Source organism: Sycon ciliatum, chromosome 5, assembly GCF_964019385.1.
Source record: "Sycon ciliatum chromosome 5, ocSycCili1.1, whole genome shotgun sequence".
Taxonomy (NCBI): domain Eukaryota; kingdom Metazoa; phylum Porifera; class Calcarea; order Leucosolenida; family Sycettidae; genus Sycon; species Sycon ciliatum.
The window spans coordinates 29,824,515-29,896,603 of NC_088647.1; the positions used below are offsets into that span (position 1 = coordinate 29,824,515).

General features: G+C 46.3%; 6 protein-coding genes across 7 annotated transcripts; 3 read left to right on the forward strand and 3 right to left on the reverse strand.

The window, feature by feature from the left end:
• Window positions 1–4,977: 4,977 nt before the first annotated feature.
• Window positions 4,978–5,910, reverse strand: LOC135818267 (uncharacterized protein DDB_G0271670-like; the record flags this gene model as incomplete). The annotated part of the gene is made up of 1 exon (XM_065331623.1): window positions 4,978–5,910. A coding segment is annotated over one exon (933 nt), but the record flags the coding sequence as incomplete, so codon positions are not given.
• Window positions 5,911–6,318: 408 nt separating this feature from the next.
• LOC135816715 (uncharacterized protein DDB_G0271670-like) lies at window positions 6,319–7,119 on the reverse strand (the record flags this gene model as incomplete). The annotated part of the gene is made up of 1 exon (XM_065329839.1): window positions 6,319–7,119. A coding segment is annotated over one exon (801 nt), but the record flags the coding sequence as incomplete, so codon positions are not given.
• Window positions 7,120–8,321: 1,202 nt separating this feature from the next.
• LOC135816984 (E3 ubiquitin-protein ligase TRIM71-like) lies at window positions 8,322–11,243 on the forward strand. The gene is made up of 3 exons (XM_065330089.1): window positions 8,322–8,489; window positions 9,663–9,800; window positions 11,067–11,243. Exons 1-3 carry the CDS (start codon window positions 8,322–8,324, stop codon window positions 11,241–11,243), a joined length of 483 nt encoding a protein of 160 aa, XP_065186161.1.
• Window positions 11,244–22,817: 11,574 nt separating this feature from the next.
• On the reverse strand, window positions 22,818–27,060 carry LOC135816716 (uncharacterized). Of its 2 annotated transcripts, none has more exons than XM_065329842.1 (3): window positions 26,676–27,060; window positions 25,795–26,147; window positions 22,818–24,208 (listed from the first exon to the last, which is right to left on the reverse strand). In XM_065329842.1, the coding sequence occupies exons 2-3, from the start codon at window positions 26,065–26,067 to the stop codon at window positions 23,624–23,626; spliced, it is 858 nt and encodes a 285-aa protein (XP_065185914.1). In that variant the 5' UTR covers window positions 26,068–26,147; window positions 26,676–27,060; the 3' UTR covers window positions 22,818–23,623. The 2 variants fall into 2 exon arrangements, with proteins under 2 accessions (XP_065185914.1, XP_065185915.1); XM_065329843.1 differs by lacking the exon at window positions 26,676–27,060 and adding an exon at window positions 26,292–26,669.
• Window positions 27,061–27,319: 259 nt separating this feature from the next.
• Window positions 27,320–37,247, forward strand: LOC135816985 (E3 ubiquitin-protein ligase TRIM71-like). Its single transcript, XM_065330090.1, has 7 exons — window positions 27,320–27,461; window positions 30,710–30,967; window positions 31,857–32,000; window positions 33,848–33,988; window positions 35,160–35,312; window positions 36,478–36,615; window positions 37,233–37,247. Exons 2-7 carry the CDS (start codon window positions 30,719–30,721, stop codon window positions 37,245–37,247), a joined length of 840 nt encoding a protein of 279 aa, XP_065186162.1. The 5' UTR covers window positions 27,320–27,461; window positions 30,710–30,718.
• A 5,777-nt stretch (window positions 37,248–43,024) lies between these two features.
• LOC135816986 (uncharacterized) lies at window positions 43,025–43,981 on the forward strand. The gene has a single exon (XM_065330091.1). It carries the CDS (start codon window positions 43,025–43,027, stop codon window positions 43,979–43,981), a length of 957 nt encoding a protein of 318 aa, XP_065186163.1.
• The last annotated feature ends 28,108 nt before the right edge of the window (window positions 43,982–72,089 follow it).

A 72,089-nucleotide genomic window follows, 5' to 3' on the forward strand; every position in this document is an offset into this window, starting at 1 on the left:
TACTACTACTACTACTACTACTACTACTACTACTACTACTACTACTACTACTACTACTACTACTACTACTACTACTACTACTACTACTACTACTACTACTACTACTACTACTACTACTACTACTACTACTACTACTACTACTACTACTACTACTACTACTACTACTACTACTACTACTACTACTACTACTACTACTACTACTACTACTACTACTACTACTACTACTACTACTACTACTACTACTACTACTACTACTACTACTACTACTACTACTACTACTACTACTACTACTACTACTACTACTACTACTACTACTACTACTACTACTACTACTACTACTACTACTACTACTACTACTACTACTACTACTACTACTACTACTACTACTACTACTACTACTACTACTACTACTACTACTACTACTACTACTACTACTACTACTACTACTACTACTACTACTACTACTACTACTACTACTACTACTACTACTACTACTACTACTACTACTACTACTACTACTACTACTACTACTACTACTACTACTACTACTACTACTACTACTACTACTACTACTACTACTACTACTACTACTACTACTACTACTACTACTACTACTACTACTACTACTACTACTACTACTACTACTACTACTACTACTACTACTACTTGACACAATCTTTATTAGGAAACTTGAAATGGAGATGTGAAACACAAATACAGCCATGTAGATGGAGCAGCAATGCAATACAATGTCCAAAAACTCAAGAATTCATTATCATGGGGCAATGTTGGGCAAATGTCTGTCAGGTACTATCACGCTCAGGCTGCCCGCAACCTGCACATCGTCGTGAAATTCATCCTGTTGCGGCGGTATGACGATCTTGAACCACGCAAACAGGTGACTGCCCATCGCATAAGGCAGACTGACAGCTTACAACGGAGCTGACCCATGATAACCGATACGTGTAGGTCGACGTTCTTCTCAGCAATCAGGCATGCCAGTGTCTTCAGTGCCATTGAACATTCTCTGCCAATCATGCCCGAGGTAGAAAAAACTAGCGGTGTAAACGTACCTCTGTCAACTGCTGTCACCCGCTCTCCGTACTGGCGCTTCTTCATCCGTTCATGCGTTCGGAGCTGGCTGATGACTTCCTGACGCGACAGCAAGCTTGCCTTTGGGTGTGTAACCCGGATGTCGAAAAAGGCATCTTGCTGTCTCGTCCAGAAGCCACAAGCCCGGATGTCCAGGCGGGCACCTGCCGAGCGGTTGGCTGTCCTCCCTTGGAGCCGCTCACCATCATATGGTAGTAGAGGTGGTTCTACCTCCACATCCCGGACCGCCTCACGCATCACGTCAGCCAACAAGTCCCGGATCTCATTGTGGCGTGCCATGGGGTAGCCCCCTGCCGGACACATCATCGCATGGTCTATTGTGTTTGCAGCACCACATACACAAGTCAGGGGGAGTCCGTCAGGCTGCAGGCCGTAGCGGATGCAGAACGCATCTCGAAAATCCGATTTGTTCAGCACCATCTGCATTTGGGACGATGGTTCCGCCGTTACCCAAGATGATACGCCCTTTTCCGCGGCATTCTCCACCAACAGCGCCTGTGTTGCTGTCAAATCCGGGCGCAATTCGCTAACGAGACCCGTGGCTTGGGCAGCTTTCTCTCTGCGAATACGCCCGGCCTCCTGCCGGCTGAGGGCTATTGCCTCGTTCAGCTGGTCTGTTTGAGTAGTTTCGTTGGTGCTTGTTGGATGTTCTGGTGGTCTTATGCAGGCCGCCACAGGAGCCACAATCTGTCTGGATGCAGAAAACTCTTTCTCGGCCTCCACCGAGGGCACAGGGATTGCCATGCCACCAAACCGCGCTGGTAGCGATAGCAACTTTCTCAGTGCCGACTCGTCCGAACACGAATGGCCGCTGAGCGCTGGCAGCAGCTTGTCCGTAATGGCGGCGTCGAGACGGGCCAGAAGATGCGCAGGGCAAGATAGGACGCGCAAGTGGTACCGCCACTTGGACACGAGGCCCTTTACAAACACCTCGTACGCAGCATGTGGCTGAGTGGTGGCCACCTCCGCCAGGCGATCAACCTGCAGCGTCCACTTGTCGATCAAATCTGTGATATACTCCTCACAGAAGACCGTTGTACCGAGTGCGCCGCCAAGATAACGAGCACCCTCGGTCACAACACGAATGCCCGTGTCCCTGAAAAGCTGGAGTGCCAGGGCCGAATGCTGCTCCTTGACAATTAGTGTTGTCTTGTTCGCGTTAGGGTAGTACCCATACCCAGGGCCATGCTCCAGAATCCCATCCCAGTACTGCCTTAGATTGAGGAGCTGTCCGCCACCAGCATCGTCATCAGCATACCATAGCTGCACCACGTCGGGGCAGCACTCTGACAGCTTGTCTATCAATGGCATCATGGCGACCGCGTATATCGCCATGGCGAGAGGATCACCTTGGCAGGTACCCTCCTGACTCCTTATCTCTCCACCACCCGACACAAACAGGCGGCATGGACTGCTGTAGGTGTTCTTGAACACCTGCCCCAGGGCAGGGCAGACGAGTGGCACGTTGTGTAGGGCTGCTGTGCGGTTCATAGCGTTGAAAGCGTTGGTGGCATCGACCAAGAGCACACCCTCCACCTCCGGCGAGACAAGCATGTCGGTCATCGTATGCACGGCAGCTTCACACCCAGACGGAACACCAACACAGAGTTGACGAGGGGCTGTGGCGTGCATGGCGTCATACTGAATTATCTTCATCACAGCTTTGCCTATTAGTCTCCGGAAAACCTCCCCAACAGCGATAGGGCGCACCCCCGGTTGCTTGTCCAGTGGGATGAGGCGGGCCGCAGTGAACGAACTTAGCTCTTCTGGTGGGACTTCCTGGGTGCATAAGCGTTTTCCTGCTTCTGCCATTGCCGCACAGAGCTGGTCAGACGCTGCAGCGAAGCAGGTCAACATGCGTTTCCACGCATCAGAGTCCAGGCCCGATGGACCGGCCGCTCCGGACATTTGACGACTTATCTGCTTGATCAGCGCTCCTGTGAGCCTGGCAAAAAGGATCGGATCTTGAGGGGTAGCCGCGTCATGCCCCTGCAAGAGAGCGTCATCCGGAGGTACAGCAGGCTGGGGATGCTTGTCAAGCAGAATGTCACGTACTGTTGAACCTGGGCTGCCGCTGACAGTGTCGCTCATTGACAACACTCCACCCGAGCCACTGGAGCAAACCATCCGAATGGCTGACTGCGTTTTCCCAGAACATACGAGTTTTGAAAACAAGGTGTCGTCAATTTGGCCTGACTGGTCGACGTTCCGGGTATGGTGTGCCGGAAGATGCGCCTGGATGCATCGGCATTCACGCAGCAGGGTGTTGATGTCTCCTGACTTCCAAACAGCAAGTCGACGCGTCAGGTGAGTTCCGTGTTCGGAGGAGGAGCCCTGTCCGTGCGGTTTCTGCAACAGGAGGTGGCACGCGACAGCTATTGATGTCCAGGCTCGTTCACGGTTGGGCGCCGCGTCGGAAAATATGCGAACCAGTCGTGCAATTTCCTCAACAAATTGCTTCCCGGCCGCTCCGAAGGGAACAATAAACAAATTTCTCCTCCAAGTCACACACTCTTCATACGCCCCCTGCAGGCTGTCTGGTTGACCCTCAGGAGCAGTCGGCAAAGGGCCCAAATCGTGCGCCGCTTCTGTACTGGAGTTGTCTCGTGCCGGCTGCTGTGGCTGGGGCTGACTGGCCAGCGGTGTAGACGGGGTGGTAGACGTACTACTACTACTACTACTACTACTACTACTACTACTACTACTACTACTACTACTACTACTACTACTACTACTACTACTACTACTACTACTACTACTACTACTACTACTACTACTACTACTACTACTACTACTACTACTACTACTACTACTACTACTACTACTACTACTACTACTACTACTACTACTACTACTACTACTACTACTACTACTACTACTACTACTACTACTACTACTACTACTACTACTACTACTACTACTACTACTACTACTACTACTACTACTACTACTACTACTACTACTACTACTACTACTACTACTACTACTACTACTACTACTACTACTACTACTACTACTACTACTACTACTACTACTACTACTACTACTACTACTACTACTACTACTACTACTACTACTACTACTACTACTACTACTACTACTACTACTACTACTACTACTACTACTACTACTACTACTACTACTACTACTACTACTACTACTACTACTACTACTACTACTACTACTACTACTACTACTACTACTACTACTACTACTACTACTACTACTACTACTACTACTACTACTACTACTACTTGACACAATCTTTATTAGGAAACTTGAAATGGAGATGTGAAACACAAATACAGCCATGTAGATGGAGCAGCAATGCAATACAATGTCCAAAAACTCAAGAATTCATTATCATGGGGCAATGTTGGGCAAATGTCTGTCAGGTACTATCACGCTCAGGCTGCCCGCAACCTGCACATCGTCGTGAAATTCATCCTGTTGCGGCGGTATGACGATCTTGAACCCCGCAAACAGGTGACTGCCCATCGCATAAGGCAGACTGACAGCTTACAACGGAGCTGACCCATGATAACCGATACGTGTACTACTACTACTACTACTACTACTACTACTACTACTACTACTACTACTACTACTACTACTACTACTACTACTACTACTACTACTACTACTACTACTACTACTACTACTACTACTACTACTACTACTACTACTACTACTACTACTACTACTACTACTACTACTACTACTACTACTACTACTACTACTACTACTACTACTACTACTACTACTACTACTACTACTACTACTACTACTACTACTACTACTACTACTACTACTACTACTACTACTACTACTACTACTACTACTACTACTACTACTACTACTACTACTACTACTACTACTACTACTACTACTACTACTACTACTACTACTACTACTACTACTACTACTACTACTACTACTACTACTACTACTACTACTACTACTACTACTACTACTACTACTACTACTACTACTACTACTACTACTACTACTACTACTACTACTACTACTACTACTACTACTACTACTACTACTACTACTACTACTACTACTACTACTACTACTACTACTACTACTACTACTACTACTACTACTACTACTACTACTACTACTACTACTACTACTACTACTACTACTACTACTACTACTACTACTACTACTACTACTACTACTACTACTACTACTACTACTACTACTACTACTACTACTACTACTACTACTACTACTACTACTACTACTACTACTACTACTACTACTACTACTACTACTACTACTACTACTACTACTACTACTACTACTACTACTACTACTACTACTACTACTACTACTACTACTACTACTACTACTACTACTACTACTACTACTACTACTACTACTACTACTACTACTACTACTACTACTACTACTACTACTACTACTACTACTACTACTACTACTACTACTACTACTACTACTACTACTACTACTACTACTACTACTACTACTACTACTACTACTACTACTACTACTACTACTACTACTACTACTACTACTACTACTACTACTACTACTACTACTACTACTACTACTACTACTACTACTACTACTACTACTACTACTACTACTACTACTACTACTACTACTACTACTACTACTACTACTACTACTACTACTACTACTACTACTACTACTACTACTACTACTACTACTACTACTACTACTACTACTACTACTACTACTACTACTACTACTACTACTACTACTACTACTACTACTACTACTACTACTACTACTACTACTACTACTACTACTACTACTACTACTACTACTACTACTACTACTACTACTACTACTACTACTACTACTACTACTACTACTACTACTACTACTACTACTACTACTACTACTACTACTACTACTACTACTACTACTACTACTACTACTACTACTACTACTACTACTACTACTACTACTACTACTACTACTACTACTACTACTACTACTACTACTACTACTACTACTACTACTACTACTACTACTACTACTACTACTACTACTACTACTACTACTACTACTACTACTACTACTACTACTACTACTACTACTACTACTACTACTACTACTACTACTACTACTACTACTACTACTACTACTACTACTACTACTACTACTACTACTACTACTACTACTACTACTACTACTACTACTACTACTACTACTACTACTACTACTACTACTACTACTACTACTACTACTACTACTACTACTACTACTACTACTACTACTACTACTACTACTACTACTACTACTACTACTACTACTACTACTACTACTACTACTACTACTACTACTACTACTACTACTACTACTACTACTACTACTACTACTACTACTACTACTACTACTACTACTACTACTACTACTACTACTACTACTACTACTACTACTACTACTACTACTACTACTACTACTACTACTACTACTACTACTACTACTACTACTACTACTACTACTACTACTACTACTACTACTACTACTACTACTACTACTACTACTACTACTACTACTACTACTACTACTACTACTACTACTACTACTACTACTACTACTACTACTACTACTACTACTACTACTACTACTACTACTACTACTACTACTACTACTACTACTACTACTACTACTACTACTACTACTACTACTACTACTACTACTACTACTACTACTACTACTACTACTACTACTACTACTACTACTACTACTACTACTACTACTACTACTACTACTACTACTACTACTACTACTACTACTACTACTACTACTACTACTACTACTACTACTACTACTACTACTACTACTACTACTACTACTACTACTACTACTACTACTAGCAGCATGACTTCCCAGATGGGCAAGTGTCACCCCTATAAAAAGGGGACCAGAAAACGGGAGTCGGATCACAAGCAGGACCGCGAATGTCTGGCTAGGTCCTGCTGCCGGCGGAAATTGCGTTTACAATGTGGGCAGCTGAGGGGCAGAGCTGCTCTCTCAGCAGCAGATGGTCTCGCATTACAATTGCAGTTGTGACGCTTGAACCCGGCCGCAGTACAGAAGTATCGCTGACATGTTGGGCAGTGCTGCTGGCAACAAGCTGAAAGTGGCACAGACAGACTGACTGTTGGTGTGGGAGAACTCGTGACCCCCCCGCCCCACACACACGCACACCCCCCCCCCCCTCACACACACAAACCCCCACACACAAGTACGAGTATACTAGCCTTATACGAGTGTTTTTTTTCTACACTTTGTATGATCACCACCTCGTTTACTAGCCGTTTTACTTAGTTTTATCACATTCATCAGCAACTCTTATGTGTCTATTGTATCACCACGCGACTACAAAACCTTTGTATGTGTGTCGCTTACCCTTACTTTGTATGTTCACCGCTTACCCTTACTTTGTATGTTCGTCGCTTACCCTTACTTGTATGTTCACAGCTTACCCTTACTTGTATGTTCGTCGCTTACCCTTACTTGTATGTTCACCGCTTACCCTTACTTTGTATGTTCACCGCTTACCCTTACTTGTATGTTCACCGCTTACCCTTACTTTGTATGTTCACCGCTTACCCTTACTTGTATGTTCACCGCTTACCCTTACTTGTATGTTCACCGCTTACACTTACTTGTATGTTCACAGCTTACACTTACTTGTATGTTCACCGCTTACCCTTACTTGCATGTTCACCGCTTACCCTTACTTTGTATGTTCACCGCTCACCCTTACTTTGTATGTGTGTCGCTTACCCTTACTTTGTATGTTCACCGCTTACCCTTACTTGTATGTTCACCGCTTACCCTTACTTTGTATGTTCACCGCTTACCCTTACTTGTATGTTCACCGCTTACCCTTACAGTAACTTGTGAGTAGTTCCATAAAGTAGTAAAGTAGTTCCATAAAGTAGTAAAGTAGTTCCATAAAGTAGTAAAGTAGTTCCGTAAAGTCCACTGATGACTGCAGCAGAAAATCGTTTCTGTAATTACATGTACACACCCTTTTTAACTCTAAACGCGTTCACTTGCATGGTAATGTCTCTGGCACTAATACTGCTTATAGCGTTAATTATACTTTTGTCTCCTCGAAAACTGGTACGAAGAATTTGACGAAGTTATTTGCCATTTCTAAATCATCTTGATTTCTCCTGTCCATCTCCATGCCCCCTCTGCAGATCACTGACAAGGACTTCTCCGAGTTCAGCACCATAGGAAGGCATGGATCAGGAATTGGCGAGTTCGCGTCCCCAATTGGTGTTGTCCAAGTGAACCACAGCGCACTGGGCCAGTGCCTTGCTGTGACTGATGAATGGAACCATCGGGTTCAGGTAATAACCAGACAGTACACACTGTACATGTACAGTTGTATTGTGTAAAATCCCTCTCCTACCCACTAACAGTGTACTGTGGTATACATAAAGATAGAACTAGCCTATATCACTGTTCAGTATCAAGTTGTGGGACTGTTTTCAATCATGTAACAGCAGATCAATCATATACTCTTAACACAGTACAATCCCAGTTGATAATTTTAGGATGGAAGTCGATTGTAACATAATTATGCATTGGCAAGCGTGCATGTGTGTGTGTTGGGAGGGGGGGGGGAGTGCATGTTTGATGGCCCGGGTGTGTCAGCTAGTTCTGTTGGTGGGTGCTCTGAAGCCAGATTGTGACTGCGTGTGTTGCCATCTACTATACATGTATTACAGTATTACGTTCACTGGGGGGGGGGGGGGTAAGTGTTGTCAAACCCTTTTCTGCACCATGTCCTAAACCACTCACACATGTGCGGTGAGCCTATAAGTGGAATAATTTCCCGAAGTCCATCCAGAGTTAGTCGATTTCAGTATAAGATATCTGCCGTTGGATGGATCGATAGCCAATCCATCATCTCAAGATGCCTTTGAATCCCTTGCCGCTCAAGCTTTGGAAATGAGCACGTAAAAGGACAAGCGCATTGGTATGCAGGTTGAGGGCATTGGTGTGACGTGGGTGGGTGGAGCCGTTTGAGTGTGGGTGGGCGGGTCCATTTGGCTGGCGTTTGTGTTTGGGGGCTTGAGGGTGGGTACACGATTGTTTGTGTGCATGTATGTGTGTGCGCGTGTGTGTGTGTATGTGCAAGCATTTGTGTGTGTGCAGGTGTGCAGGTGTGTGTGTGTGTGTGTGTGCGTGCGTGTGTGTGTGTGTGTGTGTGTGTGTGTGTGTGTGTGTGCGTGCGTGAGCGTGTGTATGTATGAATATGCATGTGGGTTCCATTGGCATACCGGTACATCACTTCATGTTTGTGTTTTAGAAAGCTTCATAAAGCTCTGTCACAGCCCAACCACCAAATCTAGTTGTAAGTTGTGTGCAAAAAAATTACACATCTCACAGGTTTACACACACACACTTGAGAGTAATCAAAAGCGTTTCTGCTGTAACTCTGAGTTTCACGGTTTTAATCGATCATCAGACAACAACTCACAGGTGTATATTCTTCTATGTACACTGGTACTGTACAGGTTGTGCCATTCAGTGGTGAGACGGGATATGCATTTGGAACAGAAGGTAGTGGTCAAGGCCAATTTCAATACCCAAGCGGCATCACAGTGTACCACAACAGGTTGTTTATTGCTGACCGGGAAAACCACCGCATCCAGGTATGTTATCATGTTAATCTGGCAACAACGTCAACAATGATGCATACGTCGAATACGACAACAACCGCAATGACAACGACGGCAACAACGAAGATGACGACAGAGACGACGGCGACAACAACAACAACAACAACAACAACGACAACAACAACAACAACAACAACAACAACAACAACAACAACAACAACAACAACAACAACAACAACAACAACAACAACAACAACAACAACAACAACAACAACAACAACAACAACAACAACAACAACAACAGCAACAAACCAACAACGACGACGACGACGACAACGACGACAACAACAACAACAACAACAACAACAACAACAACAACAACAACAACTACTACTAAAACTAGTACAGTAGCAGCAGCAGCAGCAGCAGCAATGGAAGCAGTAGCAAGTTCAGCTTTATATCGTTGTGACAGGTATTTATAGGTGGTTGTTCCAAACTTTGGTGCTTACACTTCATTCTGATTGACTTGACACTTGACTGACTCATGACTGCCATCTAGAGACCATGATCAGCAAGTAGAATGTTTGACTCAGAAAATCTGCAAAAAAGCGCCACCCTCTGCTATATGCAGTGTTCCGGGGAATTCCCCCTGTATCACCTGAGCTTCAGAACGTTGCTGTAATCTGTGCTCTGAGAGCACTGCAAAATGTGTTGCTCTCTGGCAAGAGCCGAGATCCAAAGTTTGGAGTAGCCACCTTCTTCAATTTTATCCACTGAAAGTGCAACATCTACATGTAGATCTGGAATTATATTGTTTCTTTTTTGTATGTCTGGTGTGCATGAAACTTTACTGGTATTGACAACCCATCTATCGGAATATACACTGGACAGGGTCGGGCAGGAAAACATTCTTTCAATCAAAATGAATGTGTACGTCATGCAATTGCTTGTTTTACCCATGTTCGCCTGTTACTTGTCCGTTTCAGTGTAAGAGTGTATAGGCTGATGTGAAGTTAGACTCTTAAACATCATGTCTATACATCATGTCACAAACCAAACAGTGTCTGTGCTACAATAAATACATACATAGTAATCAAATGTTGGTGCCAGGTCCATGTTTTACCTCAGGTTTTGAGTTTTGACAGTTGCACACCAGTAACCTTATCATCACTACAGTCATAATGATAGTAGCTATGCACTGTGTGTTGGAGTATTATTCTTACACTCCTGTTATATCTATACTCTTGCTGTCACCACAGTGGTGTGTGTGAATGTTCAATTTTTTTATTCCTGCAATAGGTGATGACCGTCGATGGAGAGTATATCACTTCGTTCGGGTCTCAGGGCAGCGCGTTTGGTCAGCTGCAGAGCCCGCAACATGTCACTACAGATACCTATGGCAATGTACTAGTCACAGATCTTGGCAATGGACGTGTTATGGTAAGGGAGAGCTTGTTGTCGTGTTCTTCTTTCTAAATACCTACAGGCAGAGAGTAGTACCCAGTACATATACAACAGTGGAGCATGGTCAGTTTGTTGCTAGTCTGTGATTCATGGTCAGTACAATCATCAGACAGCACTGATATGAACACAGAAAGTGTAGTACACTGCATGCACAGAGTACGTTAGTAAAGCAAGAGTACATTAGCTCTTACAGTTCAAAAAACAAGGGTACATTCTACTCTTACACTACTTTCTTGTATAAAAGTGTGTCTCACATGTAAGCTTGCAATGAATACTAGTACTAGCATGATTTGCAAAATGGTACCTCTGGCACATATGCTTTAGGGTTTACCTAGTGTACATGCATACTCAGACTGTGTGGAGTGCTGAATGTCTGGAGAACAGAGCAAGGAATACAGTGGAAACACATCAATGCTACAACCAAGTCTTGGATGTACTGTAGCTGTGTTCTTACTGTATGCTTGGCTTGCATGTTGACATTTAGAGAAATGCCTAATGAGTTTAAGTAGAATTTAAGTACTTGTATAGGAGTATGCCTTCGAAGCCCATCTGTACAGTGAAACCAGTCTAACACGACCACTCAAGAGACCTTCCAAATGTGGTATCTGTTACCAGGTGGTCGCCTTATCCAGGGTTAATTGACTGGAAATAGTATCATTTGGTCCTGGGTTGCAGTGGTCTTCTAGGACAGGTGGTCACCTTATCCGAGTGGCCGCCTTGACAGGTTTTACTGTACTTGAAATATACGTGCCATGTTGTGGTGGATTCAGTTTACGCCGGGGTAAGAGGACGTTGTTTGAGGTAACGTTACTGAATCCCTTACCGAAATTGTCTCCATGTTGCTGGTTTGACGCATATTCATCTTTCAATGAATGTAAACATACTTCAGAAGTAGCAAAGTGGTTTACACACCTAGCAGTAATACATCCAAAGAGAATCCGGTGTGACTTATACTACGATGATCAAATCAACAGTAGTAAATGAGAAAGATGTCTCTATTTGGTGCCAAACAATTCAAATTGTTCCGATGGGGCTTTTTAGTCCAGTGCGGCTAATACTCTAGCGTGGCTTATACTCTAGTGCGGCTTATACTCCAGTGTGGCTTATACTCCAGTGTGGCCTATACTCCAGTGTGGCTTATACTCAAGTGTTGCTAATATATTCCAGTGCGGCTTATACTCCAGTGCGGCGTATACTCCAGTGTGGCTTATACTCCATTGTGTCTTATACTCCAGTGCGGCTTATACTCCAGTGTGGCTGATACTCCAGTGTGGCTTATACTCCAGTGTGGCTTATACTCCAGTGTGGCTTATACTTCAGTGTGGCTTCTACTCCAGTGTGGCTTATACTCCAGTGTGGCTTATACTCCAGTGTGGATCATACCCCAGTGCGGCTTATATTCCAGTGTGGCTTAACCATGCTAACCCATACCTTCCATGATACCATCATCCATAAATGAGTTGCGCAGCATTCATGCACCCGCCATGCATCATTCATGTATCACCCGTACATCATTCATGCATCCTCCATACATCATTAATGCATCCTCCATACAGCATCCATCCATCATTCATACATCATCCATACACCACCATGCATCAACCATCTATAATACGTGGAATTCATGTACACTGACCAGTGTTGTCCATGTTCTCTGCAGGTATATGCCGCAGAAACTTACACACCACTGGCTGAGTTTGGAAAAGGAGAGCTGGACGAGCCGATGGGTGTCTGCGTGACAAGTGAGGGCTTAGTAGCTGTTTCCGATTGGGGTGTTCACAAGATTTTCGTGTTTTGAAGGTTTCTTGTTAGACACCTGTCATCAGTCACTTGCTCACACTTTTTTATGCATCATAACGTAAATGCCCACAGCGTGACACAAACTGAACTTGTATCCCATCCTACTCCTCTGCTCTCTCCCCCCCCCCTCCTCCCCAACACACGCACACACACAAACACAAACACACACACACACACATACACACACATAAACACAACCCCTTAGTTGTACATCCTCAATAATTTTCAGTTGCCTTTTCTACACTTCTCATTGAGAATTTTGTTTTCCTCCACTCATCCGCCGCCTTGCTTGGTAACGTGTTCTATCTTACAGCACTCTCACATGAACTGAACACATCTCACGTATTTTATACCACTGTACTTCGATTTCTTTAATGGATTAGGTAGATGCCGCAACAGTTATTCCACACCAGTTATTCTTAGGTAGCTTCTGGTTCCCGGTGTTTATTAACCCGGGTATCTCAGAAAAGAACGTTTGCAATTGCTAGAATGCCATTTGTATCCAGTGGTGGATATATTTTTGCTTTGGTTCTTTCCTCATCGTTTTAATCCTTGGCTCTCCATCTGAGTTCATTATACATTATATGTAGGCTGTAATAGTTCAGATTTTTTTAACATTTTACTTGTTAGATTGTTTTCTAGCAGATAAATCATATTCCCCTCTTCGGTCCTACGTATCCATGAACCTTCCAAGTTGGAAGGTTGTTGGTTTGCGGACTGGAGATGTGCTAGAGCTAGATCTCGGGTCGTTGAATGTCTCAGTACTGAGTCAGTAGCCTGTCAGTTTTGTGCCCTATTATCGCACTTTCTGACCGTTTATTATCTTTTTACAGTCGTGGATAGTTGCTGCATAACTCGTTCTCATGTGTTTCTTCTCTTCTTTACATTAATCATATGATTAGGATATCTATGCAACAGTTAGTTAGAATTGTTCACATCGACATCACGTTTTCCTTGTACTGATTCTGTCGACTCACGTGGTTGGTGTACATGGTACATGGTGCTTGTGTGTCTGTGTGTGTGCGTGCGTGCCTGCGCACGTGTGCACGCAGGCGTGCGTGCGCGCGCATGCACGCCCCGTGCATGTATGTGCGTGTGTGTGTGCATGGGTGCGTGTATGTTTGTGTATGTGTGTGTGTGTGTGCGTGTGTTTGTGTGGTGTGGCTACAAAAACCCACTTCATACCTGTGTGGTGTGGACCACTGAGGCTGAATAGTTGAGGTCAATTCTTCAGCCTTGCAAGCTGTTGAATGGTGCAATCCCCGCACAAGTTGCTATTGCTATTGCTTCTGCCGTAGCACCGCTACCATCGCCTCCAGCCACAGGCGTCAAAAAGTCAAAGGTGTTTTGTGTGTGTGTGGGGGGGGGGGGTGTGCGTGTGTGTGTATGCGTGTGTGTTGATTGTGTTGAAAATAACGTTCAAGGTAGTAGTACCAGTGTTTGTAATGTTTTCTTCCATTAATGCAGTATCCTGTGTATAGCGGTGACCTCATAACGTGAACAGCATCCATACTGTATAGATAGTACTGTTTTGACCATAGCAAAGTCAACTGCTGATATAACCAACACCATTGTAGAGGAGAATTACTTCTCTATAGGCCAGGTTCTTTATAACCGAAATGCCCTCACACCATACAAGCAACACGACATGTAGCTCATGACAGTATGATTGGTTTAATATGTGAGACATTGCACTGCCGGACGGGCAATGTAGTTAACATGCCGCCCCACAAGATGAAGAGATATGGTGGTTCCTTATCAACGAAAATTATTCGATATACTATAAAAGATCAATTTTTTTGTATGGGTTTAAACAGAGACATGGACTCTGATTCGCTGTAATCACGAAATTGCCCACAAGAAAACTCGAGGCATAAGTAACTTCTTCCTCCTGTGTCGCAAATCCTATGGCTTTTATAGCTAAGTCCATGCTAAATGCCCACTCCCGAAACAAATCTGCCTCACCGTGAAATGCTGGGGGCTCCTTGACATGGCGCTTGGTAATATTATCGCGAGGGTGTTCTCTGGTGCTTAGCCCTGTGCTGGATGGGACTTGAAATGGTCTCGCAGGAGTTGGAGTGATGGCGGCCACGAGTCGTCGCAACTCTTGTAGAGCCAGGTACGCGGTCACGGCGATGACGGTCAGCAGGAGCGGAAGGCCAGTACTAGTCAGGTCGATGGAAATCATCCTCTCTGCTACCAGTGTAACCGGCTACTGCGGGTTGAGGAAAAGAATCATCTTTATTCGTACTGCACAGGGTTATGATGTAAAGGTGTCAACTAGATAGGCGGGATGGTAGGTGATAGGCCGAAGGGCCGTGGATAGAGGGGATAGGAGTGTGAACAGCAGGTAACACTGTTACAGTGTCACCAGCGGCGCCTCCTAAGAAACGGAATGCCGGGAGCAGTTTGGTAAAGTTGACATCCATGGGCTTCTCGTTGGGGCATGAAGGATGCATGCAGGCTTCCTGCTCGAATTCCTTAGTCCTTGAATTTTTGGTCCAGTATCCTTGGGAGGAGGAGACTTTGTGACTCGCATTGTATGTCTCCTGGTCTCTCTGGCTCCTCCATATACAAATGTACAAAGCAGGTCGACTCTATGCTTGTACATACATACATGTAGCTGACCATTCCAGGCGAGCATGGCGGTGCCCTGGAGCTATTCTGGATGCCGTGAATGACATAGTGTGAATCCGATCTGAGGGAGAACTGAACTACACGATAAGAACGTGCGACGGCATGTAGTGGAACGAGCAATGCGTGTACAGAATGATACATGTCCATGTACAGCAGACAACAGCTGATGCAGCACAGTACAGCACTACTACACTGTATTCTCCACGGGTGTCGGAAGAGTTCAACTCCTCAGGATCACACAATGACATGGATTCTGAATACATGTACTGGTTTTGTCGACAGACACCTAGAGCTTGTAATCGCTGTTATAGTCTACATGAAGAACAACCGGAAGATGTTGACATCGAGCATTTTTAAGCGGTAGGAAACAGTACTGAAGGACATATGCATCACTAATGATAATAACCGCGACAGAGCTATCATGCACACAACCGGAAACTGCTATATCGCGTACTTGGCCTTCTCGTTTCGACATGCCCAGATAACCCCACTGGCCTTTTGCGACTTTGGCTGCATTGTGGCGCGCAGCAAGTGTATGAGGGTCAGTGTGTTTACTAAACTATTGTCTACCTTGGCATTAGCATAATGCATCTGTCAAGCCAGAGCCAGAAATGTTGCTGCTGTCCAAACACTTGATCTCGCCTTTTGGATTGGCATGAGAAAGCTCAGGCGTCAATTAGCACCTAACGTTGCATGTAGACCTGTGCCAACACTTAAGAACAATGACACAACACAGTTGATGGCCTGTTTACTAAGCTCGAAGTCTCCATGTACACATAATGAATTTACATAAAATCGAATTCAAGACCCAAATGATCCTTGTCAATAGAAACATCACTATGAACCAGTGAGTAGTAAAATATCGGATATTGTACTACTCCCTGGAATGCACAGCTTGTGCGAAGTAAACAACAAACATGTTTTCCTGAAGATAGAACACTTATCACCCGATCATTAGGTCGTTGAATGTCAGTATCACATCAGTCAGTATTGTGCTAGCTGTTGCACCTTCCAACGGCGGTTCCGGTAAACTCGCCTTCCAGCCGAGTGGCCCGAGTCTCACGCAAACCGTGCAATTTATTATTTATTTGCACCTTCTGACTACACAACATCTTACTTATAACTGTTAGTGTTAGTGTTGCACACAAACTACAGATAACATGTTACATTTTGGTCATTTCCTTTAAAAATAGAACATTTACCAAATACAGTTTTGCTATGTTTATTATAGAGAAAGGCATGGGAGGGTAAGCAGGTTATGCCTGTTCATCATGATGTAGTCGAAGTGCTACAACATGCGCTCTCCGGCCGACCTCATTCAGCACATGAGCCTGCAAAACGACTCGAAGTTAGAGTAGATAATGTATTCCAAGTGACATGTATGATGTAGAATTCCTCCATGCAGCTTTTTCAATCACACAAATCACTTCAATATAGGTACAGTGAAACCTGTCTAAGACGACCACTCAAGGGACCTTCAAAATGTGGTCTCTGTTACCAGGTGGTCTCCTTATCGAGGGTCATTTGACTGGAAATAGCATCCTGGTTTCAGTGGTCTTCTTCGACAGGTGGTCGCCCTATCCGATTGGTCGCCTTGACAGGTTTTACGGTAGAGAAATTTAAAAAAAATGGAGAATGGTCATGCCATTACAATACAACACCTTGGAGTCGTGTTGCTGGCTCGCGTGGCGAGTGGAGTCGCCACAACAGAGTGCATGTGCTGGAGTTGGGACTAAATGCCTGTCGCAGTACAGAGAGTAAAGGCTCAGTGCTGTTGGCCGTGTGTAACTTAAACTTTCTGACTAACTTGATGCGAACATGTAGCTGAGAAACATGCATTGTTTCCGGAAGAAGGAAAGCTGTCAAGAATGCATCAGAGGTTTAAATCTACAATCACGTGTACAATGTACATGTACATGTACTTGCACTTCGACCTTAGAAATAATTGAATTCTATTGCAGAACTAGCTGCACTACTATCGTGTTACATGCATTACTTTCACAGCGGGGTGTGCTGGGTTTTTTGTCTTGACACTACATGTCTTGACATTTCTCCAGCAAACTCGACGCTCACCATCACTCTGAAGTCAGGTTTCCTTGATTGCATGTTGTTGTTGTTGTTGGCTGCAGTGTGCAGTGATCACCATCGACTCGTGACGTACATTGTACTGTAGATGTACGTGTGCAAGTATACTTACATGTACACTGTACATACATGTAGTAGTACTAGTAGTAGTAGATTTTATTATTTTTACTAGGGGAGCCCCAACAGGCGTTGCCTTTTTACGTATGCTTACATGGGAACCCTAGGTGAATTTTTACCATGTTTACATACAGAGTAAGAGACGGGCATGTGAATACCTGTTTAATGCAATTTAGAGTCACAGTGTATTCCAGTGCTGGTGTTATCGCCTCACGTGTCGTGGTTGTAGCACTGCTTTAGCCTACATTTAACATTATAATTGCCCTATATAAATGTACATGTACAATGTACATGTAACTAGCGAATCACTATTATGTTTTATCGCCTGATGAGTGTTTTTTGAAACACGAAACTCGGAGTTACGAGAAAGCTTTTTGGTGTCTGTTGTTCTGCCTTGTCTAATGAAATTATTTACGTACTTTTCCAGAGTCCAATGCTCACGCCTATTGTTTAGTTACAATGCGTATCAGCCCTGTTCACAGTCATGGCTTTACTTGTCATGTTCAAAAATACACTGGACAAGACACCCAGTCATCACAATGTGACATTGCAATTGTGCTGTGTCCTGTGCAATGCATGCGTAAGGACAGCAGTTTCCGCCAAGGGCGACTGCCCACTGCAAGTGAGCATAAGGTGGAGGCGAAAAAACTGTTGGAACTACCGCCTTGGCTTGAGTCGCCCAGGGTCATTCGCGCCACAATTTCAGGTCACATGAGAGTGGAAGCGCAATAGAGTAAAACCTGTAACTAAAGACCACTGTCACTAGCGACCACTGTCACTAGCGACCAGCCTGGTAAAGTAAAATCTGTGACTAAAGATAACTGTCACTAGCGACCAGCCTGGTACTACAGACCATTGTCAATAGCGACCAGCCTGGTACAGTAAAACCCGTGACTAACGACCACCCTTTGGGGCCAGAGAAAGCGGTCTTTATCGGCAGGTGGTCCTTAGTTAGAGGTTTGCACCGCACAACCATTATAATGAATGTGAGACCGTCCGTGCCTGGCGAAGTGGTCTTTAGTACCAGGCTGGTCGCTAGTCACGGTGGTCTTTAGTTACAGGTTTTACTGTGCTACAGACCACTTCGCCAGGCACAGACGGTCTCACATTCATGAACAAGAGTATGGTTGCGCGGTGCAAACCTCTAACTAAGGACCACCTTCCACTAAAGACCGCTTTCTCTGGCCCCAAGGGGTGGTCGTTAGTCACAGGTCTTACCGTACATGTACTTATACATGCAGTGACAGGCATATCTTTGCTCTGAGATCACACCCTGCAACTTCGCTACTGGTATAAACCAAGAACACATCCAGGATAGGGTGATCACAGAATACACGACTCACGTTAGGAGAAGTCTAGAAAATGACCCCCTAGAATAAAGAGGGTCAGAACCGGGTCTAAGATCCACACGGTTCAGGTGGTCTCAACAGACCGGGGCGCTACCAACCGTGGATGGTTGTAGAAAGGTCACTGTTTCCGAACACGGTGTCCTCGACCTTGTAACATGCTGTCAACCAACAGCATGTTAAGTTGGCGAGTGTATCCAAGCAAACGTGAAGAACCTCCAAATGTCCAGGCAAAAAAGGCAGCAATGACTTGGTAGTAACCCCGCATACCAACCGACGGTGTTGTGCAGTTCATGTCATTACTTTGCAGTACATTTTGTAATACTAATAGTGCACTGGTATGCTGGAATGGACATGCAGATACGTAAATGTCCATGTACTTGCACTGATTGCATGTTCCATGCCGGTCACACATCTGAGAACAATCAGCTTAGCCGACAGGTGAGAATCGGCATTACCCGAAAACAAGACGTTCTCCGCGGCGTGCAACGCAAGAGACGCGCAAGAACTCGAGGAAGAAGCGATGCGATGCGCTGCCCGATATGTGACTGGGTGTATTTCTTGGCCGTGCCGGGAAGTGAGTCGTGATGTTACGAGCGAAAAATCACACTACACTACAGTCTACACGTTGGTTGACTGGTTTTAGAGAATTAAACGACGGTAGCGGTCGCTGGCTGTACATGTACTGGTAATAGGTAAGAAACACGATCTGTGGTCGCCACAGCCACCTAGGGGATTGCGTATTGCTCCGTCCATCGATAGGGAGTTCTGAACACCGGTGCAAGGAGAGATGCGGATCTTCGTGCATCTGACTAAGGCGTTGGAACTGAACGGGTACATCCGGGATTCTCTACCTGACCTGAGTGGAAGCATGCAACTCGAGAACAAAGGCAGGCTTCACGACCTCCACGCGAACAACGTTACGTACGTGTATTAACTGCCGTTTTTTAGGATAGACTTTCTCAATCAAATTCCCTCCGCTTATCCACCAACTACTAGCATAGGCTACCTTGCTGGTTCTGCAGTATCAGCAAATACAATGTACATGTCCGACGGGATAGCTCCCCTAGGAACCAACTCTCCCTTCCTCTAGCCCGCTCTTCAGCCTTGCTACACTCCCCTCCCCCTCCCCCCGTTTCATTGGCTATTTGCATTGGCTTAAGCTGCACCAGGAGACAAAGGGCCTTTCTACTTTAACAGCATTCAGGAACGCCTTGCTTTACCAGTAGACCACAATTTTAGTCCATATTTGCTTCTTTCTTCTTTTCCTTTTCTTTTTGACTTCTTACTCTTTTCCTTGTTAGCCGTAGTTGGCAATAAAAACCCTGCAATCGCCACGCAAAGTGGTCATTGGCTACCCCAGCCATGTGTTAGGCCCTGGCGGATAATGCTCGAAAAGGTGGCAGATTCTGCTCGAAAAGCAGTGAAATTGGCAGAACCGTACAAACCTTATGGCGTGCAATTCCTCGAATTCTGCTCCATTTCTTTATCCACATACCAAACATGCATGAAACCTACCAGAAAAAGTACCGAATTTTACCAATTTTTCTGCCGGCATTATCCGCCAAGGCCTACCATGTGTTGCTTGGAATAAAACAATAAAAAATAATAATAAATGTAGGTGCGTATTTACTTGCTGCTGCCCATGTCTCCTGACATGCAGTTTCCACGTGAATGAATAGTGGCGGTCATTTGTGTTTCTCAAATTATTTTTTCATGTTGGCCTATGACCTCTGGCTGGTTGGTGGATCCGATCTATCCTTCCGCAACATTTTTAAGCCGCACCTAACGTCTGAACATGGGGAATCTCACGAAGGCGGAAAGGTAGTCTTTGATCCACCACCTGTACGTGGAATACATCATACACATGTACACCGTACGTGGATCCGCAATTTGCACAGGTAATAAACTATAGGTGAGGTGAGAAATGATAGGAAATTCAGCAAGTGCAGTGTGAAAATGGACATGCATATGCTTGTATCCTCGCTGTTTCACTCCAAGTGTATACATCCTATTGTAGTTTCATCATTCTCTTTAGTCACGAATTCCATTGATAATTGTGACAAGAAAACGTTCTGGAATACATTATTCGTCCCCATGGTTGTGATATGAGTGCGCATTTAGTTATATTCATTGCATTATAGTGATATTTGTACTGGATAAAATACGTTTTGCTTTTGATATTTCGTACCAATATCGCTGTAGCCGATATATTCTTATATCCGGTCACTCTATAGCCGATACAGACTGTATGTGGATCATGAAATGGAGCAGAATTCAAGAAAGTGCCTGCAATACGGGGGATGGGGGGAGGGTACAATGTCAAATCATGGTTCCGAAGTCCAAACGGACCTATTCCTTGCTTCTGATTCTTATCGATGCCCCCCCCCCCCACACGCGCAGGTGTATATCGTGGATCTCACAGGGACCAGTTCCATATTATAGTCGCTGCGAAGTTAGTTGTGGAGCGCCTTTACAAGTACAGTTTTTAAAGTTCATGTCCTACCACATCCAAATCTAGCGTCCCTTGAAAGTTCACTTTCATGGCTAATAGTCGCATGGTCTCTTGTCCCAAGAGACCTCTGCGCTCTGTGCTTTCTCCACACCACTTTTGAAAGTTATCTTCTCTTTTCTCCCTTTCCATTATCGTAAAAATATTTGGCATGATCGTCCGTTTGATGTACTATGTGAAACAGAATAACTACACTGAATCCCTTAGGTTTTTAGTTAGGTGGCAACTACATGTAGATGCAAGTACAGTCTGTTGGGTCCCCAGGCAAGATACCAACACCAAATCAAGAAAATTGCACTCAGAAATTGGGAAATTGTATTGAGAAGGTATGGCATTACATGATGTAGAGAGTCCCATTTTTAAAAGTGAATGTCGACTCGAAAGCTTTACTCAAAGTTCCAAGTTGGATACAGGATCGAACGACCGCACGGCACGAGGCCAACTCTTTTCTTTTCCACAGTATATTTCACTTCATCAAATAATTAACAATTAGCACTAATAACACCAGCTATTTATAGCATGCAAAAACAGCGTACATGTATATCAAAACATACACATATAAAACATGACATGACAGCGTATACCAGTGGTACACTGCAAACCGCACACAGCGCATATAGCGTATACCATGCAGCAAACATCAGCGGCGGAGTCGAAATACAACATTGCAACGAATACAATGCCATAAGCGCGAAGGCCTTTCCCACTTGAGAATTGGTGGTTTGCGACACAAACAAACTTCGGATATAAAGAACTAATTCTACTCCAAAACGGTGGTCGCTACATCAGGAGTCGACTGCATAACATGCTCCATTCTGGTGGAGTTGTTTAACCTGCTTCACTTCAGGAAAAAAGCACTCAGGCCAAAGATAGACTCGGAAGGAGAGCCAATGATTAATAATTTATAGTAAAGAAAAGCACCAAAGAATTTGTGACTACAAAATTATAAGGTCAGCTTTGTGCAATGTTATCGCATGAGCTGATTGTCAAGTAACTGGGGTGTTAGTGAACATTATAGCATAACTTTTCTCGCTCCACATATACTGGCACACACAGAGACATAGACAGCAATAACGACACTACACAAAGTGAAGGGTAGTTGGCCGAAGCCAGATATGAACCGGATAATGAGTGAGGTATGGAAGCAAGGACTGAGAACAGAGTGTCTCAGATAGAATAGGCGTGTCAGTGGATAGCAAAAATAGGCCATGATTCAGAACCACTTGGGACCGTCAGATTAATTTTTCTGAACCGAGCCAGCAGGGAAAAAACCCTCGCGCCGACGTACACAGTTGTGAGGGATAAAAACCGGGTGTATATCCCCAATGGCGATTAGGCATCATGTAGGCATGGTAAGCACATCACGGCAAAAAGTGATAAAATAGCAATGATAATAAGCACATAAATGAAGTGTGGGAGGGCAGGGACACTGGTAAGACTCAAACCTGACAGAAGAAGTCAGGAAAAGAAGCAACAATAAAGAACACACCAGATGCCATATTTGCAACAAAAAATATTTCGCGAGAAATCAGTTCTCGCCTATCTCGCTGCGCTCGGCCGGCGAGAAATACAACGTACTTCCTTGGTCCCTTTCTTTACTATAAATTAACTTAGCCCAAAGATGCCATCTCATCATACCAACTGACCTGGCTCCTTCAATAATGATACGACGATCATGAGTTCACTGCTTCAAAATCAACTTCAAGGTGAACATTAAAAAAACATCTCCATCATTTTGCGAGAACTGTGGCAATACGCCCAGTGAGAAGGCATTTCTCCTGTGCCTATGGTGAAAGAAAATGAAGCTAAACAAACAAACAAATACTAGTAGCATGAGCTCCAGTGTGGGGAGCAAACCCTTTTCAAACAAACATCACCATTGTAATAAAATGCTACTACTGCAGTTCATTCGGCAGTACTACTTGCAGTTTGACCAGAGATGCCGTACCGGAGCTCAGCTGTGTGGCCAGCTCGCCATTTTCACACACGTATTCTCGGAGACACGGCCAATGGTCTTCATTTCCCACTGTGACAGCATCTGACTCATTCTTCGTAAACCCTTGACCAGTGAAGAGCTCCAAGAGGCGTAATTCACAGTAGAGAAAAAGACGCGTTTGCCAGGCCGAGCGAGGAGCTGCAAGTGCCATGAATCTGCTATAGTCCATTAACTGGCTGGGCGATCGTTTTATTGAGAGAAAATTCACGCCGTGCGCCTTCTCGTAATCGGCAACTGAGCGCGCACGGAACTCGCTCAGATGCCGCATCACGTCAGGCACGGCACCGGGGTAGAACTTGCGGCAGAGCTCCACGATACCGCTCCACGTTGCTGGCACGCACTTGGGCAAGTGAGCGTCTGCGGGTTTGTCATGGGGCACGTCTTGTTGATGAGCCTGGGCAAGAGCAGCATGATGACTGTTATCACATTTGACAATCTTGGCCTGGAAGAACAGCAGCCATGCATCATTCTTGTCCACCTCGCACTGCACAGGGACAAGCAAAAGATCCGGAAGCAAAGCACACGCATCAAGTTTTCAGGCACTGCAAATCGTCATCATTCTGCATCCATAACAATCGGGTGATGTAGACTTAGCACCGTCACACAGCTGTGAGTAAATATGCATAATGTAAAGACGTTCGGTTAGGCCTGTGTTACGAACCGTATTCCGGAGTATGCACCGTTCCCAGATTTTTGCTACAAATCACAGACATCCACCTTGTTCATGACCACACAAAACACAGACATCCACCGTGTTCATCACCACACAAATCACAGACATCCACCGTGTTCATCACCACACAAATCACACACATCCACTCTGTTCATGACCACACAAATCACAGACATCCACCGTGTTCATCACCACACAAATCACAGACATCCACCGTGTTCATCACCACACAAATCACAGACATACACTCTGTTCATCACAAGTAATGCTGACGGCTGGGTACACGTCACTGGCCACAGAAAGGTGGATTCTTGTCATATGTCACTGGAATTGTAGAGATTATGGCGAATATCTATCACTTGTCCTAGTTGACGTTTACCGTATTTTCCCGAATATAAGTCGACCTTTTGTGCGCCAGAAATTTCGCCAAAAGCTGGTAGTCGACTTACAAACGGAACTTGACTTACATACGGGTATCTGGCACAACAAATGAAGTGAGTGGAGTGTCCGTACAAAAAAGCACTACCGTATGAACCATGTGAACTTTCGTCCTGCGACTGACACTGGTTTTGTTCAGATTTTGTCTTACTGGCATGATATGATCTCTCCTCGCAGAGAACTCATCATTTTGTATGTGTGGGTGTCATGGAGCTATAAAAACTTTTTTTCGAGAAATTGACTCCTGGATTTGGGGTGGTCGACTTATATTCGAAGTCGACTTATATTCGGGAAAATACGGTATACGCTTTTACACGTGCTTGCAGATCAGTATAGCTAAACATACTCTATGCTAACACCACACAGTACAGTGGTGTACAACTGCACATACTACACACATTACAGGAGCATGGTAGATCACATACTACACACATTACAGGAGCATGGTAGATCACATACTACACACATTACAGGAGCATGATAGATCACATACTACACACATTACAGGAGCATGGTAGATCACATACTACACACAGTACAGGAGCATGGGAGATCACATACTACACACATTACAGGAGCATGGTAGATCACATACTACACACATTACAGGAGCATGGTAGATCACATACTACACACATTACAGGAGCATGGTAGATCACATCCCATACAAATTACACGATCCTGGACCTCGCTTATCCGGTCCTCTTTTATCCGGATCCCTTGCCATCCGGAAGAAAATCGTTGGTTATCGATTTACAGCATATGTCATGCATACAAACAGTATGCGTGGTCGATTATCCGGTTCCCTCACCTACCCGGATAATTTCGTAGAAAAAGGGTGTGTGCGGTTAAGCGAGGTCTGACTGTAGCTCGCATCCCACAAGTCGAAAACACTTCCAGGCTCATTTGATGCTGTTAGCCATTTTTTAAAGCAGGTACTGATTTCCCGTAGCTGTTACCTTGAGGGTGATGAACTCGCGTGTTAAACCGAGGGCGAGCAGGACATCATAGGGTGACTTGAATGGCAGAACGCGGCAGGCAGTATCTCGGCCGGCAACGAACGCCGTGCGCCGTCCTGATGCCTCACTCAGCCTTGTCGGCACAGTACCACTTTGTACCATGGACACCCTGCACATGACGTTTGCCGCAACTTCATCATCGGCGAGTCGACGTGCTGCTGTCTTTCCAGAGTAGAAGTTGATTAGATGGTCAGCGAGGGCTTTAGCGTCCATAGTGACTAGCTGTGGCGAGCTATCTCAGTGACCTTGTATGGTTCTTCCATATGACTGTCCAGTACACTGAACAGCTTGCTCTGCAGAGACAGAGACGGAGATAGAGAGAGAGAGAGAGATATATGAGACTCCATAGCAACAAACACAGAGATACGTAACGGAGAGCACACACACGCACACACGAACACATACAATGTAGAATATACCAACTGGGTGTCACTAACTGCTTGCGTGGCGGCGTGTTTGAACAGCAAACTCCAAAATCAATGTCATTTCCACAGGAAGACTACTGGTGTCTCCATGACTGCTCCAGTGCGTGCTATATGCTACAAGTTCAAATATCATGCTACATACTATTCACGGCTTGATTGTTTTGTTAAAATCTTTTTCTACGAGTAAAGCAATTTCAGCGTTTTCCTCATAAATTCTTTTCATACGTCAAGTTTCAATACCTTCACAAACACTGACAAGCATCATACAAATGGGAGCTGCCTCTCTGTACGTACCTAGAACTTTCTATTTTAGATCACAGCATTATTTTAAATTTTGTGCAATTGTCTGCTCCTCCACTACATGTCTACATGTACCAGTTTTTTTCATGCTCTTACCGTGGTCACAGTGCACGCTACGCTGGGGTAGTTTGTACGAGTAAGATCAAAACACCGCTAGCTAACGAACGTCAACCGATTAGCAAAAAACGACTCTCCTCTATGTAACTACCAGGGTCGACTCCATACAAGTAATCTGCAAATACCAGAAATACCTAATGGCCAACACCAGGCTATGCACTGCTCCAGTGAGTGTTACTGAATGAACTAGTAGTAGTACTACAAAGTATACTACAAAGTCATGTAGTAGTCTTGCCTCTTGCTGTCTAGGTACTCGTACATCTACGATCGAGTACAATGACTATGTAGTCCGCCAATTATTTTCAAACGCAAACATTTAAAAAATAATGTTTCAATTATTTTTGAAGTCAACATTATGTTCCCACCGAACAATACATGAGACTTGAGAGATCCATTCCTGTGATCGGGAGTCTACCATGCATGGTCTACCCATGCGTGACCATGGTGACGAAGAAGCGTAGGGCGCGCCAAGGGCAAGGTTCCTGCGGCGCTCAGATTGGTTATTCGAACAACGACGAGCATATAAAACACAAAAATTTAATGTTCCGTACTACATGTACATGTACTAGTACCACCGGTAGTAGAGTCTACTACCGGTAGTATACAGTAACATATATAAACGACGTCAGTGCCAGTAGTGAGTCGAGTGGCGGCCTAGAGAGTAGAGGCAAGAGTACAACAGGCTGCTGCCGTGCTGGGAGAGTTGAACACGCTAACGAGCGCAGTACGGATCCGACCTGGACTACAGACTACATACAGACTCACGTGAGTGCGTTCGATTTTGCCCACAAATCAATTAATTTTTTGAACCCATGAACGTGAATCCATTCATGAAACCATTCATAATCCATTCATGAATACCGTAAAAGTCCGTAAATAAGTACCTGCCCGAAAGAAATACCCCCTTCATTCTTTTGGCTCTGTCTGTTGAAGTCAAGTCAAGCCCGATAAACATACTGCCCGAAATAAGTACCGGTACGATGCGCACATGCAGCACGTAGCATGTACATCAACATGAAAATGACTTCTCCACTACACACAAGTCAGGTCCGAAAGTTAGTTCGTGCCCGAAAGTCAGTACCCGCCCGAAAGTTAGTACGGGTGTGGCCACTAAATTCGAAAGTAAATACGTACTTATTTACGGACTTTTACGGTAGTATAATTCATGATGGATTATTTATTACTAGTACCAAGAGTACATAACCAAGAGTGTGCACCTCTACGATTCCCCAGCCCACAGCGGAATCCTTTTATGACATCAGTCTTTCATGGTCTTTGGCGGCGGTTTAGCTCACTGATGCCATCATGCATAGCCAGAGATCAAAGTGCAAATAATGTGTACATTACACCTACGGTATTAGAAGCAGAACAACTGACGAAAGATCGACGTGTCTTGAACCTGACGAACTCTCACCGTATTTACAAAACAAGCGCCGGAAAAACACCCACTTCATCATACTTCTGCCAAAGGATGAGGCAATAAAAAAATTCCGCCGTGGGTGAACCCCTCGCAGCTAAAGATAGGAGTTTCACACTCTTGGTTCTGTACTCTTGCTAGTACGGCCCTTGCTATTCTCATCACCCCCTGTGTGAATAGACGTTCTTTGATTACATCATCAGTTGATGCTTCAACGAAAAGGCTGCGGACTCGCGGCACAGCGCTGCACTTGCTAGGGGTAAGCGGATTATGCGGGCATAATTTTTGGCATAATCAGGTCCTTTTTGAGAAGGAGCATACAATTGCATCCGAAAAAGAAGGGCCGATGCCCATTGAGACTGTTATACACATATAATAGTAAATAATAATTGAAGGCAAGGGTCCCACCCGCCTGTGTGGATTCACAGGAAGTGTGAGTTACGAAGTCTGAAGAAAATATTGAACGGCCTCTGCTGGGATGATATTTTATGACTTGGGGCTCCCCGCGTGCTAGTTTGTACGTGAAGTGTGTGGGTTACAGTGAGGGCTGCGTCCCACCCGCCCGTGTGGATTCACAGGAAGTGTGAGTTACGAAGTCTGAAGAAAATATTGAACGGCCTCTGCTGGGATGGCGACTACACCATAGCTCAGTGGTAAGAGCATCGCTGGCTACAAGCGAGGGTCCCTGGTTCGAGTCCTGGTGGTGACAGTCAATTTTTTCTTCAGACTTTTCCCGTTTGTCTCTTTCCCTCAAACCAGTTAATATTTTATGACTTGGGGCTCCCCGCGTGCTAGTTTGTACGTGAAGTATGTGGGTTACAGTGAGGGCTGCGTCCCACCCGCCCGTGTGGATTCACAGGAAGTGTGAGTTACGAAGTCTGAAGAAAATATTGAACGGCCTCTGCTGGGATGGCGACTACACCATAGTTCAGTGGTTAGAGCATCGCTGGCTACAAGCGAGGGTCCCTGGTTCGAGTCCTGGTGGTGACAGTCAATTGTTTCTTCAGACTTTTCCCGTTTGTCTCTTTCCCTCAAACCAGTTAATATTTTATGACTTGGGGCTCCCCGCGTGCTAGTTTGTACGTGAAGTGTGTGGGTTACAGTGAGGGCTGCGTCCCACCCGCCTGTGTGGATTCACAGGAAGTGTGAGTTACGAAGTCTGAAGAAAATATTGAACGGCCTCTGCTGGGATGACGACTACACCATAGCTCAGTGGTTAGAGCATCGCTGGCTACAAGCGAGGGTCCCTGGTTCGAGTCCTGGTGGTGGCAGTCAATTGTTTCTTCAGACTTTTCCCGTTTGTCTCTTTCCCTCAAACCAGTTAATATTTTATGACTTGGGGCTCCCCGCGTGCTAGTTTGTACGTGAAGTGTGTGGGTTACAGTGAGGGCTGCGTCCCACCCGCCTGTGTGGATTCACAGGAAGTGTGAGTTACGAAGTCTGAAGAAAATATTGAACGGCCTCTGCTGGGATGACGACTACACCATAGCTCAGTGGTTAGAGCATCGCTGGCTACAAGCGAGTGTCCCTGGTTCGAGTCCTGGTGGTGACAGTCAATTTTTTCTTCAGACTTTTCCCGTTTGTCTCTTTCCCTCAAACCAGTTAATATTTTATGACTTGGGGCTCCCCGCGTGCTAGTTTGTACGTGAAGTGTGTGGATTACAGTGAGGGCTGCGTCCCACCCGCCTGTGTGGATTCACAGGAAGTGTGAGTTACGAAGTCTGAAGAAAATATTGAACGGCCTCTGCTGGGATGGCGACTACACCATAGCTCAGTGGTTAGAGCATCGCTGGCTACAAGCGAGGGTCCCTGGTTCGAGTCCTGGTGGTGACAGTCAATTTTTTCTTCAGACTTTTCCCGTTTGTCTCTTTCCCTCAAACCAGTTAATATTTTATGACTTGGGGCTCCCCGCGTGCTAGTTTGTACGTGAAGTATGTGGGTTACAGTGAGGGCTGCGTCCCACCCGCCCGTGTGGATTCACAGGAAGTGTGAGTTACGAAGTCTGAAGAAAATATTGAACGGCCTCTGCTGGGATGGCGACTACACCATAGTTCAGTGGTTAGAGCATCGCTGGCTACAAGCGAGGGTCCCTGGTTCGAGTCCTGGTGGTGACAGTCAATTTTTTCTTCAGACTTTTCCCGTTTGTCTCTTTCCCTCAAACCAGTTAATATTTTATGACTTGGGGCTCCCCGCGTGCTAGTTTGTACGTAAAGTGTGTGGGTTACAGTGAGGGCTGCGTCCCACCCGCCTGTGTGGATTCACAGGAAGTGTGAGTTACGAAGTCTGAAGAAAATATTGAACGGCCTCTGCTGGGATGACGACTACACCATAGCTCAGTGGTTAGAGCATCGCTGGCTACAAGCGAGGGTCCCTGGTTCGAGTCCTGGTGGTGACAGTCAATTTTTTCTTCAGACTTTTCCCGTTTGTCTCTTTCCCTCAAACCAGTTAATTGAAGGCATAATTGCCTTTTTTAGAAGGAGCATAAAACGGCATCGGAAAAACAAGGGCAGATGCCCAATGAGGCTGTCATATACATGTACACACCTGCTATTGAAGGACCATACATTTCGCTTTTTGTCGATTTTGAATACTTTAGCAACCACCGATGCCGACTACCTCACATCGCCGTGATTCTGTTCCCCAGTCCACTCCATCACGAGGCAGTACATTTACATCTTCTGCAACACCACCGATGATGTCATCCAGCGCTTCCTCAGCTGAAACACCAGATAGAGTGCCCAGACAAGGTTCAGCCTCAGATCAGACTACTTTGCCCAGAAACACGTTGTCACCATCACCATCAGCAGCAGCAGCAGCAGCAGCAGCAGTAATAGCTGAATCTCCAACAAAGCAGGTAAGACGAGGTGTGTGTGCGTGTGTGTTTGTGTGTGTGGTGCTGGTGTGTATGTGTATGTGTGTGTTTGTGTTTGTGTGTGTGTATGTGTGTTTGTGTTTGTGTGTGTGTTTGTGTGTGGTGCTGGTGTGTGTGTGTGTGTGTGTGTGTGTGTGTGTGTGGTGCTGGTGTGTTTGTGTGTGTGTGTGTGTGTGTGTGTGTGTGTGTGTGTTTGTGTGTGTGTGTGTGTTTGTGTGTGTAACTAGGGTAGCCCGGTAACTACCGGCATACCGGGGATTTCTGACTTTGATCGAAAAACTACTGGAATTGGAACTGAACCATGATTGTTCACAAAAACGCTGGTTTGTGGTGTGACAAGGGCACATGTGGCCCTGCTTTTCACAGAATCCCTTACGTAGGGGCGATCTGACAATGAAGAAATCCAAGCTTTGGTCCAATGAGCAATGGGTTAGAAATATGAAGCCGAGACCTCTGGTCGGCGGAGCTTAATGGGCCCCACCACCACACTCCATCATTCACCCCAGTGTCTGGAGATATGTGGATTTTGTAGAAAAAAAATGAATAAAAAGAAAGAACAAAATTGCCAAAATATTGCGCACAATTCGCAAAATACTCAAAAATTGCCCGAAAAAGAGAAAATAGACGAAATTGGCAAAAACTAGCTAAATAAGAGAAATGAGAGAAAATTAGGGGAAACTGGTTGTGTGACTAAGGGATTTGATTTGGCTGGGTTGCCAAGTATGAATACAGGATTCCGTGTGGTACAGGGTCCGGCAACCAACGGTCTCAATGACCACCCAGCCAGGTTTGGGCCAATGGCATCACTACTTTCAACCTCTATGGTCCTAGTGTCGATTGCTGTTGTTCCCACTGCTCTCCTGTATTGCAGCGTGATTACACACAGATCCACAAAGCAAGGTACTCATTTGGTAGTGAAGGCAGCGGGAGAGATCAGTTTGACAGCCCTTGGGGACTAGCAACCAACAAAGCTGGTGACCTGATCATCTGTGACAGCTGCAACCACAGAATAAAGGTATTTGGCGGAGTATAATGTGCATCTCCTTTTTTTAGAAATGTTTTGGCAATTTAAGATTCATCCAGAGTGTAATGCTCAGCCTATATTTGAGATCGTTATCGATCACAAAGACAGTACGAGAGTGCCACCATTGTTAGAATTTCCTATAAAGATATGGTTAAGGCATACATTTGTGTAATGTACCGATGCGGGTCTCGCACCCATCATGCATAACAGTGCAGCTGGCAGTTGACACCGGGAATGCACACATATGGCTTGCACCAGGTCAGAGGTGGCAAACTTCACAACGGTTTGATACATCGCACTACTTTTCCAAGTACATGTATATGCACGTCTGCACGCTGGCTTCACTCTTGCATCAACAGGGCTACATTGCTTCTACACCAACTCTAAATTTATCTCTCTCTCTCTCTGTCTTTCTCTCTCTCTTTTCTCTCTCTCTCTCTCTCTCCTTCTCTCTCTCTCTTTCTCTCTCTCTCTCTCTCTCTCTCTCTCTCTCTCTCTCTCTCTCTCTCTCTCTCTCACTCTCGCTAAAATCTTTTTGCTCATGCATGCGATCACAGTTTCCGAGTGCTCGATGGGCGCCGCTTTTTTCGGGGGCATGAAGTTGGTGAAGCTTGTACTTTGTACACAATGCTGTAAAAAGTGGGTTTTTTGAACTTTACTTCCTGTTTTGCCTTTCTTGGACCCATAAATGGAAGAGTGCGTATTCATTTCTCAGCTTGGGTTCATATCTGAAAATGTTACATGGCTATGCTTCACTGAAAAAAGAGCACATTTTGCCTGTTTTCACTGAAAAAAGAGCACTTTTTCAGCATATTTTGAGGGACGCGAAAAGCACTAAGTGCGAATTAAAAGAGCACCTTTGGGAAAGGGCTATATGCAGTGGTAGAATTGGTGCAAGAAATCAATCACCAGACAGTTAGAGGTTCTGCTGGTAGCCAATAGCTACTCATGTACATGTATACGCATGCTGGACATGACATCATGTACATGTATACTCATGCTGGACATGACATCATGCACATGTATACGCATGCTGGACATGACATCATGTACATGTATACTCATGCTGGACATGACATCATGCACATGTATACGCATGCTGGACATGACATCATGTACATGTATACTCATGCTGGACATGACATCATGCACATGTATACGCATGCTGGACATGACATCATGTACATGTATACTCATGCTGGACATGACATCATGTACATGTATACGAATGCTGGACATGACATCATGCACATGTATACTCATGCTGGACATGACATCATGTACATGTATACGCATGCTGGACATGACATCATGTACATGTATACGCATGCTGGACATGACATCATGCAGGTCCAAGCAATGCACACATGCATGGCCTCTGTTAAAACTATCTGTTATCACCTTGCACATTTGTTCTGCTAGGGCATGCCGCACTAGAGAGAAAGTGTGAAATTCCGAGTGATAGTTTTTTTTTCCCTATACAACATCACTCATGTTCCTGAATCAGCCATTATCTACACACTCCACTGATGAGCTCTGTTGCTGTGTTGGAACGAACCGCTGTCTGCTGGGTCTGAATATCAACATCTCAATGGGATTGTCTTCGCTATGGTTAAAACTTAAAAATATTGAATCGTCCTCGCTATGGTTGTGATGTGAATGGTTCGGCCATCAGCGAATCGGGGAGTGGATGTTTGCCTGATATTTACTGGGCGAGTTTGTGGCTAGATTCTCACCATAGAATTACATTCTAATGTATATGTTTAGATCTGCGCTATGTCTGTGTGCATGTGTGTGCTTGAATTTGTTATTGTATTCCTTTTTGTTAATGCACTTAGATACATGGGGTTGATGGCCAGTGCAAGCAGACGGTTGGCGTCGAGGGAAGAAAGTGTGGAGAGTTCTATGCCCCAGACGCTGTGCATGTAACAGATGATGAACGAGTGATCATTGCTGATACTGGTGACCACCGACTACAGGTATGGTGTTGGTGTTTCGCTACTGTTGTACTTGAACACTCCACATCCTACAACCTGCACAGAGGCAAAAACATCTAGGTTCTGTCTACCCCTGCTCTGTCTACCCTGCCCATTCCACCCCTGCTCGATCCACCCCTGCTCACACATACATGTACATGGCGAACTCTCACGCGCACTTACACACACACACACACACACACACACACACACACACACACACACACACACACACACACACACACATGCACACACACACACACACACATCAACACACACACATGAACACACACACACACACACATCCTGGTCCTGGTCCTGGTATACACTGCCATGTAGGTCACGTGTTTCTCGTTGAGCGAGACGGAGACGAGAGGAGACATGAGCGTTGGTGACGGGATAAGTCGTTTCGCCTCTTGAAACGCCTCTTGCAATTCTGACATTGCAATTGGAACTTGTCCCTTTCATCAGCAGTTGGACGCCTGGTGGATCGGTTGCAGTTGTGGATAGCAAAGACCTGAATCGACTTACAGCAACGTTCACAAATGGAACAGTGAGCGGGACAGCATGGTTTCCGAATACATAGGCGTACAGGTGAAGAGCTTGTGGCATTGGCAACATTCGGGGCAGAACAGGACTGGGTACAGCGATGTTCTGCAACGCCACCCGCACTCCGAAACTATCGGTGACACTGGGAGCACTGGCGGCTGTTGGCTTGCTGCTGGACTGGTTTACGCCATTCCATGATGCACTTGTGGCGGGCAATATCTTACTGCCGAGCAAAGCTTGCTTGCTGTCACTCTGATCGTTCCTGCGCTGTGTCAAACCATGACTTGTCGGCGATGTTTATTCGTCGCAGGTCGACCCTAATTGCGTCTCGCCATCGTTTCCGCGGGCCACACGCTGGGTATGGCGGCAGCAATGTGCCAAACAACAACATCCGCGGAACACACACACACACACACACACACACACACACACACACACACACTATCATGTATTGTAGTTATAGTGTTTATGTTGGTAATCCCAATTCAAGTCTTGCTTCGCACACCCACTTCTAGCCACCGTGATCGTGAAATGAGGATACTGGTCATAAGCATTTGACCAAGTTATTGTCTATTTCTAAATCATCTTTTATCTCTGCTGTCTGCCTCCATGCCCTCCTGTGCAGATCACTGACCAAAACTTCTCAGAGTTCAGCACTATAGGAATACGTGGAATAGAAATTGGCCAGTTCCATGAGCCAATTGGTGTTGTCCTAGTGAACCACAGTGTACTGGGCCGGTGCTTTGCTGTGGCAGATAACTACAATCATCGGATTCAGGTCAGAAACGTAACCAGACAGTACACACTGTACATGTACAGTTGTATTGTGTAAAATCCCTCTCCTACCCACTAACAGTGTACTGTGGTATACATAAAGATAGAACTAGCCTATATCACTGTTCAGCATCAAGTTGTGGGACTGTTTTCAATCATGTAACAGAAGATGAAGCATATGGTGATCTCATTAGGCACAGATACATAGCTGAGCGAGGGAAACTAATCTCACACCAAAGGGGTGACTGCAAGCATAGGGCTTCTTCAAGGACGGACCAACGGTCACTTTTCGGGATCATGTGCGAGAAAATTTTTGAATCGCTGGTGAACAGGCGAAGACCAGGTCACATTCAGTTTGTGCGAGAATGGACGCGTGGAGGTGAAAGAAGCAATAGGATGGCGCTCAACTTCATGTCCAACACTCGTGTTGACTCAGAGCAGCTTCCGGGAAGCCCTTTCATGGCTTGGGCGAAACTGAACAAGCTTCAAAATCAATCCAAGCTCTGGTTGAGACAACCCTGTCACATTTCGTTTACTTTTCAATGCGCGACCTGTTCACCACAATCTCGGGGTGAGTGCCACTTACGGGCACGGCGTGGTGTCCTTGAAAAAGCACTATACTCCTTGTGACCGGTGGTTCAAGAGTTGCGGAGATTCGCCCTCAATTTATCTTTCCTGCCTCTGGATCCAGATCATTATGCATTGCCTGACCTACCTGACCCTTCTGTCAGTGAGTCAATGCAATAGGAGCGCTTTATGTGTGTGTGTGTGTGTGTGTGTGTGTGTGTGTGTGTGTGTGTGTGTATGTGGTGTGTGTATGTGTGTGTGTGTGTGTGTGTGTGTGTGTGCGTGCGAGCACACGTGTGTGTGTGCGTGAATATATACATGCTCGCACGCATTTACAACTCACTGCATCCGTTCTAGAACTACGATAGATCGACACTTGAACAGAGTGCACATATCCGCATGCGTCATAGCGCCTGTGCAACCATAGATCAACACATTAACGTACTTAACCGTACACTTCCTTGAAATGAATATTCCATAGGGGAACACATTCCTTCTATCGTGTTTTCAAACGAATATCAGTCGAATACTCGAATAATCCTTGCAACCCTAATTACGAATCTCACAGATAATTATCTTCTATGTACACTGGTACTGTACAGGTTGTGCCATGCAGTGGTGAGACAGGATATGCATTTGGAACAGAAGGTAGTGGTCAAGGCCAATTTCAATACCCAAGAGGCATCACAGTGTACCACAACAGGTTGTTAATTGCAGACGAGAACAACCATTGTATACAGGTATGTTAGCATGTTCAGCTGGCACCCACATCAACAACGATACCAAAGACGACGACGACCGCAACGACGACGACAACAACAACAACAACAACAACAACAACAACAACAACAACAACAACAACCAAAACAGAAGCAGCAGCAACTTCATTGTCCTATCGTTGTGTCAGGAATTATTCTAAAGTCGGTGGATGCTCCGAATGGTTGGAAATGGCATTTGCAGCTAATTGACGACACGGGTCTGACTCATGGCTGTAGTCTGAAACACATGAGCAACACGTCAAACTTCGCACTCACAAATCTGCAAGAAAAACACCACTCTCTGCTCAATATGCATTGCTGCGCTAAATTCACCCTGTTTCAGTTGAGCTTCAGAAGGATACTGGAATCTGACGGGATGTGTTAATTGGGTGGATGCATGCAAACTTGACTTGTTCTAGAAATTATAGACGTACTTTGGGAATTCTTCTGTTTCTGAGACTTTACTGCTATTGATAATCCATCTACCAGGCTAAGCACTAGACAGGTTCAGGCAAGAAAACATTCATTCAATCAGAAATGAATGTGTACGTCATGCAAATGCTTGTTGGCCATGTTTGCCTGTTACTTGTCCTTTTCAGTGTAAGAGTGTATAGGCTGATGTGAAGTTAGACTCTTAAACATCATGTCTATACATCATGTCACAAACCAAACAGTGTCTGTGCTACAATAAATACATACATAGTAATATGTTGGGTTAGCTTTTGGGCTAACCCTAGTTAGCGATAAGACCGATGCGCTGCTCTCTATCTCATGCTAGCTGCGATCGAGCTGGCTTTACACGTGCACTCAACTGCTGCGCATGCGCGCCTAAATCGCCTTGGGTAGCTCTTGCTGCGCTGACTTTGGCCTGCGCTTTCCTTTGCAGTGTCACTGAGCAGCAACCGGAATTTGTTTGTTGAGAAAAGAATTAATTATTCAGACTCCTTGTAGATTCCTCGCAGCCGTTTACTGCACGACAAACATGTTGTATACCTCTGAAGCACGCCGTATGAACGTGTCGGACTTGCGGGCCGAGCTGGAAGGCCGTGGGCTGAATTCGAGCGGAACAAAGCCCCAGCTTCTTGCCCGTTTGCTGCTCAGTATCCAGGACACGTCGAGCTCGGCGGCACGGGAACCTCGATCTCCGTCGGCCACGCCATCCTCGCGGCAGGAGCACGAGCAGGAGCAAGAGCAGGATCTGGAGAGCGCTGCAGCAGCTTCTCCGACTCCCCAGATCCCGGACCGGAGCAGTAATGACGATTTGCGCCAGTTTGTGCGGCAGGAAGTACATTCCGCCGTCACCGTTGCCTTGTCGGAGGCGATCGCTCCAATGCTGGCCACCATCACTGCCCCTGGATCCGCTGGAACTCAACCTTCGGCGGAGTCTTCCAACGCTGGTAATCTCTCCGTTCCCCAGACTATACGAGAGAAAATATTGAAGGGTGACTTTGTAGATTTCACCCAGCTGCTGCCCGATACTATCGCCACCTCGTATTCTGCCCCACGCCAGCTTCAGCTGCAGTTCAGCAGTGGCGGCCAGTCTCTGGAGGTGGTGGAAGGTGGAGCGGCGCAGCCCGTTCGTCGACGCGTCCACGACTTGCCGACATGGCTGGAGGCATGGACTCTCTTCATGAACGTCGTGTGTTCTGCCAACCCGTCCCGCCTGCAGGAGATGCTCTCCTACCAAGCCACCATAGTTGCAGCCAACAGGCAATACTATCCGGAGGCTTGGCTGTCGTACGACACCCAGTTTCGCTCTGCCATTTCTGCTCAACCAGGCAAGCGCTTTGACGTCATCGACATAAATCTGTGGCAAATGTCCGTGACTAGCCGATCAAGGCCCACATGTGAGTCCTGCCGCCTCATCCATCCCGGAGGCGGCCAGTGTCCCTTTCGTCCGCAACGTAACAACCAGCAAGCCTTCAATGGAGTCCGTACGGTGTCTAATGGCCAACCGATCTGCCGGAACTTCAACGCTGGGCGTTGCAGTCTCAGCACGTGCAAGTACGCCCATGTCTGCAACCGCTGCGGGTCCAAGGACCACAACGGATCTAAGTGCGGTAGGCGCCAGTAACTCTGCTGCTTTGGCTGCAGCTCCCGCGATTGTACATATTTCTCCCTGCACTTCACGTTCTACTGATTTCACAAGCGCATGTCCTGCTGTCCACACACCCCTCTCTGTTTCTCGCTTCGAATCACTGCTCCGTAACCACCCTGACAGTTCATTGGCTTCGTATGTTATTAAAGGGGCACTCCGGCTTCATTTTCGACGCCGAGTTTTCGATGCCAAGACGAAGGTAGGTGAAAGAGAAGACCCCTCGAACAAGAACCAGTCTCCAGAAGCGATCGAGTCGAGCAGGAAGACGACTTTTTGAATTTCGCCGAGCGAGCGCTGATGACGTAATGAGGGATTAGCTTGCCAGTGGAAATGCACCTGCGCACATACATTTTACACACTTTTTGGCCAATTTTCAATCGAAGAGGAGGTTGTTTGCTATGTTTTCCCAACGTCGTGAGCGATCCCGTCTTCTATACCCTTCCAGGTACCCTGAAGGTCCTCCAGACGAGAATTTATCTCCAGCAAAGCGTTGTTGATCCGCTAAATTCGTCTCGAGACATATTCAGTGCTGATGAATGTAGAATGTTGAATCTGTGATAATTGTCGACGATGGAGAGAGAGAGGCTGATAGCCGCTATCGCAGGGAGAGTGAAGCTGCTGGAAGTAACTAAGGGGAGCCCGTTTGTATCATCTGAACAACCAGACTTCAAAACAGCTTGACCAAATCGGAGGGTGCCTCGTTGCTTATCGTGAATATTACACCGACATGAATTACTACAAGTATACTGGTGAGTTTTTATCTTGTTTTGTTCGTATGCTAGTACTCTGGCCTGGAGTTCTCGTTAGCACATTCCTATTCCCTGGCGGTTTCTAAACATTCCGTTTAGTACTGAATACGTGATCAAGTATTCCGATTTGGGTAGATGTGGAATTTGGACATGTATTTTATAAAAAAATTCTATCATAAGTTGCCAAATAGAGAAATGTAGAGAAATGGTTGCCCAAATACAACAAAATTGATTCTGCAGTTCTACAACTTGTACTGAAATCCAGTCAAAGTAAAAATGATTCTTCATGACAGTTGGGGTCAATGAAATCTGATCCAGGCATAACGAATGGTGACGCCTGCCACCCCGGGAACGAATGCCCATTTGGTGGGGGATACCAAAGTACTCGAAAGTGGTGCGTGTTTCAATGTGGCATTTTGGAAGTTTTATATGATCTCTGGTCAATGCAACATACGATAGCCATCATGAATTCCATGCCTCGAACGCAACTCAGACCAGAATCGGCAGTTCCCTAAGTTAGATGCTTTATAATTCCATGGCCCCAGCCTTAGTTATACCGTAAAATCCCGCCAGAGCGCCCCTACCTCCTCAACGCTTCAGGTGGGGAGGGGCGGATGGGCGAGTCCTACTTGCCGCATTCAGTGCCACATGAAAAAGTACTCACCCTACGAAAACTGTTCGTGCATCTCGTACACCGACCAAAGGTCAAGAGCCAGGAGTAGAACAGATCCGAAAAACGCAGGGTTTGTGCGATCCCTGGTCAGGAGGGTGGGCACTGTTGCGTACATTTCCAACGGGGTCGAGCACACGTCTACAGTGCAGTACAGCATCACAGACTGCGACAGAGTCATACGAGGATACAATCAATCACGTCCCTGACAAGAAGTCAGGGAGGGGCGGATGGGAGAGACGGGGCGCTCTGGCGGGATTTTACGGTCGAGGTTTTTCTTGCACATTATTCTTATAGTCGATAGGTTTATACTGATGGCCACAAACAACGGCAGTTCAAACTTCACTGATGTGTTCATGAGCTGAGAGATTTCTCTCCACTATTTCTGTTGTGCACACAGGTCTGTCCAATATGCATTGACCGTATTGGGTATGGTATCTGCTCTGAGAAGGGAATCGCTGGAGCCACAGTCCAACTATCCAGGCTTTCAAGAAACAGAGAGAAGCCATCTTTGCAAGCTGATACCTGATGTGTACCGACAGAATTCTCACGAGATACCTTTCGGACTACGTCTGGTGTACACTTCATAGTACTCCTTCGACTACGGTCTAGAATCAAGTCGACTGAAACAAGTTCAAACAACTCTGGCTTCAAACGAGCCGTCGATTAGACAAACAAAACATTCTCTCATATACTAGAGCACTCTGACAACTCATGACCTATTCCTAACGATTGCCACCGCTTATAAATATGTAGAGTGCTGATTGGAATGTGCTCACAATCTCAACAGTGCTATAATTATGTTAACAATGTGTTATAATATTCCACTTTTCCTTCCATAAATGTTGTATCCACATATAATCCACAGTGCTGCAAAGTTTCAGAGTTCTCAGGGTATCAAACAAAATTATTTCAAATACAGTTAAATTGTTCGTGGACATTATAGCGGAACTTGTAGTCCCCTGGTCCTTTTCTTTGCTATAAATTAATCCTTTGCTCTCTATATGTTGTAGCCGCCGGCGAGTCCAACAGTGAAATTGTTAGTTCATATTTATAATGTGGGAGGGGGAGGGGGGGGTTGAACATATTTCTATATATATAAAGGGACCTGCAACTGTAATACCACAGTACAGAAGCCAGCAAATATGTAGAAAACAGAAATGCATGTTACCATCATTGTACATGGACGGGCGCAGCAGGCCGAAGCTATCAGCCAGAACAGGATTTACAATCACCTAGAGATACTTGAGCTATTCCAGTATTCTCCGTGAACTGTCCCATTCCACAATGGTTCATGCCACCATTATTTCTGGTAGTATCCATGTGCATAATTCCAAGACCATCTCGGATTCTTCAGCAATTTGTGCCACGGCAAAAGACAACGCTTGACTCGGTCACTGGGGCTGTCAAACTTCCCATCACAAATGAACTTCAATTTCTCATCTGTTTCAAGTATGTGTACTGCCATGACTTGACCATGCTTCATCCACAGCTGGGCGAAGATTGTGGCGTTGAATTCCATAGCGCACCTTCTTGCTGCCATGCAGGAGTATGTTGAGAGAAGTGAACATATTTTTACTAAAAAACAACAGCCACTGAAGAGGATAGCAATAGCCTTGGGTGAATTTCCTGCAGGTACACGTTGTTGGTAGGTCTACTGGTCCGTCTCCATATCGTCAAGTTCAGAAATCACCTGTACTACACTACACATCTTGTAGAAGGGATCCTGATCGAATAATTTCTGGTCATAAAATTCACTAAACTGAGGGCGAGACAAATAGTCAGTACTCCCCGATTCCGTCAAGCTGCTTTGAAGTCTGGATGCTCATGTGATGCTAACAAACTCCCCGTTGTTACTTCCAGCAGCTTCACTTTCCCTGCGACAGCGGCTATCAACCTCTCTCTCCATCGTCGAGAATTATCACAGATTCAACATTCTACATTTATCAGCACTGCACTGGGTGAATATGTCTCAAGACGAATTTAGCGGATCAACAACGCTTTGCTGGAGATACATTCTCCTCTGGAGGACCTTCAGGGTACCTGGAAGGATATAGAAGACGGGATCGCTCACGACGTTGAGAGAACATAGAAAACAACCCCCTCTTCGATTGAAAATTGGCCAAAAAGTATGCGAAATGTATGTGCGCAGATGCATTCTCACTGGCAAGCTGATCCCTCATTACGTCATCAGCGCTCGCTCGGCGAAATTCAAAAAGTCGTCTTCCTGCTCGACTCGATCGCTTCTGGAGACTCGTCCTTGTTCGAGGCGTCTTCTCTTTCACCAACCTTCGTCTTGGCATCGAAAACTCGGCGTCGAAAATGAAGCCGGAGTGCCCCTTTAACGGCCTCCGCTGCGGCTTTGACATTGGCTTTACCGGCAACCGCATAACTAACCAGCACTCGTCCAACCTCTCATCAGCATTCCAGCACTCTGCATTTGTGTCTGCACAGCTCACCGCTTCCTGCAACGCCGGCTACACGGCTGGCCCATTTGACTCGCCCCCATTCCCATTTATGTACTGCTCTGGCATTGGCGCTGTTCCGAAAAAGAATGGCAAGCTACGCTTGATACACCACCTGTCCAGCCCTGCCGGCTCCAGCGTTAACGACGGGATCCCTGCCGAGCCTTTCTCTTTGCAGTACATCAGCATTGATGAAGCCATTAACATCATTATGTCCTCCCCGTCTTCTGTCTATCTCTCTAAACTCGATGTGAAGAGTGCTTTTCGTCAAATACCTGTCCGCCCACAGGATTGGCATCTCCTCGGCATCCTGTGGCAGGGGAAGTACTACTACGACCGTGTCTTGCCATTTGGGCTCCGCTCTAGCCCGGCGGTATTTGATGCAGTGGCAGCCACCATCGAATGGATAATGCACCACGAATTCTCCATCCCTAATTTGCTGCATTTCCTGGACGACTACTTGTGCGTGAGCGTGGGCCAGGCAGTGGCGAATCGGCAGCTGGCCATTCTTCTCCGTGCATTCTCATACCTCGGAGTCCCGCTCGCGCCTGCAAAGGTGGAAGGCCCGTCTCAAACCCTGACATTCCTGGGCATTATCCTGGATTGTGAGAAGATGGAAGCCCGGCTCCCTGACGACAAATTGGCCGACATCAAGCGCCTGTTGACTGCAGCGAGCATCAACCCCACCATGTCTCAGCGCGAACTCGAATCTCTTCTGGGGAAACTCTCCTTCGCTGCAAGAGTCATTGTACCCGGCCGGACATTTATGCGGCGCCTGTGGTCTATTTGCAGTCGCTACCAGCAGCCTCACTACCGCATCAGTCTGACTACCGAGTGCCAGGAAGATATCCAATGGTGGCTACGGCTCCTGGAACAATGGAACGGAAAATCATTCTTCCTGTTCCCAGATTGGACACCATCTCCAGACTTGGAGCTGTTCACTGATGCCAGTGGCACCCTGGGCTGGGGCGCATTCAACAGCGGCCGCTGGCTTCAAGGGACCTGGTCGCCTGAGCAACTCACTCACAGCATTGAGTGGAAGGAGCTCTACGCGTTGGTCACAGCGTGCTGCACGTGGGCCAAGGAATGGCGCCAGCTTCGTATCACAATGCACTGCGACAACAAGGCTGTGGTAGATTGCATCCGCTCCGGCACATCCAAGTCACCGCCAGTGATGACCCTGATCAGGGAGCTGTTCTTTGTGTGCGCCCGCTTCAATTTCACCGTCACTGCTGCTCACATTGCTGGCCAGTCTAACTGCATTGCCGATTCGCTGTCTCGTTTCTGCATGGAGGAATTCCGACGTTTCGCCCCAGCTGCTCAAGCACAACCAGATCGAGCAGTGCTGCCATTCCAGTCGATGTAATATAGCCTTGACATACAGGTACCGACTGTCATTGCTAAATTGCCGTATTGAGAACCTGCGTTGGATTTCATCCATCTGCATGCCTACCTTTATCCATCTCGTGCCTTAATCACTTGTTCTTAGCTCTCGTGCATTGGTGGTGAACGCTTGCTGGGGTGCCGTGTGCTGGTTTTCTGGGAACAGCTTCCTTCAACTGGTTGCTTTGCTGCTACTATCTCTGCTTAAAATTGCATACTATTGGTCGGCTGTTTGCGACGCCAATCAGTAGTCATTGCACCCGGTCGCGGGTACTATTGCCGCTCAAGCATGAGCGATTGCTTTGGCCGTTTGCAACGCCAACTGCTTCACCCTGGTTGGCTGTTTGCAACGTCGATCAGGGAACTTTGCACCCGGTCGCGGGTACTGCTGCAGCTCAGTCGTGAGCGATCACTTTGGCTGTTTGCAACGCCAATCGCTTCACCAGTTGATCGAAACCAGCACACTGGTGTACCCCAATCATCCTTGTGCGGTGTTGTGAGAATACGTGGGTATGCATGTAGTCACTTGGCTCTCCCATTTCCTATACACTGCTCTGATGCATTCGGGTGCAAGCGCTAACAAATGTTGGTGCCAGGTCCATGTTTTACCTCAGGTTTTGAGTTTTTACAGTTGCACACCAGTAACCTTATCATCACTACAGTCATAATGATAGTAGCTATGCACTGTGTGTTGGAGTATTATTCTTACACTCCTGGTATATCTATACTCTTGCTGTCACCACAGTGGTGTGTGTGAATGTTCAATTTTTCTATTCCTGCAAAAGGTGATGACCGTCGATGGAGAGTATATCACTTCGTTCGGGTCTCAGGGCAGCGCTTTTGGGCAGCTGTGCCAACCGCATGATGTCACTACAGATGCCTACGGCAATGTTCTAGTCGTAGATCATGGCAATGGACGTGTTATGGTAAGGGAGAGCTTGTTGTCGTGTTCTTCTTTCTAAATACCTACAGGCAGAGAGTAGTACCCAGTACATATACAACAGTGGAGCATGGTCAGTTTGTTGCTAGTCTGTGATTCATGGTCAGTACAATCATCAGACAACACTGATATGAACACAGAAAGTGATGTACACTGCATGCACAGAGTACAAGACAGTAAAGCAAGAGTACATTAGCTCTTACAGAATGTTGCTTTGCGTTTCTGAATCGTGGTTTGACCGTTTTGTCCAATGGTCTTTCCAGTATCGTCATCGACATGCATGAACACCGCCAATAATGCATCATCCATACATCTGTACCTCTAGAAACTTTTGGAGACATTTAGGAAATATCGCGGAAAAGTTGCGAGGTAAAATGCCACAAATTGCGTCCGATTTTGGTACTGGTAGTGTAGTGAGGTAGGATTGTGCTGCGCTGTACTCGATTGCGACTGTGTTCAAGTGATGACAGGAGCTTGCAAGACAGTTTTCCTTCATTCTCCGACAACACTCGACCCGAGCCTTATTTTTTTTTACTTTTCAGCCGCTGATTTGCCCAGAAACTTCTCCATTCTGGTATCGATCTCACAAGCAAACTACTGACGAGCTTGAAGAACTAAACAACATCGAAGAAAGATTCCAATATTGTGTGTGCTTTTCGAAATATCGCGGTGCTTTTCAAGTACGAAGGACAGTTTTGTACAATAATGCGGATGATTTTTCAAATATCGTGGATATCGTGGACGTTTGTTCAAATCGCGGAAAACAATGCGGTCACGGAATCACAAGTTCCTGGAGGGACAGATACATCAACAATAATACATCACCATACATCATCCATACATCACCATGCATCAACCATCTATAATACGTGTTATTCCTGTACGCTCACCAGTGTTGTCCATGTTCTCTGCAGGTATATGCCGCAGAAACTTACACACCACTGGCTGAGTTTGGAAAAGGAGAGCTGGACAAGCCGATGGGTGTCTGCGTGACAAGTGAGGGCTTAGTAGCTGTTTCCTGTGATGGAAGCCACAAGATTTTTGTGTTTTAAAGGTTTCTTGTTAGACTTCCAGCACCATCTGTCACCATGTTACTTCTAGGCAACATATCTGTACAGTCATACATTAACACACACACACACATACACACACACACACACACACACACACAAAAACACACACACACAAAAACACACACACACACACATACACACACACACACACACATACACACACACACACACACACACACACACACACACACATGCATACACATACACATACACACACACACTCACACACACACATACACACAAACGCACACATACACACACACATATACACACACACACCATTGATCATCCATTTGACGCCCATCGCCAGAGGCGATGAAAGCGATGCTACAGTAGAAGCCATAGCCACTTGTGCTGGGATTGCACCATTTAAAAGATTGCAAGCCTGAAGAATTGACCGCCACTATTCAGCCTGGTCTACACCTCACAGCTATGAAGTGGCTTTTTCTGTCCAGTGAATCCCTACACACACACACACACACACACACACACACACACACACACACACACACACACACACACACACACACACACACACACACACACACACAAACACACACACACACAAACACACACCTCCGTTCCTACACCCCCCCCCCCCCCCCCAATTCCTTACCCACACACCCATCTTACAATCAGTTCTTCATCGGTTGTCTCTTACAAGACTTTCCACTCAAATGTGGCCTTTCCCTCCATTCATTTCCCACCCTGCTTGTTTTTTTTCCTGTCAGCATTCTCACATGAACTGAGTATTCAGTTCTGTACCTTCTTTGAAATTATTTTCTTAATTAAACAAACCAGTTTGGTAGCAGGACCAGTATTTCTTAGGTAGCTCCTGGATTCTTGATCCTTGTTCAACCTGACTCGCAAGAGAATGATGTTCCAAATTGTTAGAAAACTCCTTGTGTTCTAGGTTGTATACCGTTTTGCATTGCGACTAGTTTGTAAGAGTTCTGATTTATTGACTTATATATTTACTACTTGGTCCGCGTCAGCAATATTGTCGCTTATCTTTCGACAATTTGAACTTAGACTTTGGACATGAACGCGTGCACTTGAAGTGATAAAACTTGGTACGATGGACGGTAAGGTATAGCATGACAACTATCTGCGAGGAATTTATTGTCCAAGTAAGGGTTCCTACTATTTTCGGTCCTCCTCGTCGCTGCTCTCGGCGCTGGCGACAAATATTTTTGCTCGGGATCGACTCTCTTGCTTTTGCAAGCTCATCTCTCTTCCTCTCCGCTGCCTGGCTATTTTCTAAAGAGAAGTCGATCGTGCCGGTCGCCTTCTCTATAGGACTTCGCGTGGGCAGCACGACAGCCTGTGTGGTTCAAATCAGACGCCGTTCTTTGCAAGATTTTATTTTGAACGACGACGACGCGTACAGTACTTGCAAATCTTCACAACGCGCTGGATACTCCAAGCGTTGAGCTGGAGGTAAGGGAGCTGCGATCTCAGCTTGATGAGCGATCCCTGAGGTGAGCGATCTCGGCCGTTCAGCAAAATGGAGCTGATTCCGAGTAGCCGATTACTTTCTTGTGGCTTGCGCTGCTCTTGCCTGCACAGCGTAAAAAGATAAAAGTTGATGCGGCGCTGTATCAATCAGAATCACCCACCTGTCGCCCTCGAAATCCACTCGAACTCTAGCTAGACCTTTCAGGTACTAGTAAACTAACTTGCTAACCAAAATTGGGATGAAATGGGCTGCCAAGGAAGCATTGGCGACATATAAACAAAGCTGAAAGATAAGCGACAATATCGCTGACGCGGACCAAGTACTAGCAGCACCCCCGGCCAGCGTTGCCTGGCCGAATGTGGCATGCGGGTGAAGCAAGTACATGAACAGCACACGTGCTCAGCACGTGGTGGTGGCCAGACCGCTGAAGTCCTGGTGAGGGAGGTTCTTCATCGTTGGAAGGAGAAGGAGGGACGTCTGTTACGCCTTCGGGAGGCTGGTCAGGGTTGTCCATCACCTGGTGGCGGATGAAGCGGCTCAAAAAATTCATAAACTTACGAACAAAAGTGCGATGCGCTCTTCACTGCAGATCAATCAGATGCAGAGTGCAGTCAGTGCAGATCTTTTGTATCCTTTTGTTGCAGATGTTTCTATTTGCAGAGAACGGTTCACGTGGTCCGCAGCGCTTGTGCGGCTGCTAGTGCTACCTATGGCCTAGGCTAGTAGGTGGCTACATGATTCGCACGCTTCGCGTGCTCAGTGCTTCTGCGCGCGGCTGCTACTGCTACTCGTACTCGTACGGATCGTGTCTGCTATCTACACGATTCGCACGCTTCGCGCGCTCAGTGCTTCTGCGGCCGCTAGCTACACTGTGCTATACACTGTTCGCACGCTTCGCGTGCTCAGGGCCGCGCTGCTCCGCAGCGCTTCAGCGTGACACAAAACACACGTCACAGGTGCCTCTTCTTTATAAGGAGCGTGACACACACACACACAGACACACGTCACAGGTGCCTCTTCTTTATATGTAAAGATTGTGGATTGCTTTCTTACAGATCAATTATCCTGCTTCGAAGTATTAGAATTGCTAGTCAACATTGCCTTGACTTGTGCACAAAGAGATCATCCTTTTCCTTCTTCTGATTCTGTCGACTCTTAGTGCCACGTACACATACATGGATGAGGCTTTGACAGCCGGCTGTATTTGTACATTATGCATTGTGCACAATGCACCTGATCAGTGCTGGTGGTCTGCATGGCAAAGAGTTCGGAGGTCATGCAGATAGTGTTTTCAATGAAAAGCAGGGTAGGAATCATGGCAATACATTATTGTATGCTCGAACTAGTCTTCTTCAAAGTTCTTTCTCACACTGACACAGTACATGTAGCAGAAGATGCGAGTGAATCAGCCTTCATCAGGTATCTTGGGGCGGACGAGATACATGAAGTGGCGGGTAGTCCGCAAAACTCCGTGTACATGTACATGTACTTGTACATTATGCATTTTAAGAAGTCATGACCAGTCTGGATTTTAGCAGCCATGATAATATCATGACGGCAGGCAACGGATATTGCTTTAAATTGATGTATAGTTGATGTTCGGTCATGATGGAAGGAGAAGTGTAGCTACGGGAGAGATGAGCTGATTATTCGCAGGGTGAGGCCCAGGGTGACATCGGATGGACGAGTATGATGATTACGAAGACAGTTGAACATGATCATTTTCAAAGGTAACTCAAACTAATTTTGCAATGAAATAATATTTTTGCTGAAGTACAAAAGAAATCAAGTAATGAATAGAAGAAGTATTGTTTTCTCTTTTCCAAGTAGACCTCTTACATGTAGATGCATGTACACCTTGGTATGGGGATACTCATGTACATGTATGGACACCTTGGTATGGGGATACTCATGTACATGCATGGACACCTTGGTATGGGGATACTCATGTACATGCATGGACACCTTGGTATGGGGATACTCATGTACATGCATGGACACCTTGGTATGGGGATACTCATGTACATGCATGGCCACCTTGGTATGGGGATACTCATGTACATGCATGGATACCTTGGTATGGGGATACTCATGTACATGCATGGACACCTTGGTATGGGGATACTCATGTACATGCATGGACACCTTGGTATGGGGATTCTCATGTACATGCATGGCCACCTTGGTATGGGGATACTCATGTACATGCATGGATACCTTGGTATGGGGATACTCATGTACATGCATGGACACCTTGGTATGGGGATACTCATGTACATGCATGGACACCTTGGTATGGGGATACTCATGTACATGCATGGACACCTTGGTATGGGGATACTCATGTACATGCATGAACACCTTGGTATGGGGATACTCATGTACATGCATGGACACCTTGGTATGGGGATACTCATGTACATGCATGAACACCTTGGTATGGGGATACTCATGTACATGCATGAACACCTTGGTATGGGGATACTCATGTACATGCATGGACACCTTGGTATGGGGATACTCATGTACATGCATGAACACCTTGGTATGGGGATACTCATGTACATGCATGAACACCTTGGTATGGGGATACTCATGTACATGCATGTACACCTTGGTATGGGGATACTCATGTACATGTATGGACACCTTGGTATGGGGATACTCATGTACATGCATGGACACCTTGGTATGGGGATACTCATGTACATGCATGGCCACCTTGGTATGGGGATACTCATGTACATGCATGTACACCTTGGTATGGGGATACTCATGTACATGCATGGACACCTTGGTATGGGGATACTCATGTACATGCATGGACACCTTGCTATGGGGATACTCATGCACATGCATGCACACCTTGGTATGGGGATACTCATGTACATGTATTTTCTTGTACTGATGTACATGTATGGACACTTGCAACTTGCAAGTATGAAAAAGGCACAATTTCCCGAACTTTGAGGCGCCATAAATGCATGTACAACAAAGTGAATACCGGTATATATCCCCGGGTGCCAAAGCATAATATGAGGATTTTACGAGCATAATGCGACATTATGACACCTTACGACATTCTGGACTGGACACCAAATGCTTGTACACTGCAGACTTCCTCTTGTCAACATCAAACTCCTCCTCATCACTACTCTCATCCTCCACCTCCATTCCAATGCCGCCGTCCATCCCATCGCACTCGTATTCGTCGTCATCAGTCTCCGTCTCCTCAAGGGAGGCCGCCGGACGGTCGCTCCTCGACAAACCATGTTGCTACAACGGTAAGAGCGGAAGGGGAACAACTTGAAAACAGAGCAGAACCGAGGAGAAGCAAGAGACTAGCAGAGGCACGACTGAGACAAGTGGAGAACACAAGGCAAGGAGACGCAGGAGGAAGCACAGGCACGGCACAGAACGAATCAAGGAGAGGGAAGCGGTGTAGCGAGGAGATGGAGACTGATGACGACGAATACGAGTGCGATGGGATGGACGGCGGCATTGGAATGGAGGTGGAGGATGAGAGTAGTGATGAGGAGGAGTTTGATGTTGACAAGAGGAAGTCTGCAGTGTACAAGCATTTGGTGTCCAGTCCAGAATGTCGTAAGGTGTTTGACGATTCCTGGTTTAGTGTTATTCGTTGCGCACGTTTCTTCAAGCAATTGCAGGTGTTGGAAGCTGTGTATATTCGTACTCGTGACCCTGTGCTATGTAAACAGAAAGAAAACGTTGTATCACTCACACTCTTCAAGTAATACACACGCACCATTACATTCATTCACACAGTATCACATTCATCTGCCACTACCTTTCTCACGTACACTATATTCACACATTGCAAAGGTGCAAACTTCGCTTTTTGTACTTGTTAGCTGCTGTATTTCTACCTGAAACCATATTAGCTACATGTATATAAGTGTGTGTTTTAGTTATTACATTTTCATGTGACGGCGTTCCACTGATGACAGTCACAAGAAAACGTTATGGAACTTGACTTTCTTCATTTTTGCTGTTGTTATGAGTGCACAATTTATCTTATTTATTGCCATTTTACGACTATTGTCTCCTCGTCGATTGTTTAAATAATAATAATGTGTGTCAGAGAGTGTGTACGTATGTTTGTGTACGTGGTGAGTGTGTGTGCGTGTACGTGTGTTTGTGTGTGTGTGGGTGTGTGTGTGTGTGAGAGTGTGTGTGCGTGTGTGTGCGTATGTGTGTGTGTACGTATGTTTGTGTATGTGGTGAGTGTTTGTGCGTGTACATGTGTTTGTGTGTGTTTGTGTGTATTTGTGTGTGTTTGTGTGTGTGTGTGTGTGTGTGTGTGTGTGTGTGGTTGTATGTGAGTGCGTGTGTATGTGTGTGTCAAACAAAATTCAACGCACATATCCCAGTGTATTGAATATCGGCTTCTCTTCTCAGCACACTGTCTATACATGTTCATGTTATGAATACACCACCAACTGTACCGTATGCATATCTACTGCCTTATTCATTTCTATAGACATGCATTCTGTATCTGATCTAGGATTTCAAACCAACCGGGCACACGTACACGTAGATATACGGCACAACTCTTGCAGTCGGGTCAGAGCCGGGTCTGGTCAAGTGCAGTTACTGTATGTAGATCTACATAGATCTGCGTATAGATCACATGTACAGGTATATTCATTTTGGTCTCTAGCTAGCAAGATTGTATCTTGTAAAAGCACTGTTATAAGTTATGATTTTCATCCTTTGAGCAACTCTCTTCAACTTTCACTTCACTTGCCAGCTTCGACGCTTCACTAGCAGTCTCCAGATTACGGATTCCTATAATTTAGTCAGTTTCAAAAAGATTAGCAATCCTGGCGATCGCCCGGGGAGTTTGGCGTCTTACCGTATGAGCGCTCGAGCGCTGCCTGGAAAAACTCACTGTGAACTCGAAGAAATATTCCGCACGAAAGCATGAAAAATGACAACTCACTGGCGTCGGTACTCGTACATGTGATTGATTGATTGATTGATTTTTATTTCACGGATCCTCCAGAGGCAAATAGATGCCTATCGAAGGGAGTCTCCTAAGTAAGTATGGAAAATGAGAAAGTATGTTCGTAAGGGAGAAGAGGTAGAAGATACATTAGAATATAGAGTACAGAAGAAGTAAATTCAGTACTTCGGGTAGTACATTGCATGCTAATCATAATGAGAATTAGAAAAGCAGCACTGCGGACTACTATAACTGACATATACACAAACTATTGAAACTATCATAGATGTGGTTAGCCTAGACACAAAAGTCAGGAATACCTTTCAAAGAAAACATAGATTGCGAATGATACCGACGAACAGCAATACTAAATTTCGCTGTTGTAGAGAGTGAACGAATATCTTCAGGAAGTTTATTCCAGGCAACACTCAAAGAAAAAAGGGTTGATTTACGAAAGAAGGTGCCAGCTTTAGGAAGAATTATGGATGAAGGGTGACGACTGCTTTGGGAAGAGGGTAGCTGGAAGTGAGACAACAAGGAGGGGTATTGGGAGAATACATGGTGGAAATAGCCAAGGCCAAGAATCTGCCGTCGCCATGCTAACGATTCCCAAGAGGACAGAACATTGAGGTCTTCTTTGGAAGTCGTCCAGTCAGGCCGACGCTTGAGTTTACTATTTAAGTATGCTCTAGCAGCAGTAGCCTGCAATTTATCAAGGGTTGTGGACATGGTGGCTGAAACGGAAAACATCCAAACGGGAACAGCATATTCAAGGAGGGGACGAACATAACATTTATACAAAAGATTCACAACAGAACAACAAGGACAATCAAGGCTTGTTTGCTGCTACTTTAAGGGGGCACATCACCCAAAAATTCGCTGAAAAATCGAATTTGTAAATTCATATTGAGTGCTACGTCAGTTGAAAGAGCATGAATAGCTGCAAATTCTCTGAAAACTGTGTCCCTATCTGACCAGCCGTTCAAGAGTTATGGCCGAAAATGTGCCCTTGCAAGGAAAGATTTTTTTGTTGCATGCTGTCATTTGTTGGCAGCACTGTATTTGAATGTGAGCAGACCGTGCGCAACTTGTCGTATTATGGAAACACGCGAAAGTGTGCAGAATTTTGCCCCAAGTCCAAAAAAGTCCAAAAAATCACGTTAAAAAACCACGTATTGGGCTGCACGGCGGCGGGCGAAGCCCGCCGCCGTGCAGCAGGACTTTTGCCAGCACCCTCGTGACGTTGCAGATATGTGGCTTGATTATTGTAGTTGACGTTGATTTAGTGACATTAGAGAGGTTTTGCAGAGCGAACGTTCGCAATGATTTTCGCGTTCCGGGTTGCGAAAACTATTGCGAACGTTCGCGCGAAATTTGTGTTTTGCATGTTTTTCGCTCCAAGACATTTTCGCGTGCACTCGCTTGTTTGAGAAGTACAGTGAGTGGTCTTCATCCGATTATTTTTGTTGTTGCGAGTGGTGGCACCTAGAGTTACGGCCTGAGACGAGAGCTCCTTGACTACCTTGTCTATGGCCGGAGACCCACAGTCACAAACGGGTTGGCTTGTGCCGTAATCTGGCGCATCAACACCTGAAATTCAAAGAGGCATCGATGCATCGTTGATGTAACCGACTCTGAGCAGTGAGAAGACGAGCAGGCAGGAGATGGTCCCGGAGAAGAAGCAACACGGGCCGCCACAAGTATAGCCTAGCTAGCACCCGCGTACCAAGCCAAGAGTAGAGATCAAGCACAAACATGAGGACTGAGGGTGGCTCACCGTGCACGAACAGTCCACAAAGAGCGAAAATTACTGCGAAAGTTTGCATGTATCTCGCTCCAAGAAATGTTCGTGTGCACTCGCTTGTTTTTGAGAAGTCGTCTCCATCCGATTATTTATTTGTTGCGAGTGGCGGCACGCGCACCAGATACCCTGAGGCCTGAGTCACGGCCTGAGACGAGAGCTCTTTGACTACGTTGTCCATGGCCGGAGACCCACAGACAAACGGGTCGGGTTGGCTTGTGCCGTAATCTTGTGCATCAACACGTGAGATTCAAAAGGCATCATTGATGTAACCGACTCTGAGCAGTGAGAAGACGAGCAAGCAGGAGATCGGAGATGGTTCTGGAGATGAAGCAACACGGGCTGCCACAAGTATGAAAGCTAGCACTCGCGGACCAAGCCAAGAGACTTTGAAGAGTAGAGATAAAGCACAACTAATACTTGCATGAAGATCACCGTGCACCAGGCCAGGCTGACCAGCGGTCCACAAAGAGCGAAAATTACTGCGAAAGTTTGTTTCGCGTTTCCTGCAACTTTCGCGTTCAAAACTGCGAACGTTCGCACGAAGTTTCGCTTTTCGTGACGTCAAACGAAAATTCGCGCGAACGTTCGCTCTGCAAAACCTCTCTTTTGGCAAGTTTGAGTCGTGTCAAGAAGTCAGGTAGGATTCAGTACTAGGCAGTAGTGAAACGTGAGTGGCAGTCTTTGCCGGTTTCTGAGGGCATCCTGGATTTGGTTTGCAGCGCTGTGGAAATGGCTTGCTGTGGAGGTCCCAGCACTGGATGTTGTATCAAAGGTACGACCTCGTAGCACGTGCCAAACCTAAAAAAATTCAAAAATTGCCTTGGGTCTGTGGGAGTCCGTGAAAGAACGCCCACTCGTTCCGTTGTGACAGATTCCAGGGCCACGTTGAGGGGCCCTACCCCACCACCCATGGCTGCTTCTGGACTTGTTTTAGGTTTGGGTCCCGCGCACGGACAGAATGGGCACGAAAATGTGAAAAAATGTAAATGCATTTGTTTGGCTCCTGGGTGGCTCGCACACCGTAGCACTATGCCGGAAATTTGAGTTTTTCCGGCCTGGAAAGCCTGTCAGTGAGACGCAAGAACTTGTAAATCATGTCCTGAGGGCCAGCATAGTGGCAGGAGTGTGTGGTCAAAATTTCACTCAAATCCACTGAGAAACACCAAAGTTACGGTCAATTGAATGCCATATGAAATATTTGGGTGATGTGCCCCCTTAAGGGGGCACATCACCCAAAAATTCGCTGAAAAATCGAATTTGTAAATTCATATTGAGTGCTACGTCAGTTGAAAGAGCATGAATAGCTGCAAATTCTCTGAAAACTGTGTCCCTATCTGACCAGCCGTTCAAGAGTTATGGCCGAAAATGTGCCCTTGCAAGGAAAGATTTTTTTGTTGCATGCTGTCATTTGTTGGCAGCACTGTATTTGAATGTGAGCAGACCGTGCGCAACTTGTCGTATTATGGAAACACGCGAAAGTGTGCAGAATTTTGCCCCAAGTCCAAAAAAGTCCAAAAAATCACGTTAAAAAACCACGTATTGGGCTGCACGGCGGCGGGCGAAGCCCGCCGCCGTGCAGCAGGACTTTTGCCAGCACCCTCGTGACGTTGCAGATATGTGGCTTGATTATTGTAGTTGACGTTGATTTAGTGACTTTGGCAAGTTTGAGTCGTGTCAAGAAGTCAGGTAGGATTCAGTACTAGGCAGTAGTGAAACGTGAGTGGCAGTCTTTGCCGGTTTCTGAGGGCATCCTGGATTTGGTTTGCAGCGCTGTGGAAATGGCTTGCTGTGGAGGTCCCAGCACTGGATGTTGTATCAAAGGTACGACCTCGTAGCACGTGCCAAACCTAAAAAAATTCAAAAATTGCCTTGGGTCTGTGGGAGTCCGTGAAAGAACGCCCACTCGTTCCGTTGTGACAGATTCCAGGGCCACGTTGAGGGGCCCTACCCCACCACCCATGGCTGCTTCTGGACTTGTTTTAGGTTTGGGTCCCGCGCACGGACAGAATGGGCACGAAAATGTGAAAAAAATGTAAATGCATTTGTTTGGCTCCTGGGTGGCTCGCACACCGTAGCACTATGCCGGAAATTTGAGTTTTTCCGGCCTGGAAAGCCTGTCAGTGAGACGCAAGAACTTGTAAATCATGTCCTGAGGGCCAGCATAGTGGCAGGAGTGTGTGGTCAAAATTTCACTCAAATCCACTGAGAAACACCAAAGTTACGGTCAATTGAATGCCATATGAAATATTTGGGTGATGTGCCCCCTTAAGGGGGCACATCACCCAAAAATTCGCTGAAAAATCGAATTTGTAAATTCATATTGAGTGCTACGTCAGTTGAAAGAGCATGAATAGCTGCAAATTCTCTGAAAACTGTGTCCCTATCTGACCAGCCGTTCAAGAGTTATGGCCGAAAATGTGCCCTTGCAAGGAAAGATTTTTTTGTTGCATGCTGTCATTTGTTGGCAGCACTGTATTTGAATGTGAGCAGACCGTGCGCAACTTGTCGTATTATGGAAACACGCGAAAGTGTGCAGAATTTTGCCCCAAGTCCAAAAAAGTCCAAAAAATCACGTTAAAAAACCACGTATTGGGCTGCACGGCGGCGGGCGAAGCCCGCCGCCGTGCAGCAGGACTTTTGCCAGCACCCTCGTGACGTTGCAGATATGTGGCTTGATTATTGTAGTTGACGTTGATTTAGTGACTTTGGCAAGTTTGAGTCGTGTCAAGAAGTCAGGTAGGATTCAGTACTAGGCAGTAGTGAAACGTGAGTGGCAGTCTTTGCCGGTTTCTGAGGGCATCCTGGATTTGGTTTGCAGCGCTGTGGAAATGGCTTGCTGTGGAGGTCCCAGCACTGGATGTTGTATCAAAGGTACGACCTCGTAGCACGTGCCAAACCTAAAAAAATTCAAAAATTGCCTTGGGTCTGTGGGAGTCCGTGAAAGAACGCCCACTCGTTCCGTTGTGACAGATTCCAGGGCCACGTTGAGGGGCCCTACCCCACCACCCATGGCTGCTTCTGGACTTGTTTTAGGTTTGGGTCCCGCGCACGGACAGAATGGGCACGAAAATGTGAAAAAAATGTAAATGCATTTGTTTGGCTCCTGGGTGGCTCGCACACCGTAGCACTATGCCGGAAATTTGAGTTTTTCCGGCCTGGAAAGCCTGTCAGTGAGACGCAAGAACTTGTAAATCATGTCCTGAGGGCCAGCATAGTGGCAGGAGTGTGTGGTCAAAATTTCACTCAAATCCACTGAGAAACACCAAAGTTACGGTCAATTGAATGCCATATGAAATATTTGGGTGATGTGCCCCCTTAAGGGGGCACATCACCCAAAAATTCGCTGAAAAATCGAATTTGTAAATTCATATTGAGTGCTACGTCAGTTGAAAGAGCATGAATAGCTGCAAATTCTCTGAAAACTGTGTCCCTATCTGACCAGCCGTTCAAGAGTTATGGCCGAAAATGTGCCCTTGCAAGGAAAGATTTTTTTGTTGCATGCTGTCATTTGTTGGCAGCACTGTATTTGAATGTGAGCAGACCGTGCGCAACTTGTCGTATTATGGAAACACGCGAAAGTGTGCAGAATTTTGCCCCAAGTCCAAAAAAGTCCAAAAAATCACGTTAAAAAACCACGTATTGGGCTGCACGGCGGCGGGCGAAGCCCGCCGCCGTGCAGCAGGACTTTTGCCAGCACCCTCGTGACGTTGCAGATATGTGGCTTGATTATTGTAGTTGACGTTGATTTAGTGACTTTGGCAAGTTTGAGTCGTGTCAAGAAGTCAGGTAGGATTCAGTACTAGGCAGTAGTGAAACGTGAGTGGCAGTCTTTGCCGGTTTCTGAGGGCATCCTGGATTTGGTTTGCAGCGCTGTGGAAATGGCTTGCTGTGGAGGTCCCAGCACTGGATGTTGTATCAAAGGTACGACCTCGTAGCACGTGCCAAACCTAAAAAAATTCAAAAATTGCCTTGGGTCTGTGGGAGTCCGTGAAAGAACGCCCACTCGTTCCGTTGTGACAGATTCCAGGGCCACGTTGAGGGGCCCTACCCCACCACCCATGGCTGCTTCTGGACTTGTTTTAGGTTTGGGTCCCGCGCACGGACAGAATGGGCACGAAAATGTGAAAAAAATGTAAATGCATTTGTTTGGCTCCTGGGTGGCTCGCACACCGTAGCACTATGCCGGAAATTTGAGTTTTTCCGGCCTGGAAAGCCTGTCAGTGAGACGCAAGAACTTGTAAATCATGTCCTGAGGGCCAGCATAGTGGCAGGAGTGTGTGGTCAAAATTTCACTCAAATCCACTGAGAAACACCAAAGTTACGGTCAATTGAATGCCATATGAAATATTTGGGTGATGTGCCCCCTTAAGGGGGCACATCACCCAAAAATTCGCTGAAAAATCGAATTTGTAAATTCATATTGAGTGCTACGTCAGTTGAAAGAGCATGAATAGCTGCAAATTCTCTGAAAACTGTGTCCCTATCTGACCAGCCGTTCAAGAGTTATGGCCGAAAATGTGCCCTTGCAAGGAAAGATTTTTTTGTTGCATGCTGTCATTTGTTGGCAGCACTGTATTTGAATGTGAGCAGACCGTGCGCAACTTGTCGTATTATGGCTTGCATGAAGATCACCGTGCACCAGGCCAGGCTGACCAGCGGTCCACAAAGAGCGAAAATTACTGCGAAAGTTTGTTTCGCGTTTCCTGCAACTTTCGCGTTCAAAACTGCGAACGTTCGCACGAAGTTTCGCTTTTCGTGACGTCAAACGAAAATTCGCGCGAACGTTCGCTCTGCAAAACCTCTCTTTTGGCAAGTTTGAGTCGTGTCAAGAAGTCAGGTAGGATTCAGTACTAGGCAGTAGTGAAACGTGAGTGGCAGTCTTTGCCGGTTTCTGAGGGCATCCTGGATTTGGTTTGCAGCGCTGTGGAAATGGCTTGCTGTGGAGGTCCCAGCACTGGATGTTGTATCAAAGGTACGACCTCGTAGCACGTGCCAAACCTAAAAAAATTCAAAAATTGCCTTGGGTCTGTGGGAGTCCGTGAAAGAACGCCCACTCGTTCCGTTGTGACAGATTCCAGGGCCACGTTGAGGGGCCCTACCCCACCACCCATGGCTGCTTCTGGACTTGTTTTAGGTTTGGGTCCCGCGCACGGACAGAATGGGCACGAAAATGTGAAAAAATGTAAATGCATTTGTTTGGCTCCTGGGTGGCTCGCACACCGTAGCACTATGCCGGAAATTTGAGTTTTTCCGGCCTGGAAAGCCTGTCAGTGAGACGCAAGAACTTGTAAATCATGTCCTGAGGGCCAGCATAGTGGCAGGAGTGTGTGGTCAAAATTTCACTCAAATCCACTGAGAAACACCAAAGTTACGGTCAATTGAATGCCATATGAAATATTTGGGTGATGTGCCCCCTTAAGGGGGCACATCACCCAAAAATTCGCTGAAAAATCGAATTTGTAAATTCATATTGAGTGCTACGTCAGTTGAAAGAGCATGAATAGCTGCAAATTCTCTGAAAACTGTGTCCCTATCTGACCAGCCGTTCAAGAGTTATGGCCGAAAATGTGCCCTTGCAAGGAAAGATTTTTTTGTTGCATGCTGTCATTTGTTGGCAGCACTGTATTTGAATGTGAGCAGACCGTGCGCAACTTGTCGTATTATGGAAACACGCGAAAGTGTGCAGAATTTTGCCCCAAGTCCAAAAAAGTCCAAAAAATCACGTTAAAAAACCACGTATTGGGCTGCACGGCGGCGGGCGAAGCCCGCCGCCGTGCAGCAGGACTTTTGCCAGCACCCTCGTGACGTTGCAGATATGTGGCTTGATTATTGTAGTTGACGTTGATTTAGTGACTTTGGCAAGTTTGAGTCGTGTCAAGAAGTCAGGTAGGATTCAGTACTAGGCAGTAGTGAAACGTGAGTGGCAGTCTTTGCCGGTTTCTGAGGGCATCCTGGATTTGGTTTGCAGCGCTGTGGAAATGGCTTGCTGTGGAGGTCCCAGCACTGGATGTTGTATCAAAGGTACGACCTCGTAGCACGTGCCAAACCTAAAAAAATTCAAAAATTGCCTTGGGTCTGTGGGAGTCCGTGAAAGAACGCCCACTCGTTCCGTTGTGACAGATTCCAGGGCCACGTTGAGGGGCCCTACCCCACCACCCATGGCTGCTTCTGGACTTGTTTTAGGTTTGGGTCCCGCGCACGGACAGAATGGGCACGAAAATGTGAAAAAAATGTAAATGCATTTGTTTGGCTCCTGGGTGGCTCGCACACCGTAGCACTATGCCGGAAATTTGAGTTTTTCCGGCCTGGAAAGCCTGTCAGTGAGACGCAAGAACTTGTAAATCATGTCCTGAGGGCCAGCATAGTGGCAGGAGTGTGTGGTCAAAATTTCACTCAAATCCACTGAGAAACACCAAAGTTACGGTCAATTGAATGCCATATGAAATATTTGGGTGATGTGCCCCCTTAAGGGGGCACATCACCCAAAAATTCGCTGAAAAATCGAATTTGTAAATTCATATTGAGTGCTACGTCAGTTGAAAGAGCATGAATAGCTGCAAATTCTCTGAAAACTGTGTCCCTATCTGACCAGCCGTTCAAGAGTTATGGCCGAAAATGTGCCCTTGCAAGGAAAGATTTTTTTGTTGCATGCTGTCATTTGTTGGCAGCACTGTATTTGAATGTGAGCAGACCGTGCGCAACTTGTCGTATTATGGAAACACGCGAAAGTGTGCAGAATTTTGCCCCAAGTCCAAAAAAGTCCAAAAAATCACGTTAAAAAACCACGTATTGGGCTGCACGGCGGCGGGCGAAGCCCGCCGCCGTGCAGCAGGACTTTTGCCAGCACCCTCGTGACGTTGCAGATATGTGGCTTGATTATTGTAGTTGACGTTGATTTAGTGACTTTTGGCAAGTTTGAGTCGTGTCAAGAAGTCAGGTAGGATTCAGTACTAGGCAGTAGTGAAACGTGAGTGGCAGTCTTTGCCGGTTTCTGAGGGCATCCTGGATTTGGTTTGCAGCGCTGTGGAAATGGCTTGCTGTGGAGGTCCCAGCACTGGATGTTGTATCAAAGGTACGACCTCGTAGCACGTGCCAAACCTAAAAAAATTCAAAAATTGCCTTGGGTCTGTGGGAGTCCGTGAAAGAACGCCCACTCGTTCCGTTGTGACAGATTCCAGGGCCACGTTGAGGGGCCCTACCCCACCACCCATGGCTGCTTCTGGACTTGTTTTAGGTTTGGGTCCCGCGCACGGACAGAATGGGCACGAAAATGTGAAAAAATGTAAATGCATTTGTTTGGCTCCTGGGTGGCTCGCACACCGTAGCACTATGCCGGAAATTTGAGTTTTTCCGGCCTGGAAAGCCTGTCAGTGAGACGCAAGAACTTGTAAATCATGTCCTGAGGGCCAGCATAGTGGCAGGAGTGTGTGGTCAAAATTTCACTCAAATCCACTGAGAAACACCAAAGTTACGGTCAATTGAATGCCATATGAAATATTTGGGTGATGTGCCCCCTTAAGGGGGCACATCACCCAAAAATTCGCTGAAAAATCGAATTTGTAAATTCATATTGAGTGCTACGTCAGTTGAAAGAGCATGAATAGCTGCAAATTCTCTGAAAACTGTGTCCCTATCTGACCAGCCGTTCAAGAGTTATGGCCGAAAATGTGCCCTTGCAAGGAAAGATTTTTTTGTTGCATGCTGTCATTTGTTGGCAGCACTGTATTTGAATGTGAGCAGACCGTGCGCAACTTGTCGTATTATGGAAACACGCGAAAGTGTGCAGAATTTTGCCCCAAGTCCAAAAAAGTCCAAAAAATCACGTTAAAAAACCACGTATTGGGCTGCACGGCGGCGGGCGAAGCCCGCCGCCGTGCAGCAGGACTTTTGCCAGCACCCTCGTGACGTTGCAGATATGTGGCTTGATTATTGTAGTTGACGTTGATTTAGTGACTTTGGCAAGTTTGAGTCGTGTCAAGAAGTCAGGTAGGATTCAGTACTAGGCAGTAGTGAAACGTGAGTGGCAGTCTTTGCCGGTTTCTGAGGGCATCCTGGATTTGGTTTGCAGCGCTGTGGAAATGGCTTGCTGTGGAGGTCCCAGCACTGGATGTTGTATCAAAGGTACGACCTCGTAGCACGTGCCAAACCTAAAAAAATTCAAAAATTGCCTTGGGTCTGTGGGAGTCCGTGAAAGAACGCCCACTCGTTCCGTTGTGACAGATTCCAGGGCCACGTTGAGGGGCCCTACCCCACCACCCATGGCTGCTTCTGGACTTGTTTTAGGTTTGGGTCCCGCGCACGGACAGAATGGGCACGAAAATGTGAAAAAAATGTAAATGCATTTGTTTGGCTCCTGGGTGGCTCGCACACCGTAGCACTATGCCGGAAATTTGAGTTTTTCCGGCCTGGAAAGCCTGTCAGTGAGACGCAAGAACTTGTAAATCATGTCCTGAGGGCCAGCATAGTGGCAGGAGTGTGTGGTCAAAATTTCACTCAAATCCACTGAGAAACACCAAAGTTACGGTCAATTGAATGCCATATGAAATATTTGGGTGATGTGCCCCCTTAAGGGGGCACATCACCCAAAAATTCGCTGAAAAATCGAATTTGTAAATTCATATTGAGTGCTACGTCAGTTGAAAGAGCATGAATAGCTGCAAATTCTCTGAAAACTGTGTCCCTATCTGACCAGCCGTTCAAGAGTTATGGCCGAAAATGTGCCCTTGCAAGGAAAGATTTTTTTGTTGCATGCTGTCATTTGTTGGCAGCACTGTATTTGAATGTGAGCAGACCGTGCGCAACTTGTCGTATTATGGAAACACGCGAAAGTGTGCAGAATTTTGCCCCAAGTCCAAAAAAGTCCAAAAAATCACGTTAAAAAACCACGTATTGGGCTGCACGGCGGCGGGCGAAGCCCGCCGCCGTGCAGCAGGACTTTTGCCAGCACCCTCGTGACGTTGCAGATATGTGGCTTGATTATTGTAGTTGACGTTGATTTAGTGACTTTGGCAAGTTTGAGTCGTGTCAAGAAGTCAGGTAGGATTCAGTACTAGGCAGTAGTGAAACGTGAGTGGCAGTCTTTGCCGGTTTCTGAGGGCATCCTGGATTTGGTTTGCAGCGCTGTGGAAATGGCTTGCTGTGGAGGTCCCAGCACTGGATGTTGTATCAAAGGTACGACCTCGTAGCACGTGCCAAACCTAAAAAAATTCAAAAATTGCCTTGGGTCTGTGGGAGTCCGTGAAAGAACGCCCACTCGTTCCGTTGTGACAGATTCCAGGGCCACGTTGAGGGGCCCTACCCCACCACCCATGGCTGCTTCTGGACTTGTTTTAGGTTTGGGTCCCGCGCACGGACAGAATGGGCACGAAAATGTGAAAAAAATGTAAATGCATTTGTTTGGCTCCTGGGTGGCTCGCACACCGTAGCACTATGCCGGAAATTTGAGTTTTTCCGGCCTGGAAAGCCTGTCAGTGAGACGCAAGAACTTGTAAATCATGTCCTGAGGGCCAGCATAGTGGCAGGAGTGTGTGGTCAAAATTTCACTCAAATCCACTGAGAAACACCAAAGTTACGGTCAATTGAATGCCATATGAAATATTTGGGTGATGTGCCCCCTTAAGGGGGCACATCACCCAAAAATTCGCTGAAAAATCGAATTTGTAAATTCATATTGAGTGCTACGTCAGTTGAAAGAGCATGAATAGCTGCAAATTCTCTGAAAACTGTGTCCCTATCTGACCAGCCGTTCAAGAGTTATGGCCGAAAATGTGCCCTTGCAAGGAAAGATTTTTTTGTTGCATGCTGTCATTTGTTGGCAGCACTGTATTTGAATGTGAGCAGACCGTGCGCAACTTGTCGTATTATGGAAACACGCGAAAGTGTGCAGAATTTTGCCCCAAGTCCAAAAAAGTCCAAAAAATCACGTTAAAAAACCACGTATTGGGCTGCACGGCGGCGGGCGAAGCCCGCCGCCGTGCAGCAGGACTTTTGCCAGCACCCTCGTGACGTTGCAGATATGTGGCTTGATTATTGTAGTTGACGTTGATTTAGTGACTTTGGCAAGTTTGAGTCGTGTCAAGAAGTCAGGTAGGATTCAGTACTAGGCAGTAGTGAAACGTGAGTGGCAGTCTTTGCCGGTTTCTGAGGGCATCCTGGATTTGGTTTGCAGCGCTGTGGAAATGGCTTGCTGTGGAGGTCCCAGCACTGGATGTTGTATCAAAGGTACGACCTCGTAGCACGTGCCAAACCTAAAAAAATTCAAAAATTGCCTTGGGTCTGTGGGAGTCCGTGAAAGAACGCCCACTCGTTCCGTTGTGACAGATTCCAGGGCCACGTTGAGGGGCCCTACCCCACCACCCATGGCTGCTTCTGGACTTGTTTTAGGTTTGGGTCCCGCGCACGGACAGAATGGGCACGAAAATGTGAAAAAAATGTAAATGCATTTGTTTGGCTCCTGGGTGGCTCGCACACCGTAGCACTATGCCGGAAATTTGAGTTTTTCCGGCCTGGAAAGCCTGTCAGTGAGACGCAAGAACTTGTAAATCATGTCCTGAGGGCCAGCATAGTGGCAGGAGTGTGTGGTCAAAATTTCACTCAAATCCACTGAGAAACACCAAAGTTACGGTCAATTGAATGCCATATGAAATATTTGGGTGATGTGCCCCCTTAAGGGGGCACATCACCCAAAAATTCGCTGAAAAATCGAATTTGTAAATTCATATTGAGTGCTACGTCAGTTGAAAGAGCATGAATAGCTGCAAATTCTCTGAAAACTGTGTCCCTATCTGACCAGCCGTTCAAGAGTTATGGCCGAAAATGTGCCCTTGCAAGGAAAGATTTTTTTGTTGCATGCTGTCATTTGTTGGCAGCACTGTATTTGAATGTGAGCAGACCGTGCGCAACTTGTCGTATTATGGAAACACGCGAAAGTGTGCAGAATTTTGCCCCAAGTCCAAAAAAGTCCAAAAAATCACGTTAAAAAACCACGTATTGGGCTGCACGGCGGCGGGCGAAGCCCGCCGCCGTGCAGCAGGACTTTTGCCAGCACCCTCGTGACGTTGCAGATATGTGGCTTGATTATTGTAGTTGACGTTGATTTAGTGACTTTGGCAAGTTTGAGTCGTGTCAAGAAGTCAGGTAGGATTCAGTACTAGGCAGTAGTGAAACGTGAGTGGCAGTCTTTGCCGGTTTCTGAGGGCATCCTGGATTTGGTTTGCAGCGCTGTGGAAATGGCTTGCTGTGGAGGTCCCAGCACTGGATGTTGTATCAAAGGTACGACCTCGTAGCACGTGCCAAACCTAAAAAAATTCAAAAATTGCCTTGGGTCTGTGGGAGTCCGTGAAAGAACGCCCACTCGTTCCGTTGTGACAGATTCCAGGGCCACGTTGAGGGGCCCTACCCCACCACCCATGGCTGCTTCTGGACTTGTTTTAGGTTTGGGTCCCGCGCACGGACAGAATGGGCACGAAAATGTGAAAAAAATGTAAATGCATTTGTTTGGCTCCTGGGTGGCTCGCACACCGTAGCACTATGCCGGAAATTTGAGTTTTTCCGGCCTGGAAAGCCTGTCAGTGAGACGCAAGAACTTGTAAATCATGTCCTGAGGGCCAGCATAGTGGCAGGAGTGTGTGGTCAAAATTTCACTCAAATCCACTGAGAAACACCAAAGTTACGGTCAATTGAATGCCATATGAAATATTTGGGTGATGTGCCCCCTTAAGGGGGCACATCACCCAAAAATTCGCTGAAAAATCGAATTTGTAAATTCATATTGAGTGCTACGTCAGTTGAAAGAGCATGAATAGCTGCAAATTCTCTGAAAACTGTGTCCCTATCTGACCAGCCGTTCAAGAGTTATGGCCGAAAATGTGCCCTTGCAAGGAAAGATTTTTTTGTTGCATGCTGTCATTTGTTGGCAGCACTGTATTTGAATGTGAGCAGACCGTGCGCAACTTGTCGTATTATGGAAACACGCGAAAGTGTGCAGAATTTTGCCCCAAGTCCAAAAAAGTCCAAAAAATCACGTTAAAAAACCACGTATTGGGCTGCACGGCGGCGGGCGAAGCCCGCCGCCGTGCAGCAGGACTTTTGCCAGCACCCTCGTGACGTTGCAGATATGTGGCTTGATTATTGTAGTTGACGTTGATTTAGTGACTTTGGCAAGTTTGAGTCGTGTCAAGAAGTCAGGTAGGATTCAGTACTAGGCAGTAGTGAAACGTGAGTGGCAGTCTTTGCCGGTTTCTGAGGGCATCCTGGATTTGGTTTGCAGCGCTGTGGAAATGGCTTGCTGTGGAGGTCCCAGCACTGGATGTTGTATCAAAGGTACGACCTCGTAGCACGTGCCAAACCTAAAAAAATTCAAAAATTGCCTTGGGTCTGTGGGAGTCCGTGAAAGAACGCCCACTCGTTCCGTTGTGACAGATTCCAGGGCCACGTTGAGGGGCCCTACCCCACCACCCATGGCTGCTTCTGGACTTGTTTTAGGTTTGGGTCCCGCGCACGGACAGAATGGGCACGAAAATGTGAAAAAAATGTAAATGCATTTGTTTGGCTCCTGGGTGGCTCGCACACCGTAGCACTATGCCGGAAATTTGAGTTTTTCCGGCCTGGAAAGCCTGTCAGTGAGACGCAAGAACTTGTAAATCATGTCCTGAGGGCCAGCATAGTGGCAGGAGTGTGTGGTCAAAATTTCACTCAAATCCACTGAGAAACACCAAAGTTACGGTCAATTGAATGCCATATGAAATATTTGGGTGATGTGCCCCCTTAAGGGGGCACATCACCCAAAAATTCGCTGAAAAATCGAATTTGTAAATTCATATTGAGTGCTACGTCAGTTGAAAGAGCATGAATAGCTGCAAATTCTCTGAAAACTGTGTCCCTATCTGACCAGCCGTTCAAGAGTTATGGCCGAAAATGTGCCCTTGCAAGGAAAGATTTTTTTGTTGCATGCTGTCATTTGTTGGCAGCACTGTATTTGAATGTGAGCAGACCGTGCGCAACTTGTCGTATTATGGAAACACGCGAAAGTGTGCAGAATTTTGCCCCAAGTCCAAAAAAGTCCAAAAAATCACGTTAAAAAACCACGTATTGGGCTGCACGGCGGCGGGCGAAGCCCGCCGCCGTGCAGCAGGACTTTTGCCAGCACCCTCGTGACGTTGCAGATATGTGGCTTGATTATTGTAGTTGACGTTGATTTAGTGACTTTGGCAAGTTTGAGTCGTGTCAAGAAGTCAGGTAGGATTCAGTACTAGGCAGTAGTGAAACGTGAGTGGCAGTCTTTGCCGGTTTCTGAGGGCATCCTGGATTTGGTTTGCAGCGCTGTGGAAATGGCTTGCTGTGGAGGTCCCAGCACTGGATGTTGTATCAAAGGTACGACCTCGTAGCACGTGCCAAACCTAAAAAAATTCAAAAATTGCCTTGGGTCTGTGGGAGTCCGTGAAAGAACGCCCACTCGTTCCGTTGTGACAGATTCCAGGGCCACGTTGAGGGGCCCTACCCCACCACCCATGGCTGCTTCTGGACTTGTTTTAGGTTTGGGTCCCGCGCACGGACAGAATGGGCACGAAAATGTGAAAAAAATGTAAATGCATTTGTTTGGCTCCTGGGTGGCTCGCACACCGTAGCACTATGCCGGAAATTTGAGTTTTTCCGGCCTGGAAAGCCTGTCAGTGAGACGCAAGAACTTGTAAATCATGTCCTGAGGGCCAGCATAGTGGCAGGAGTGTGTGGTCAAAATTTCACTCAAATCCACTGAGAAACACCAAAGTTACGGTCAATTGAATGCCATATGAAATATTTGGGTGATGTGCCCCCTTAAGGGGGCACATCACCCAAAAATTCGCTGAAAAATCGAATTTGTAAATTCATATTGAGTGCTACGTCAGTTGAAAGAGCATGAATAGCTGCAAATTCTCTGAAAACTGTGTCCCTATCTGACCAGCCGTTCAAGAGTTATGGCCGAAAATGTGCCCTTGCAAGGAAAGATTTTTTTGTTGCATGCTGTCATTTGTTGGCAGCACTGTATTTGAATGTGAGCAGACCGTGCGCAACTTGTCGTATTATGGAAACACGCGAAAGTGTGCAGAATTTTGCCCCAAGTCCAAAAAAGTCCAAAAAATCACGTTAAAAAACCACGTATTGGGCTGCACGGCGGCGGGCGAAGCCCGCCGCCGTGCAGCAGGACTTTTGCCAGCACCCTCGTGACGTTGCAGATATGTGGCTTGATTATTGTAGTTGACGTTGATTTAGTGACTTTGGCAAGTTTGAGTCGTGTCAAGAAGTCAGGTAGGATTCAGTACTAGGCAGTAGTGAAACGTGAGTGGCAGTCTTTGCCGGTTTCTGAGGGCATCCTGGATTTGGTTTGCAGCGCTGTGGAAATGGCTTGCTGTGGAGGTCCCAGCACTGGATGTTGTATCAAAGGTACGACCTCGTAGCACGTGCCAAACCTAAAAAAATTCAAAAATTGCCTTGGGTCTGTGGGAGTCCGTGAAAGAACGCCCACTCGTTCCGTTGTGACAGATTCCAGGGCCACGTTGAGGGGCCCTACCCCACCACCCATGGCTGCTTCTGGACTTGTTTTAGGTTTGGGTCCCGCGCACGGACAGAATGGGCACGAAAATGTGAAAAAAATGTAAATGCATTTGTTTGGCTCCTGGGTGGCTCGCACACCGTAGCACTATGCCGGAAATTTGAGTTTTTCCGGCCTGGAAAGCCTGTCAGTGAGACGCAAGAACTTGTAAATCATGTCCTGAGGGCCAGCATAGTGGCAGGAGTGTGTGGTCAAAATTTCACTCAAATCCACTGAGAAACACCAAAGTTACGGTCAATTGAATGCCATATGAAATATTTGGGTGATGTGCCCCCTTAAGGGGGCACATCACCCAAAAATTCGCTGAAAAATCGAATTTGTAAATTCATATTGAGTGCTACGTCAGTTGAAAGAGCATGAATAGCTGCAAATTCTCTGAAAACTGTGTCCCTATCTGACCAGCCGTTCAAGAGTTATGGCCGAAAATGTGCCCTTGCAAGGAAAGATTTTTTTGTTGCATGCTGTCATTTGTTGGCAGCACTGTATTTGAATGTGAGCAGACCGTGCGCAACTTGTCGTATTATGGAAACACGCGAAAGTGTGCAGAATTTTGCCCCAAGTCCAAAAAAGTCCAAAAAATCACGTTAAAAAACCACGTATTGGGCTGCACGGCGGCGGGCGAAGCCCGCCGCCGTGCAGCAGGACTTTTGCCAGCACCCTCGTGACGTTGCAGATATGTGGCTTGATTATTGTAGTTGACGTTGATTTAGTGACTTTGGCAAGTTTGAGTCGTGTCAAGAAGTCAGGTAGGATTCAGTACTAGGCAGTAGTGAAACGTGAGTGGCAGTCTTTGCCGGTTTCTGAGGGCATCCTGGATTTGGTTTGCAGCGCTGTGGAAATGGCTTGCTGTGGAGGTCCCAGCACTGGATGTTGTATCAAAGGTACGACCTCGTAGCACGTGCCAAACCTAAAAAAATTCAAAAATTGCCTTGGGTCTGTGGGAGTCCGTGAAAGAACGCCCACTCGTTCCGTTGTGACAGATTCCAGGGCCACGTTGAGGGGCCCTACCCCACCACCCATGGCTGCTTCTGGACTTGTTTTAGGTTTGGGTCCCGCGCACGGACAGAATGGGCACGAAAATGTGAAAAAAATGTAAATGCATTTGTTTGGCTCCTGGGTGGCTCGCACACCGTAGCACTATGCCGGAAATTTGAGTTTTTCCGGCCTGGAAAGCCTGTCAGTGAGACGCAAGAACTTGTAAATCATGTCCTGAGGGCCAGCATAGTGGCAGGAGTGTGTGGTCAAAATTTCACTCAAATCCACTGAGAAACACCAAAGTTACGGTCAATTGAATGCCATATGAAATATTTGGGTGATGTGCCCCCTTAAGGGGGCACATCACCCAAAAATTCGCTGAAAAATCGAATTTGTAAATTCATATTGAGTGCTACGTCAGTTGAAAGAGCATGAATAGCTGCAAATTCTCTGAAAACTGTGTCCCTATCTGACCAGCCGTTCAAGAGTTATGGCCGAAAATGTGCCCTTGCAAGGAAAGATTTTTTTGTTGCATGCTGTCATTTGTTGGCAGCACTGTATTTGAATGTGAGCAGACCGTGCGCAACTTGTCGTATTATGGAAACACGCGAAAGTGTGCAGAATTTTGCCCCAAGTCCAAAAAAGTCCAAAAAATCACGTTAAAAAACCACGTATTGGGCTGCACGGCGGCGGGCGAAGCCCGCCGCCGTGCAGCAGGACTTTTGCCAGCACCCTCGTGACGTTGCAGATATGTGGCTTGATTATTGTAGTTGACGTTGATTTAGTGACTTTGGCAAGTTTGAGTCGTGTCAAGAAGTCAGGTAGGATTCAGTACTAGGCAGTAGTGAAACGTGAGTGGCAGTCTTTGCCGGTTTCTGAGGGCATCCTGGATTTGGTTTGCAGCGCTGTGGAAATGGCTTGCTGTGGAGGTCCCAGCACTGGATGTTGTATCAAAGGTACGACCTCGTAGCACGTGCCAAACCTAAAAAAATTCAAAAATTGCCTTGGGTCTGTGGGAGTCCGTGAAAGAACGCCCACTCGTTCCGTTGTGACAGATTCCAGGGCCACGTTGAGGGGCCCTACCCCACCACCCATGGCTGCTTCTGGACTTGTTTTAGGTTTGGGTCCCGCGCACGGACAGAATGGGCACGAAAATGTGAAAAAAATGTAAATGCATTTGTTTGGCTCCTGGGTGGCTCGCACACCGTAGCACTATGCCGGAAATTTGAGTTTTTCCGGCCTGGAAAGCCTGTCAGTGAGACGCAAGAACTTGTAAATCATGTCCTGAGGGCCAGCATAGTGGCAGGAGTGTGTGGTCAAAATTTCACTCAAATCCACTGAGAAACACCAAAGTTACGGTCAATTGAATGCCATATGAAATATTTGGGTGATGTGCCCCCTTAAGGGGGCACATCACCCAAAAATTCGCTGAAAAATCGAATTTGTAAATTCATATTGAGTGCTACGTCAGTTGAAAGAGCATGAATAGCTGCAAATTCTCTGAAAACTGTGTCCCTATCTGACCAGCCGTTCAAGAGTTATGGCCGAAAATGTGCCCTTGCAAGGAAAGATTTTTTTGTTGCATGCTGTCATTTGTTGGCAGCACTGTATTTGAATGTGAGCAGACCGTGCGCAACTTGTCGTATTATGGAAACACGCGAAAGTGTGCAGAATTTTGCCCCAAGTCCAAAAAAGTCCAAAAAATCACGTTAAAAAACCACGTATTGGGCTGCACGGCGGCGGGCGAAGCCCGCCGCCGTGCAGCAGGACTTTTGCCAGCACCCTCGTGACGTTGCAGATATGTGGCTTGATTATTGTAGTTGACGTTGATTTAGTGACTTTGGCAAGTTTGAGTCGTGTCAAGAAGTCAGGTAGGATTCAGTACTAGGCAGTAGTGAAACGTGAGTGGCAGTCTTTGCCGGTTTCTGAGGGCATCCTGGATTTGGTTTGCAGCGCTGTGGAAATGGCTTGCTGTGGAGGTCCCAGCACTGGATGTTGTATCAAAGGTACGACCTCGTAGCACGTGCCAAACCTAAAAAAATTCAAAAATTGCCTTGGGTCTGTGGGAGTCCGTGAAAGAACGCCCACTCGTTCCGTTGTGACAGATTCCAGGGCCACGTTGAGGGGCCCTACCCCACCACCCATGGCTGCTTCTGGACTTGTTTTAGGTTTGGGTCCCGCGCACGGACAGAATGGGCACGAAAATGTGAAAAAAATGTAAATGCATTTGTTTGGCTCCTGGGTGGCTCGCACACCGTAGCACTATGCCGGAAATTTGAGTTTT

What these genes read in the sequence shown, in the direction of transcription:
- LOC135816716 (XM_065329842.1), bottom strand. Translation starts at nt 26,067, where the DNA reads ATGGACGCTAAAGCCCTCGCTGACCATCTAATCAACTTCTACTCTGGA. An exon ending in GCGAGTTCATCACCCTCAAG is followed by an intron (nt 24,209 to 25,794) that starts GTAACAGCTACG and finishes GTCCCTGTGCAG; the next exon opens with TGCGAGGTGGACAAGAATGA.
- LOC135816984 (XM_065330089.1), top strand. Translation starts at nt 8,322, where the DNA reads ATGCCCCCTCTGCAGATCACTGACAAGGACTTCTCCGAGTTCAGCACC. An exon ending in AATGGAACCATCGGGTTCAG is followed by an intron (nt 8,490 to 9,662) that starts GTAATAACCAGA and finishes GGTACTGTACAG; the next exon opens with GTTGTGCCATTCAGTGGTGA. An exon ending in GGGAAAACCACCGCATCCAG is followed by an intron (nt 9,801 to 11,066) that starts GTATGTTATCAT and finishes TTCCTGCAATAG; the next exon opens with GTGATGACCGTCGATGGAGA.
- LOC135816986 (XM_065330091.1), top strand. Translation starts at nt 43,025, where the DNA reads ATGCACCACGAATTCTCCATCCCTAATTTGCTGCATTTCCTGGACGAC.
- LOC135816985 (XM_065330090.1), top strand. Translation starts at nt 30,719, where the DNA reads ATGCCGACTACCTCACATCGCCGTGATTCTGTTCCCCAGTCCACTCCA. An exon ending in CTGAATCTCCAACAAAGCAG is followed by an intron (nt 30,968 to 31,856) that starts GTAAGACGAGGT and finishes CCTGTATTGCAG; the next exon opens with CGTGATTACACACAGATCCA. An exon ending in CTGGTGACCACCGACTACAG is followed by an intron (nt 33,989 to 35,159) that starts GTATGGTGTTGG and finishes CCTCCTGTGCAG; the next exon opens with ATCACTGACCAAAACTTCTC.